This window comes from Bidens hawaiensis, unplaced genomic scaffold, assembly GCF_021521415.1.
Source record: "Bidens hawaiensis isolate Kalapana, Puna unplaced genomic scaffold, B.hawaiensis_p1.1 tig00044377_1, whole genome shotgun sequence".
In the NCBI taxonomy this organism is placed as follows: Eukaryota; Viridiplantae; Streptophyta; class Magnoliopsida; order Asterales; family Asteraceae; genus Bidens; species Bidens hawaiensis.
Genome location: NW_027497891.1, coordinates 1 through 59,180, shown reverse-complemented (window position 1 = coordinate 59,180; position 59,180 = coordinate 1). Strand labels below are relative to the sequence as shown.

Below are 59,180 nucleotides of genomic sequence, written 5' to 3'. Positions count from 1 at the left end.
AATTCTCAGTGTTTATGTTAATTTAAACGACGGGTTTTTTAACCGGTTAAAGTATCAAACATGGTTCAAGTCAAAACATTTTATTATTAGAATGAGTTTCGATCTACGGGTTTGTTTAAAAAAAGTAGTCATTTACAACATTTTTTAATTTGCTATTTAATCAACACATCATTTATGTTAAGTTCATCATTTTAAAAATCAACAAAAATATTAACACTATACTACATGCTTTGGTTCTTCATGCGGTAAACACAACTTCTTACCTTTGGAATACAAATGTTAAACGTTAGCACACTGTTAATCAGACGATAAATTAACTTTGTATATCCTTATATTCTTCATATGGTATCTATCAGACATAAAATGATACTTTACAAGAAAGTATTAGTTTCTTGACTTTTTAAATAACCTCAAAATATAAGGTTGTTAAGTTATAGGTTATTTATAAAAGCTGATGTTTAACTGATGCTGAATAAAATAGTAACTAGAAAATTGGTCTATGCAATGAAATTAAGCTACATGTGAAAATACAATAAGATAGTCGTGCTATAGAAGCCGAAATCATATCCAGAAATCATATTGGAACTCACAATTTTATTATTATTTTTTAAATCCTACACCTTTAAATAAAAGTATTAATTTTAAAGAATGAATTTTTCACTTAATTTTTGTTTGAAATGAAGATTAACAAAATAGAAGGTCAATCATTGTAGATTGTTGGTTTGTTTTTGAGATAATTTGTTTTAACTCATGACCAGTTATTTGTTGCATTAACTAGAGTTAAAATCATAACAATGTGAAACTATTAAGTTTTGAACAAACAAGTAAAGTTACAAATAAAACTACACATATTGTATTAAGAAATATTTAGAGATTTAGAAATTTTCTATTTCCATATTGTATAGTGTATAATTTATTACCATATAATATATCTTTATATCTGTTGAACATATTTTTCTATATTTCATATTATGTTATTGTTTAAATAAATTTATTTATTCTGACTCATGTGTTACACGGGTAGCTAACCTAGTTATTAATTATATTAAGGATATACCAGAAATAGAAACCACTGCCACAACAATGTGATCGTCGGTAAGATAATAAAAATGGAAAAACCTACGTTTCTCTTATTAAAAGGCTGATAATTATATACCACCCAAGAATGTTGATGGGTCATTTCATATGTTGGGGCATCTGTAGCGGCTTAGTGCCCACTATTTTGTAGAACGATATAACACCTGTAATATCGCATGGCGGTGTTTTAAGAGCAGTTTTAGAAAAAAAAACCGGGGGGGGGGGGGGTGGGGGGGGGGGGGGGTTAACATCATACATGACAATAATTGCTTCGGCCAATCATAACATTCACATCATATTCTTTTATTTTCTTCTTTTTCATTACTTACACATTACTCTAATTATGTTGGATGAGTAAAACCATTATGCTCTTACGTGAAAGACGTTTTTAAAAGTATTAATTATTGGGAGATAAAACATGCTTTAAATTATTGTTTTTTTTTATCAAATTCTTTAAGATTCAATTATGGCGTTAAGGAATCATCGATATTGATTCATAAGCCAATTGTGTATTTTACTTATGATTTGTGTTGGGTTTTTATTAATGACCAACAAAACTAGTTTTACTAAACACACCAACTATCAGAGATCGACTAGCAAGATACTAGCCCTTGTAGAAAAACCACCATACCACCTAGGTATTCCCATATTCAAAAAGGTCGGCTTCCTTTAAAAGACAAGCTCGTTTCTCGCCTTCCAAAAGCACCATATCATAGTTATAGATATATATAGCGTGAAATGCCTTTGCTATGTGTTGGGGAAAAGACATGAATTATATATCTCCAACAAATTGCAAAACGAAAAAGTGAATATGTTCGATACCTTATACCAATATGCAATCTTTCCCCAAACCGATTATGCAAACATGCATGAAACAAACAAATGCTTCGTTAATTCCTCCTCATCGCCACAAACCGGACACACCATCAAATCCACCTGCACATTGTGTCTTAACAAGGACAAAAGGGACGGAAATTTCTACCCTCCACGTCAGTATTCCTCAACACATAATGTCGTTAATGGTGAATTAATTATTTAGTAATAGATTAATTTTTCCTATATATGCTTATTTTGTGATATATTCTTAAAAGATGATTATATCACATATGAACACACATTATGCTAGGCATACACGAATGGGAAAAGATTGAAGTGTACTTCATATATGTTCGAGATTTAGCCATTTCAATTTAAATTTAAATGGTTTAGAAGCGGTTTGGCTAGAGAAACTGTCTCTACATGGACATCTCAAAAATTTAAAGCTGTTTCTACAATTTTAATTGGTTTAGAAGCGGTTTCGGGAGTGAACCGCTTCTAACTAGAAAAATGGACCGCTTCTAAAAGGTCATTTTGTAGTAGTGAGTTATCCTAACAATAAAAACTAGGATGATATATTTTTGTGATGATATAACATGAAGTTCTCGTTGTTAGCATGCTTATTTGAAGTTCATGTGTCAACTGAATGAATACGTTTGTACGATGATGAGAATATTTGGACTCGGTGACGAACATAAAAGCACTTGACACATAAATGTCTAACGGGAGACACTAGAGGTTAGATTGTTAAATAACCATGTTGTCATGAATGCATATCTATATTTGTTAACATTCGTTATAATCATCACGTATATCTAACCACAATGTCAATAGAAATATTAGAGATGTTGTAACATACATGACGTGCTTTAAGAGTTTTTATTATTGGGAGATATATGCTTCAAATTGAGGTATTTTATCTTTAATATTCACATGCCTTTTATGTAAATTGTTTTTTTTTTCCATAGTTTTGTGATGATACGAACTCACAAGATCATGTGAGGTTGTGGTGTTGGTCTATCATGATGACAAAATGTGTACATGACGCTCATGTAAATGTGGAGGCCCAGCTAGAGAGAAGTCTAGCACAAAATAAGTTATAACTTCAAATAAGTTATTTAATCGGCTATTATACTTTCCTTTTTAATATGGTGTAGTGGTAGATAGTTTGAATATCTTAATGAAGACCCATGCTAGTGCGTTTTCTCTGGAACTGAAGAGTGATGATAACTTGGAGGCGTTTAAGGGCTTCGCACAGCTGAGTTGGGTCAGCTAGCTGTGGCCTTTAGCCATTAAATCACCCCGTACGAAGTAACTAAGCATTCTATGTTTGTTGGCTGTTAAAAAAAATCAACAAACCTTCTTTTGCTTTATGTGTTAGGAAAGGAAAATGGGCGTTAACCACTGATATGTTAGGCTGAGGGTAGTGGGGCGTGGCTGGCCCGGCTTGGACGACGTGGCCGCTGCGCGAACCACTACCACTCTTGCGTGAGCGGCGTCGCGGTTGGCAGGGGCGAGCTGGACTACGGGGCACAAAAGAGGAATGAGGATGAAGAGAGAGAAAGTGAGATTGGGTTTTTGAGAGAGAGAGAGAGAGAGAGAGAGAGTGTGTGTTTGGAGACGGTGGGTTTGGTGGCGGCTGGTGGTGGTACGGCGGTGGTTGTTGGTGGGAATGAAGGTGAGGTTGTTGCGTTGGGGTCCACGTGGTTGAGAGACGACGGCCGTGGTCCGGTGATCGGTGGTGGTGGTGTGATCTGTGAAGGTGAAGAAGAAGGTCGGTGGGGGTGGTGTGATCGGTGAAGGTGAAGGTGAAGACGAAGATTGGTGGTGGTGGTGTGATATGTGAAGAAGAATATTAATTTTAATATTAATATTAAAATTAATATTTAAAATAAATAAATAACTGGATCAAGCCCTGGATCACCTGGATCACTACACCCTCCGGGGCTTAGTTAAGAGGCTTGATCTAGTGCCATGTCATCGCCTTCGTATCGGATTTTGATTGGATAATTTGAGGCTCAACCAAGTGTCATTACCCTTAACCTTAAATCTATTTTGTAAATGAGTCGCTTTTATCATTTTTTTTTGTGTTCCTGTCAACCATTAACTCTTCATTAATGAAAAGCCAAATGCCACATGTCCAATAATTTATATTTGAATATCTTTTACTACCTTTTGATTTCTTCAATTCTTTTTATCTTTTTTTAATTAAGTCCCGTATTTAACTAATTAATTAAAGCACACATTAACTTTTGTTAGTTTCATATTTCTGTTTGATTTTTTAACGGCCAACTAAGTAACGTCGGGTACTTCGTACGTGGGCCTCATTGGCTAAAGGTAGCCCGAGCCGGCCACTAGTCCGGACGGACGGAGCCCCCAGCGGTCCACCTATTGAGGAATTCACCGGATAAAACCCGACCCCCACGCCCGCCAAATGATATGATAACGAAGAGCTGGTAAAACCGGGTGAGATCAAGACTTGAACTAATAAACTATGGCAAACCAGTCATTCCCCATTTCTCATATCTCATATTTCTGTTTGATACCTATCATAGTGCACATGTTTGAATGTTATATAATAAAAAAAAATAATAAAACAAATACGCTTTGATACCGTTTGCTTATATAAGGAATGTACGACTATATTTTTGGGTTTTTTTATTCATATTCGTTAGCCACTAAATCAAATCCAATAAACTTATGCCCGAGTTCGGTCTCGCTGCTTGTATTTATTAGCTTTAAATATTTGTTTATTTTGTTGAATAATCTATACTCTCTAATAAAAGCTTACAATTTTTGCCACTTGTCACTCCTACATTAAACCTCACATTTTTAACAAATTTATATTAATAAAATAATAGTTATCATTCTTAAAATTTTTGCTTCAAAATTTGTTAATTTAATATTTACTTCATATTTTTTTTAAACATTTGATATTTATAATTATCTTTACTTTAATATTGTTTTAAATACTATTGTACAACGACTGTATTAATAGTGTTTAACATGTTTATTGTTTTTTGTATATTGATTATTTATTAAATGTTGTATTTTCAAGAACTACCCGTGTAATACACGGGCCTCAAACTAGTTTATTAATATTTATTAGGTGAAGCAAGTCAACCATTAAATCGGGACTAAAGTGCTAAATGCTTGAATGCAGATATGATTCTTTAAATCCTTTAAAAGTAACTATTTTTCATATTAATTAAATTCTTGAGTGTACAGAAAATTAAGAAAACCGATCTAAAATAAAAAAGATCGAACTAAAAAACCCCGATGATTGTGTTTTGTTTTCGATAACACAAAACATTCGAATAGATTCGGATTTGCGTGAAATTAAAACCTAAAAAACTGAATCAAACTTATAGATTTTCATTTATTATTTTGAATTTGATGTAATTTATAATCATTACTTTAGATAACATGTAACTCAAATACTTTACCTTAAATGCATAATAATCATTTAGTTACTAACTAAAAAAAACCCCAAAACTCATGAACTTTTTAACCGTTTATGTGTTTCGATCCTAATTTTTCACGTTCAATCGCATAACCAAAACACTTAAGCCAAGCCGCCAACCCCCCCCCCCCCCCCCCTCAATAAAAAAAGAAAAGAAAAGAAAACATTGAAACCATCCAATTTTTAAAAACCAGACAATAAAATTATTGTTTTTGTTTAGTTTTCAATCCATAACCTAACAAATGTACCATGCACGACTGCACGTTCCTACCTTATTTAATTTAGAACATTACCAACAGTTCATCCACGTTATTATGAGTGAGTTTTCAATTTTATATAGAGTGGTTGTAAGTGGAGGTGTTAGAAAATTATTTATTTAATGAGTAAATTTGGAACAATACTATTTCATTTATATTATTTTTTAATGTATTTTGAAATGAACGTGAGCAGAGAAAGAAAAAGTAATGACTGAAATATAAAAAAATAATATTTAATTAATTACGTAATGACTAGAAATGCCGAAATGGTCTTAATATTCAATATTAATGAATTTAAGAATGTCATTAATTAAAAACTCATAAAACCAAAGGACAAAACCGTAATTCCCCCTCATGCCACACTTTTCATAAAACCAGTCCCTAGGAGTATATAACATTATAACCCAAGCCGAGCCGAAGGCTAAATTAAACAAACAAAAACAGAACCCTTACATGGCAATATCGGACCACGAGCCGGATGATACAAAGCCGGCATGGGGCACATGGGAGGACCTTTTGCTAGGCCACGCCGTCCAACGCTTCGGCACAAAATGGGACTTGATATCCTCCGAGCTCCAAAGACTGACCTCGATCCATATCACTCCTGTTGACTGCCAACAGAATTACACCGAACTCAAACGCCGGTTCAACCACTCCGACGACGGCACCGAAAACGACGACGACGTCGTCGGTTTGGAGAACCGGCGTCACGTTGCAGTTCCCTGGCTCGAGCAGTTGAGGAACGCCCGAGTCACGGAACTGCAACGGGGGCTCCAGAAATGCGATCTACATATCTCGTAATACCATCATAACCTAATATTATACCCAGATCTAAATTAATAATATAACTAATTTAGATCTGGGTTTTTTGTATACAGGTCTTTACAATTGAAGGTGAAAAAGTTAAAGGAGGAAAAAGAAATTAACGGCGAGAAGATGATGACGTCAGAATTAGGGCACAACCAAAACCAAAACGAAATTGAACAAATGTTAGAAACAAAAAACCAGACGGTTGAACCGGTGGCTTCCGATTCGGTTTCCGATCGAGATAACCAGTCGGTTAACGGGTCGAACGGGAACCTGGAAACCGGGGTGGAAAAGTCGGAAACCGAACCGGAAGGTAGTAAACCGGGAAGTGATGAACCGGGTTCGGGTAATGTTGAACCGGAGTTGGGTAAAGGTGAACCGGATGGGGATGTGAGTGAGGCGCCTGAGTCGATAGCCGAGTCGAAGAGTGAGGGGAAGAATTCGGATGTGCAGAGCTCGGCGAGTAAGCGGAAGGAGGAGGGGGAGCGGGGGCTTGAGCCGTTGACGGATGAGCAGTCGACGGATAGTGTTCCTGTTATATCATTACCGTTGGTTGATTTGTTGCAGAGGCTTCATAAGGTCGGCTCGGCTGTGCTCGAGCCGCGGATCGACCAGCAGGTGAGATATTATTTTACGGATATTTTTTTTTAAAATATTTTAATCGAATATTTATTTAAATCCAAAGTATATAAAGCTTTAAATATTATTTAAATTATATTATTATTTCGACACACATGCCCCCAAACCATTAAACGGTGTACTTTACATTTGGTTTTTGCATGCAAAATGACTTAAATACCCTTAGGATTAACGGAACAAATCAATGTTTGGTTACAAAATTTAAATGTCAGGGGTTAAAGTATTAATAAAAAATTTATTTTAAGGCTGAATGGATTTAATGAACCAAAACGACAAGGGTGAAATGGTAATTTACTCTTTAATATAAGTGTATCAATATGTATGTTTTTTTTGTATATATATATTTTGTTATTGGAATGAATAATACGGCTGTGGGAAGGTACGGACCTACACTTATTATTTTGATTTTTATATAAAATGTTTTTGTCTTCATCTTTAAATTGCTAGTAATCTTAAAATTTATATAAAAGTATCATATCTTCTATAATCATTAAAATCTTTCCACATGATTTAATTATTATTATTTTTCTTTTTCTATATAAAGTTCAAATGGTCAAAGTTAAAATAATCTTTTTGTGTTGATAATTAGTGTAGGGTACATATATAATTTGTACAATGTGGTCCACAATAGTAACATCCAAACCTAATATGAGGTTTATGTGTTTGATTTTCGTTTAAGCGTGTTCGTGTTAGTTTCGGGTTGAACCTGTAAACACGCTTAATTGATATTTCATGTCGAATCCGACAAATAAAAGAAAATGAAAATGGGGTTTTATGTTTTGCAGCAAAAGATGAGGTACAAAAGCTTAATTAGGGAATTCGTTGATTATGAAACACTACAAACCAGACTTAAACAAGGCTGGTATTCCGATGGAAACGATTTATTCTTCCGTGATCTTTTACTTGTCGTTAGCAATACCCGAATATTCTTCCCGAAAGAATCCCCAGAATCAATCGCAGCCCTTGATCTTCGAGATCTTATTCTAAAGGAAATGTTGTCAATAAAGAAACAACAACTCGATACAAAACCAACCGATAAACAAACCTCGTCAAAATCTTCAAATTTGCCAACAAAACGGGCCAATGAGCCAGCTGATTCGTTACTCCTCAAACCCAAGTTAACAGGACCGATTGTCGTTTGTAGAAAACGAAGCTCGATAACAGCTAAAGCTGCAGGATCTTCTTCGGGGAAAAAAGAGCAAACAGATTCTAAAAACTCGGATAAAGTGACTGACGAGACTCTGAAAAAATCCCGAGACTCGTGTAATTTACTCGCGAAGAAAAAGGAGAAATCACTCGTTAACGAGACATTGGAAACCAAACCCGAAAGGAAGAAAAAGCTAACTGAAGCGGAAGAAAAGAAGCAAACCGCAGCCAAGTTTTTGAACCGAATGAAACGGTCCAACGAGCCGTTGCTAAGCTCATTGAAAAGCTCGTTGGACCGTGGTGGTTCGGAGAACGATAGCAAAAGTGATCAGAAGAAAAGTACTGGCAGTAAGGGCAGTGGTGGCGATGGGAAGAAAGATCAAGCGGGTAAGAAGAGTTCGGGCGGGCGACAAACGAAAGAACAGGATAGCCCCACGAAGAGGAGTGTCGGGCGGCCGCCAAAGAGGGCTGCGGTTTTGGGTAAACGGAACCGGGAACCGGTGGTGGATTCGGAGACATTGGATTCTAAGCAACCCAAAAAAAGATCAAAGAGATGAATGGTGATGGTGTAGTGATGTTAGGATTTGTTTTCAGGTATGATTCCAAACTTTAGTCTAACCTTTGTTGGTTTGTTTATTTTAGTTTTTATAAATATATGTTTAAGATAAACTAGCAACTTGTGTTTTGAATTTATACCCTTTTTGGGTAAGTAATGAATGACTTCTCTAGATAAATGATAAAAAAAACTACTCATTTTGAGTCACAATCTTGGTACTTAGGTTTAAAGTTCTTATAAGATATTACCATTAAAAGTAGTTTAATTAAATTGAAGTATTTTAAGAAGAATATGAATGGTATCAAAACAAAATCAAGAAGTTCTATCTTAGCATAACATGTAACATATTCCTAATTAAGGCATATTTTGGGATAAAGTGACACATTAGCCCTACTATGCTTTCGACAAAGTCTTTTACTATAGTGCATAATAGATACACCTTGTCCCTATGGAACGGCCAACCAACTCTCAACGGTATGATGTTTGCTAAATTTAATGTCTTGATTAGAGGAATTGCAGCGGGGTCATGCATTTAGATTTTACAAAAATCGTGCAAGATTATGAAGATCTAACTTAGCGTATCACATACTATCCTGTGATTAACGTATATTTGGCATACAAGTGGCACCACGTGTGCCTTTTGTCTTCATGTGATTAAATATAACACGTCATTCATTCTCTTCCGATAAAAGGGTTTTTCTCTAGACACCCAATTCTTCGTTTGCGACAGCCATTCGGTTCATACTTCAACGGTATGATGTTCGCTCAACCTTAGGAATTGTATCAGAAACAATCTTTTAGATTTTGGACATATCATAAACATAATGATTAATGAACTACAGTCCTCTAGTTGATGTATATTTGGCGTACAAAGTGACATCGGGTATCCCCTTCTTCTTGATGTGATAATTAACTTTACGAACCGGAAATAAAAAATAATGCGTTAACTACTCTTCTTCGACAGTCCTTTTCATCCGACATAGTATATTGACTACAGCAACCAACTGGTTGCTAGTAGTATGATGTTTGTTAAATTTATCTTCAGAAGAGGGATTGTATCATGGCCAATCATTTATATTTTCCGAGTCTCCGATGGACATCCTGGTCGTAAAGGTATCTCTGCTCTGACTTAGAGATTGAGGGTTCAAACTGCAAATCTTGCAAGGTGCCAAGGTGGTTTAAGGATAGGAGTAGATTAGAAGCCGTAAAAAATTTGTATTTTACATAACCGTACAAAGTTCATACACGTCACCCCTTCTTTTCCGACAAAGTATTTGTCTCTCGACACCCAGTTCTTCATCTACGTACAATGATGATTAATTTCTTAATAGTCTGATGTTTGTTAAATGTATGTTGAGAAAAGAGATTGTGTATTTGTATCTGAGACAATCATTTAGATTTTGCAAGTAACATAAAAAGTTTCGAAGATCCTATTTGAGGCAACCATGTACAATCCTATCATTAACGTATATTTGGTGTATATAGTTAAGGTCGTAAAATAAAGTTTAAAACGTGATGTTGTATTGTGATTTGTGGAACACTAAATAATTACTATGTATCATTAAAAAATTATACATTACCTCACAGACTCGTTAAATATAATGAATTTATAGCCTGTCATAGTTTTTGTATTAAGTTATGTTGTTAATTACAAGTAAATTCATTAAATTCTTCCGAACCTAAATATTAAAAACAAACAGAACTTTGTATGAAGAAGAAAATATCGTAAAGGAATGGATTCAAGTATAATCTTTTGTTGGTTATTTTAGTATTATTGGATTAACTTGTCGATTGAGGAAATAACGTTAAAGATTAAACGAGTTAGGTGACGCGGGAGTGCGGGCTTGTTTAACAATAATGTTATTTGGGCTTTGTTATTTGGTTTTATACTTGGGCTTAAGTATAATGATAAGTGGGCTTATGATTAATCAGTTGGGCTCATGTGAGATATGGGAATTGATTTATACATGTCGCTGACTTTCATTCTCTGGATAATAACATATCATCTCATCGATACAAAGAACAGAGAAGACGGTTACTTCTCTCTGGTTCTTCATCATCACATAGAATCATCAAAATCCAATTCCATGTGCAGAAAATGTCTGTCTTATCCGATAAATCATTGCGTGTAACCCGCAAATAGGTTTATCTGAAAGTGATTCACGATTCAGAGATTAATTCAGGCAATTGTTCAAGAAACTAAGATTGAAATAAAGATTACGGGTTTGCATCATTGATCGAATTCATCCTCCAGGTACGTAATTATACAACAAAGATAAACCTAAATCTGGTTAATTTGATGGATAGTATTCAATTGCAAGTTCGATCTGGTAATATTTTCTAGTGGTATGTGATTCAACTTAAAATTCGTTTGAAATCCTAATTGGCAAACAGGTGGTTTAATTGGTGTGTATATCTAATATTTATTGAAATTAAACTAATCGTAAATGCATTATCTTCTAGTTTAAAAATCAAAGAGTGATAACGGTTTGGTGGATTTGTAAAGAACCGTTTTGAATATTGATATGTGATATATGGTGGCATGGGGTTTGGCATCATAATAACCAATTGGCTTTATGGAATACTAGAGTTTTAGTTTGTGAAATATGGATTAGGATTCATCATTATTTGAACATCTGTGCATGAATTAAGTTTCTTAATTGATAATACTCAGATCTGATTGTTATATGATTTAAATAATGACTTTATATGATTTAAATAATATGACTTCCCATGTTGACATACAACTGTAACTTAATAAGTAGTGGATAATAACTATATGATTGCATTAGAATTGTTTTAATGCCTATGTATGGAATTATTATCTGGATCGTGAAATTTTTGAACTCTTTTTGTGGCTTATTTTATTATTTTTTTTGTGACCATAACCATGTGATTTGAATCAAATGAAAATGTGTAAATCACTTTTGGCATGATTCTAATGGGAAGTTTCTAGAAGAAACAAAGTGTTTATTTTATTTTAAAGGGTTCGAGAATCACGAACCGATTGTTCTAAATGAATTATGATATGGAAAATGAAGATGAGCAGTGAGCGATCATGTTTGTGGTCGTAAGTAAAATACAATAATGTAGAAGGGGTTGTGATAAATTCATAAGTAGAAATCTAATTGAATCAAGAAATATTAATACTTTGAAGTACTTTGAATGTGGAGAATTCAAACCTTCAAATCTGGATTGTGAGTTCTGTATGTGATTTTGTGAATTGAATCATTTAGATGATTAGGGGCTTACTATTAGAAGGGTTAGTAATTTGGGAGTCATATTATCTCTGGTTTATATTTGAATATACACGTATTCAATATATCTCAGAATTGGATCGATGACTTTGAAATCAAATTTGGAGTACTGCATCCAATGTTGCTATTGGATATTGCAAGGGTTAAAAAAAAAACATTCAATATTATCTCTGAATTGGATATGTATCATGTTGATTATTTTATCCATTGAATATGAAAGTTTAATATAATTATATTATTGGTACTCATTTACCGTCAGTTTTGGAAGATCACATTTGACATTGTGATTCCATGTTTAGATAAACGGGGGGGGTGGGGGGGGGGGGGTCATCAATTGATGTGGAGTAAAAATTCAAATTAAAGTTACTATAATTCTGAAACAGTTATCCATTTTGGTAATAGTAATTATATCCAGGAATCATGATTTACACTAATGCCGTAAACCTTTATAACCTTTATGCATGAGATCACCAATATGCTATTGTTGATTGTTATTTTAATGTAAACAAGCAAGTTTAGGCGTCCCATAAATTTGTTTTGTCTATGTAACATGCTTATTGTTTGGGATATTTTAGTAATAGGAATAACATGTTTGATTGACTCAGAATCTTAAATTTGTTGTCAGTAGAGATGAACAATTGGTTTTGTTTTTGCCTTGAAAACCAGTGTATTATTCTCGGTATTAATTAACGGTTGGCTTTTATTTAAATTCTTGTTTATTCAATTGAATTGATGGTGACCGGAGAAACGGTTCGTGATATGCCTAGTTTGTTAATTTAACCTGGCGGGTCTAAGTGGGTTGGAAAACCTAAATGCTCCATAAGGGTACATTTACTAACTATACTTTAAATTTGACAAAACCTTTGAGTTTTGTAATAATTCTATGTTTCATTCAGGACATGTTAAATTTTGTAAAACACAAAATTGGATTGATTCAAAGATACAAAATTCATTTTATGATTTGAATGAAATAAAAATATTATTAAATATTTGTCCAGATGGTACACACATGACACATGGGTTGACGGGTCACTGCCCGGGTAATAATCAACCACTAAGAGTATACAAGTCAGGAAAGCCCGTTGGGTGCGAAATAAACGAAATTGTGGTTTCGGGTTTGTTATTGGACTTAAAAAGTTCAATGGTTTCTAAATATAATTCGGTTAAGAATTATGTATCGTTTATTTTGAATCCTTTTATGTACAGGATAACATTCTTGCATGGTGTATAGACTCGGGTGATATGAGTCAAGTATGCAAGGATCTAAAATGGTTTGAAGAACTTGAACCAGTTGAAGATGGATCTGTACTTAGGATGAGATATGTAAAAGTGAGACTTGTATTTATTCATGGAAAACATTTGTTTCAGATTATGTGTTGTGTGCTTCAAGGATCTGAAATAGTCTCATGTTTGGGATTTTGTTTTAAATAATTTAAACGCTGAGTTAGATAACTTTATTTTATCTCAACATGGAATCTTGTTGGATTTGGATATTTGTGTAACGGAGTTTTAAACTAAACATTAATGCCTCATTTTCTATTGAATTTGTTTGTATGTTATGATCATTTCAATTCAGCATAGACTATGTGTATATATTGTGCCGGGCCAGGTTAGGCCATGTGAGTTATTTTAGAATGAAAGGAAAATTACGTTCTTAAATGAAATTGTCAATTCCTTGATATCTTTCTCGGGTTTGAGTGATTGATTAGACAAAGTAATTATTATTTTCTAGTTTTGATATAAAGGATCTGGGGGAGGTTGATGTTATCATAGGTATAATAATAAAAGGGAGTAAATGGTATAGATGATTTGATTTCATTATATTGAAAAAGTATTGAAGAAATTCAATCAGTTTGATTGTTCTTCGGTTAGCACTCCTATATGTAGATCCTAATATCAAGTTTATGTCTAATCAAGGTGATTAAAATTTGAGCAGATATACTAGTAATCCTAGTGCTCAACAGGCAAGTAGTAAACAAACTACTTAACTATGGATGTTTCATTTCTTAGGTAATTAAGGAATGAATTTGCATCACTTAATAATGGAATTCGAGTTTCTAGCATATGCAACAATTGATAAAAGTGGTTGAATGGCTAAAAAACTGTGATTACAAAATTCCATTGTGGTCAAACCGATATCACCAAAAATCTATCAGGTGGGATAGTGATGACTATGTCAAATGTATAATGGAAAGTCTAGACGGTTATATATTATACAATGCAATGTGTGATATCAGGTGGTTTTAATATATGAGTATAATTTGGCTGATGATCTAACTAAAAGGTTAGGAAGAGATCTCGTGAACATATCAGTCATGGGGATGGGTTTAAAGTCCATACATTAATATCATATGTCAAGACACCCAATTCCCATCTAATACAACTTTAGATGCTGAATTCAATGCGGAAAGCTTGTCATATAGATATTGGAACACAATATCATAAACATCCCAAGGTTTGTTTTCGGACCGCGAGATAAAGTAGGTTGAAGTATAGCTTCTTAATAGTTCATTGATAAATTGCATTGCGGGTGCGAGAATAATGAACTACCTATAAGAATATGAAGTTTAGCTGCTTCAAGAAGCTTTGGACATGAGCTTTGATATATTCTTTGAAGGATTAGGACACAGGCTAGTAAAATATTGTGTCGAGTGGAATTTGGATTTATAAACGTATGTGTATTTTGCCTTGAAGTATTCAAATGGATAGCAAGGGTTCAATCCATAGGACACCCCGATATTCGAATATTTTGATCGTGCAATTTACTAAGATGAAAATTCAATCCGTAGGACATTTTCATTTATGCACACGTTTGTGTTTCTGTGACGATGGTTAAGTTATCATGGATATCACTAAAATAGGGGAGGATTGTTGGTTATTTTAGTATTATTGGATTAACTTGTCGATTGAGGAAATAACGTTAAAGATTAAACGAGTTAGGTGACGCGGGAGTGGGGCTTGTTTAACAATAATGTTATTTGGGCTTTGTTATTTGGTTTTATACTTGGGCTTAAGTATAATGATAAGTGGGCTTATGATTAATCAGTTGGGCTCATGTGAGATATGGGAATTGATTTATACATGTCGCTGACTTTCATTCTCTGGATAATAACATATCATCTCATCGATACAAAGAACAGAGAAGACGGTTACTTCTCTCTGGTTCTTCATCATCACATAGAATCATCAAAATCCAATTCCATGTGCAGAAAATGTCTATCTTATCCGATAAATCATTGCGTGTAACCCGCAAATAGGTTTATCTGAAAGTGATTCACGATTCAGAGATTAATTCAGGCAATTGTTCAAGAAACTAAGATTGAAATAAAGATTACAGGTTTGCATCATTGATCGAATTCATCCTCCAGGTACGCAATTATACAACATCTTTCACAAGATTGTCTCCCGAACAACGTTCTAAGCTTCCAATCGAATCGTGTTGATTCTAAACTGGTTGGTGTTAAAACTATTTAAACTGTTAATATGCAAAATAGAAGCTGTCATCCTCGTCACCGCTAGAGGGGTTTTCTGTGACCACCATTCGGCGTGAAATAAGTACTTTTCCAAGGAAATAAAATTGTAGAGTAATTTAGAAATTAAAGTGAGAATAAAAAATGCTGTGTACCTTCTCCTTACCTTAACGGTCTTAACCTCATCATGGTGTATTTATACTAGTAAGATAGAGTTTGGATGTCATTATCATGAAGATGACGGGCCTTTGAAAAGTCATAACTGTTTGATGGCAACATTTTGAATCCTATTAGTGAGGTCTAAATAATTCTTTTTGCATGTTGCCTCGTTGTCATAACCATAAACCCGTCCCTATACACTCCGGACCCGTTGGATCTTAATACCATGGGTCTTGGAGATGGATGCGGGCCATATCTATTCAAATATAGAAACAAATTCCCCAAAAAATTACTTACATCGAAATCTATCATGATTCATAAGGATATTAAATACAAATTTAAATTTTGTATTAACAAATAAATCTAGAAAAACCACTAAAACATTAAGAAACAAGTTCATTACATGGCTTGTAATGCATGACTAAATGCTGATTTTGAACAAAACCCCTTTTGAAAAAAAAAAAAGGAAAAAGATGGTTGAACTGACCCTTTGGTTCAAATCCTTGACACTTAATATCTTCTCGTCGTAAAAGGCTTTAACTTTTGTCACAAGTCCCATCTTACTACTCTCAATATGACTAAAATGTACCAGGTGGAATTTTAGTAAAATTGGCATCGATATAGAGTCCATTGTTTGCCCGATATGTCATTCTAGCCCTGAAACCACGGATCGATCATTTGTTCGGAGATTGTTTTGTTGCCTCTAAGATTTGACGACTTGTCGCAGGTTGGCTTGAAGTGGACTTTCTTATTGGGGTTCAAGTGTTATACCAAAAACGATGACGGATCTGCTAGACGCCTCGGCTTTTTTGAATAAACCGAAAAAATTGATTGAGAGTGTTTGTTTCACTTCATGCTGGGGTATTTGGAGATTCAGGAATATGTTGCTCTATTAGCCGAAAGAGATTCGAAATGGAGAAATCTGTGATCTGATACTCTACTTTTTTTTTTTGGTATTTTAATAGAAATCATAAATGTAACTTTGCTTGGGATAAATGGGTGAACACCCCTCTCCTATTGATGTAAACTCTTGTTTTTGGGTCCAACTCCTTCCTGGACGATTTATATTTTATTTCATCTTATATGTTAAAAAAAAAAGAAGAAGATTAAAATGCATTCGGAACATACATCAAAATATTCATGATGATTGCCAAATCCAGAAAGATTTAGTTTTGCTATTCCAAGAGGGCTAACGACACATTTTGTTGACGGTTAGCCTTCTTTTACGATGTACAAAAAAATCTAGAGTAGGAAAAAAATAATAAAAATGTGTTATCTTTTTTCAGACAGAGCTAAGTATCTAAACACTTACGATTACATGGCTTGGTAAATCATACTACATATCACTAGTGAACAAGGCTTCCTTGGATGAAACTACAAAGGAGAGATGCTTATACTTTGGTTAGGTGAAATGTTTTCGGTAGTTCGCAACATTATCGTCACTAGTTGAGACGTTGTAAGAAGAGAAAGTTAAATGAGACCTACATGTGTGGGATAAGGTCAGTTATCCTCCATAAAACTTATTTTAGTGTTATCTTTACCCAAAAATGTCGATCGGCCCATTAAAAATAATATTCAATTTCGTCACTTAGCGTGAGATACCTACTCCTAGAATCCTATTAACATTGACTAAAAAAGAAATAAATACTTTGATATAGTATAGCTTTGATTACTATAGTTAACTATCTATATTTGTTTATCATTATTCTAATTGTTAAAATTAATATTTCACATAAGGGATTGAATCAAACCTATTTTTTTTATTAAACTAATTAATTTATAATCAAAATCCAGCTAAGTGTGTAAGAGATTTGAGATTTCTGCTACTAAACATCTTTGAATCTAAGCAAGTCTTTCCATGTTGATGGTGGCTACCCACAAAGATGAATCACGTGACTAGTCACATGCTCTTTTATATTAACACTCTTGTTATTTTTTTAATAGTATGAAAAATGTCACCATATTTTTATTGTTATTGCCTATGAAATTTCTGTTAACCTTTTGTTTAATTAATAAACATTTGAAGCATTTTATCAATTAAATACAATATTTTTTTTATATTGGAATTAATACATTATATAAAATATTGTGAAGTATATGGTGCTAGAAGAAATGATGTGTAGGAAGCAAATACGAATTTGTCATACACGTAAACAAATTGGTTAAAGTATTACTACATATATTTATATGTAAGAAACAAAATCCACTTTAGCTTTACGAATAAATGTGACATGACATAATGTGAGATATTCTGCCTAATACTTTTATTTAAATATTATTTACAAATCATCCTTAAATATTTAAGGAATCAAACTCCTAACCACTATTTTAAAACTAAACCACATTTATCAACACACCAAATGGTGTGGAAAGTGGAAACTTGCCTAGTAGTTTTAGAACAATAAATTTAAGCAAATACAAATACATAATTGTCAATATTGTAATTTCCATTTTAACACCAAGAAATCAATACCAATATTTCTTGTTGATCGTGTTTGTCGTAAGGCATGCTTGAACTACTCTGAGAACACATGATACGTTGTAGAGAGCTTTTGGGGTTCAAGTACCAACACGACTTGGTTATGGATTTTCTTTTTGACATATTTCGGCATGCCCAAATATCGTTTAAAAAAACACGTGAATTTTTTGACTGGCCCATTGGAAGGAAGAAAATAATCACTTAGGTGTCATGACCAACTAACATTTTTGTTTTTGGACGGATAGGAAAAAACACACGCGTGTGGACCTAATAGGTTCGGCTCCGAGAATTGAAAAAAAAAAATTGGGTCAAAGACGAAAACTATTTTGGGCCTAAAGTAAATAATGAGTATTTTGTTGAGTTTAAACAATTTTAAATTGGTTTCCTTAGTTATGATTTGGGTTGTTTAAAAAAAATGTATAAATATAGGCTAAAACATGTTTCAGATGATGCTAGAACCCATAACATTTTGGTTGGGAGTTATACCCCTTTGCCATTAGACCAAGTTAGTTGTTATTTAATTATGTTAAAACATTAAGTATAGATATAGTTTTTCATCAAAATACATATAAATTAAAAAAAAAATCCGAGTCTAGCGGGTAGTCGGGCCTATGGCCGTCGACTACCCTGCCATATGCCATGGCCGGCTTGTAAAGTATTCTCGACAACCAACACGTGTTTATTCAATTTGCATTTGATATTTTTAGGTTTTTCATGCTTGAGACCGTAAAGCTACTCAGACAAGTTCAATGAATTATGCATATTAATGTTTTGACTTCATGATCAGCCAATATGGTTTTATTGAAATAAATATGTATTAAAAGATATATTTATGATAAAATCATATTAATACGTTGATAAAGATAAATTGGTTGTGGCTCAATGGTAGAGCATTCACTTTACTAGTGAGAGGTAGGAGGTTCAAACCTCACAATCACCAATTTATATGGGAGATATGAGGGATGACTCTGGCTTGCCAGGGTTCGAGTCCTGATCTCACCCGGTTTTACCGGCTCCTCGTTGTCGTGCCATTTGGCGGGCGTGGGGGTCGGGTTTTATCCGGTGAATCCCTTAATAGATGGACCGTTAGAGGCTCCCCCGTCTGGACTAGTGGCCGGCTCGGGCTACCTTTAACCAATTGGGACCACGTACAAAGTACCTTGCGTTACTTAATTGGTAGTTAAAAAAATACGTTAATAAAGATAGATAATATGCAAGACATTTTAATAGTATTAAATGTTACTATTAAAATTAAACCACGAGCGTGTTTGTAATCGTTACGTTTTGATGATTGGGTGGTTTTTGGTGTATAGGCCAATATCCAGAACAGAAATGAATAAATAACAGAATATTATGCTTTGTTGAGTTGTAAACATGCATTAAAAAGTTGTATAGAATTTAAAGTTTAGTAATTGTTGGTGTGGAAACAGTTTGTCAGAAAATTGTATTAGTCAAATAATCGGCACATGATCACCTGGTCGTTGCAAATCCCAACGTTGTTCAAAATTAAACAAATATGTTTTAGAATTAACTTCACTTAAGCCCTCTGAAATTATACATCTTGGCACAAAGTACACCTCTAACTATAACAAAACATCACTTTGACTCCTCTTATTTGGGTATTTGGTTTTTTATTTGAGTTGTTATATATTGTATCATTGTAATATACAACTTAGATCCAACGTTTTTATTATATTTGTATAATTTGTAATTGGATATGACGTTAATGATCAATATTATATGTTTTGCTCATAAATAACTTAATGATTTGTTTTGGTTGTCTGAGTGAAAACTTCTCAAATGGTCAATTGCTTTAAAAACACGATGATTGTGGTCTAGTATTCCTTAAGAGCCCAACATCTCTCATGAGGGTAAGTAAAAACCAAACCATTTCTGATATTAATCAAAACCGACGTTTATGGTTAAGTGAGTATGATTAACCGACCATTCGTGTTATGGTTATAGATTTCGTGTCTTCCTTAACCAGCTTACCGATACTAAACCTTCTATGTTTATGTTTTTTCAAATTTTATTACACATCTATATCCAAATTTATACTTCTACTATTAGTTTCCAACATTAAAATTTATGTTGTGATTGTCTATAACATACATGGAGCAAAATGTACAATTTGCTTATGATGTTACATTTAACTTGGTAATTTACAATCTTGTTACCACATCATTCTTAACCATTACTAATATCAACACATACATTTGGTATGAAAATATCAACTTGCATTTAATCTTATATTTTACACATATCATAAAGCACATGCATGAGATGCTCCCATCCTCCCTATTTAAACACCTTTCTACTCATAATATCTTTTCCCATTTTGAGATCCATTCCAATTCCTAAAAAGTGACCTCAACAATATCATGAAGATCCAAATTTGGGCAATCTTTGCTTGTTTACTTATCTTTCAAATCTATCTTCTTCAACTTAGTTGCAGTACTACCAAAAGCATCAAAACTAGTACACCACCAAATGAAAACACAAAGATTTATTCAAGAAGATTGCTTTCGAAATCAGTCACTATAGATCAAAGTTCGTTGCGAAAGCCCATCACTCGTGTTGGTAAATCCGATCATTACAACCAAAGTTTGAGGAGGAAACCAATTAGCGGCCCGAATCCAACTCAAAATAAGTGAATTAGTTATTGGAATTAGAGTAATTAAGTTTTGTAGAATTTAAATCATATTATTTGTTTTTAGTGTTCTTTTTCTTTTGGTAAGTTTTGTTTTCCGGTTAGTTATATAAATGTGTTAGTAACTAACTACTTTGTGTATAGTAATAAAGAGGTATATTATATTTTTCATCATTTAAATTTTGTTTTCCGGTTCCCATTGGAAGGGTGGTGGACAGGGTATCAAGCTATCACACGAAACGAAATTGAGTTTAATCTAAACGCTTTCGAGTTTAGTATGATTTTGATTGAGCACACGTTAACACGTTTAGCTGAAGGAGTCATGTTTGGGTCGATCCGGCGACTTCACTAGTTAACCAAAACCTAATGATTCGTCTTAATATAAAAAAATGGTTTTTTTCTCTCTCATAATTTTAAAGTAATAGGTGTTTTATAGTAACCCTTAAAAGATAAAAGATAAATGAGTAATCATATCGTAGATTGTAATTAATTTACAACTATCTATATCTATACTCTCTAATAAAATGTTATAAGTTTTATCACTTGTCATTCATACATTTAACCTCACCCTTTTTAACAAATTTATAATAGTAAAATAATAGTTACTATTTTTAGAATTTTTAATTTAATATTTACTTCTTATTTTTTTTTCAAACATTTGATCTTTATAATTGTCCTTTACTTTGAAATTGTTTTAATGACTATTGTATAATAACTGTATTAATAGTGTTTAACGAGTTTATTGTTTTCCTGTATACTGATTATTTATTAAATATTGTATTTTCAAGAACTACTTGTGTAATACACGGGCCTCAAACTAGTGCATTTATATATTTTTATGGTTGCAAATTTGTAATATGATTTTAGAGTATTAATACGCAAAAGAACATAGCAACAAACTTTCGGTTTAAACGGACCTTATTCGTGTCAGTCAACAAAAACTCATGTCATGTTTGGGTTCAAATGTATGACACAATTTGTAGGTCATTTCTTGTTTGGGTTTGTATAATATATGACCATTAGCCCATGGACACGACTCGTTTATCCCTAGTTGAACGACTGGGTCAACCTTTGTTACGTATCAAATCTCTCAAACCATATGTTATGTTCCATGTGCCTGCTAATGGAGCTGCAAGTACAATTCTATGTCATTATGACATTATGTTTTACATTTTGTATCAAAACTTTTTTATTTCTTCCAAATTCTTACATGTCATCCTAACCATAAACAATCCGACTCAGCTTAGTTTGTGAACTATACAAGTTCAAGCTTGATCTTGATTCGACTCGTAAACAATCCTATGCAGAGATGTTGATCATAGCCCGTGCTATTACCCTATCACCACACCTGTTACAAAGATACATTTATATTCTTTTTTTTTTTAAAAAAAAAATCTAGCTAATCTTAAATATAATTAGTGGTGAAAAGAAATTGCATAAAATTGACAAATTTCGTGTAACAACGACCTATAAGCTTAAGCAAAGCATATGAACTTATGAATATATATCACAGATTATATGATCATACAGAGGAAAATAGAATGGAATAATTCTTATTAATTGAGCTGTGTCTAATATACAAGAGCCACTTTTTATAGAACGACGACTTTCTTGTATTTAGGCTACCACACTCTCCGAAATTGAAGAGCCCCGATGCCCCCCTCTGGCCAGACTATGTTGTATCCAGGCCCATGCTGGCTTCAGATTTTGACTTGAGCATTCCCCCGGAAACCATATAAAACTACCACAATATAATGGTGTCATAAACCATCTTAATAACATCATCAACAATATTAGGAAATTTTGATTATATTTATCTCATCGTTTTGAGGTTGACCGCTAACAATCCCACTTCAGAAAATTGTTGCAACTAGTCCTACCTTTCACACCGTGTTTATTTTGGATCCCGTTAAGAAAAAGTTAGCTCCCAAATTGATGTATTAGGGTTTTTTATCGGAAAGAGGATACGAATCAGTTGATGTAAACTTATATCGAAACGATGCTCCAAACTGCTTGATTTTTGTTAATTGAAAGTTTAAACATCCGAACTGAAGCACCATTTCGAAATAAGTTTTACATCAATTGAAGATCAAAAGTCCTAAAATATAACTTTGAAATTAAGAATAAACTTAACGGAGTTGAGTTTTTTTAATGGAGGTACAATGAAAACAAATAATGTGAAAGGTGAGACCAGTGATAACAATATTTTAATGTGAGATTATTATCGGACAACCTAAAAAGAGATGAAAAATAAAATTTTCTATATTATTCGTAACCACCAAAACGTGGTTCATAAAGTTTGACCTATCTTTAAAATTAGATAAAAAAACGATTTTAAACCATCGGCCTGGAAAAACAAGAAATGTTATATAGTTGAAAGTTGAAACCATATGTGGGTTAGGCCCATGTTACAATTAGCGTTGGACTCGCCAACCATTTAGCGAATATAAATTTGGGTTGGTCAGGCCCAAAATCTGCCTTACTTTTTAGATATAATATTTTTAGCTTAGCCCGTAATCCAACAGTAACTTCGTAAAAGATATAAAGGAAATGCTAGTTGGTAAACTAATAATAATAATAATAATAATAATAATAATAATAAGAGAAATATGCATTTTGTCTTCCTGGTTTATATCGTCGCGAGATGGGTTTACCCCCGAAAAAGATTTTGCGAACTTTGCGCCCCTATGTTTCTCTGACGGGTTCTTCTGACTCCTACCATCAGTTGACCGTCCATTGACAGTTGGTATTTTAATAATCTTTTTATAATAAATTATAAATATAATAATAATAGTAATAATATAATAATAAGGGATAATAATAATAATAATACTAATAATAATAATAATAAAACTCATCTTCATCATCAGAGCAGTTCATCATCTTCACCATCAGCTCATCTTCATCATCATCAACCTCAAACATACTTGATGTTCCTCATCATCATCAGTTTCATTACAAGTAATCGAATCTCTCAAATCCTCAAACCCATAAGTCATTCCAACCAAAACCCCTAACCTCCGGCACCACGTCGCCATGGATTCCGGTCATCTCGTTTTTCCGGCCAACTCGTTTTTCCGGTCATCTCGTTTTCCCGGTCATTCGGGTGAAAAGTTTACTAAAAAATGGTTCGTTTGTTGTTTTCGGGTTAAAAATTTACTAAAAAACGGTTCGTTTGGTTGTTTTCGGGTGAAAAGTTTACTAAAAAATGGTTTGATTGGTTGTTTTCGGGTTAAAAATTTACTAAAAAACGGTTCGTTTGGTTGTTTTCGGGTGAAAAGTTTACTAAAAAACGGTTCGTTTGATTGTTTTTGGGTTAAAAGTTTACTAAAAAACGGTTCGTTTTGTTGTTTTCGGGTGAAAAGTTTGCTAAAAAACGGTTCGTTTTGGTTGTTTCCGGGTGAAAATTTTACTAAAAACGGTTCGTTTGGTTGTTTTCGGGTGAAAAGTTTACTAAAAAACGGTTCGTTTGGTTGTTTTCGGGTGAAAAGTTTACTAAAAAACGGTTCGTTTGGTTGTTTTCGGGTTAAAAATTTACAAAAAACGGTTGTTTTGGTTGTTTTCGGGTGAAAAGTTTACTAAAAAACGGCTCGTTTTGGTTGTTTTCGGGTTAAAATTTTACTAAAAAACGGTTCGTTTAGTTGTTTTCGGGTGAAAAGTTTATTAAAAAACGGTTCGTTTGGTTGTTTTCGGGTGAAAAGTTTACTAAAAAATGGTTCGTTTGATTGTTTTCGGGTTTTAAAGTTTACTAAAAAACGGTTCGTTTGTTGGTTTTCGGGTGAAAAGTTTACTAAAAAACGGTTCGTTTTGGTTGTTTTCGGGTGAAAAGTTTACTAAAAAACGGTTCGTTTGGTTGTTTTCGGGAGAAAATTTTACTAAAAACGGTTCGTTTTGGTTGTTTTCGGGTTAAAAGTTTACTAAGAAACGGTTCGTTTGGTTGTTTTCGGGTGAAAAGTTTACTAAAAAACGGGTCGTTTGGTTGTTTTCGGGTTAAAAGTTTACTAAAAAACAGTTCGTTTTGTTTGTTTTCGGGCGAGAAGTGTCACACCCCGACCAAAGGCGGCGGAACATGCCGGGGTGCAACGATTGCTCATAAGCGCATGACACTATTTAAAGCGACAATATTTAACAAACTCATTTCATTTCACATCATCGAAAATGTCACATAACCAAATATTCATAACTCAAATACAACAAAATATAACAAAATATAGCAAATCAAATATTGTTCAGTTTTGCTAATATCCTAACGGTATTTGTGACGTTTTCTTCACCGAACTCCATAATCAATCTAGATGCAAACCTGTAACATTTCATAAATAAAGTTTATCAACACAAAGTTTGGTAAGCAATTCATAAGTTTGAACAATAGATATATAGTATGAAAAGCCACAAAACTAGTATACAAAACCATAAATAATAGCTATAAACTTGGATAAATAGTTATCGCTAACAAGTTAGCGACACCCAACTATAAGGGGTTGCCAAATAGTTTAGGATTTTATAGTTATCGTTAATTGCATTACGTTAACGACACCTTGCCATGAGGGGTTGCCAAATGGTCTAGGATTTATAGTTCCACCATCCAAAAGCGATAAACACATAGTCAAATAAGCATAGAACACCAAATCGAGCAATTATTCAAGTAAGGTATACAACAACGTTTGTGGTTTAAGACCCAAGTATAAAACATTTAGTTTAGATAAGTTGAAATGTCACCCCCAAAATAAAAGATAGAAAACGGGGTATGAAGTTACTCACATTCAAGTAATAAACTTGAAAGATTGATTATTTGGAGATTTGCCGGAACGACGAGTTTAACGTATGAAGCCTAAATAAAAGAAAGTCTTGGATTTAGAAAGGTTGTCTTGAAGATCTTTAAATAAAATAATTGTTGCAAAAAATAATCAATTAAAGTTCAAGGTTTAAAATGTAACTATTTAAGAATTTATAATAATAACCCTTTTAAAAAATGTAAGTTTGCTTAAAACCGGGTTAAAGTATCTAACCTTAATATTTACTTAACCAATGTTAAGTAATAAGGTGGGGAAAATGCTAAAATGCAAGTTCCATTAGGCTAAAGATACTAAAACGGGTTTTTAACGAGTGTTCGAGTTGTCGGTTCGGGTCTTGACAAATGGTCAAACCCAAAGTCAACTTTTCAAAATATTAATTGTTATGAGATAACTCATTAAAACATACTAACACTTAACCAAGTATGTAGATCTATTGTTTAGAACTAACAACGCACGTTAAGCGAGTGTTCGGTTTTGTCGGTCCAAGCTATGTTATGAGATCAAGTTGGATCCAACTATTCCAAGTACTTAAGAAAATAATTAAAATCAGTTTGTAAACTATTTTTTAAAGAATTATACAAGTCTTGATAACTAAAAACACACTTGTGTGTCTTAAGCGAGTAAAAGTCGGTATAGTTCGGTCTCCATCTCACAAATAGTTCATAGATGGTTTCTACATGCCCAAATATCATAGAACTTGTATATTGGTTTATAAATGAAGAAAACTTAAATTTTACAACAAAAAAAGTTAACTACAAGTCTTTTAAGCAAAAGTTTCGGTTTAGTTCGGTTTCCATCTCCCAATGAGTTCATAGATGGATTCCATATGCTTAATATTAAAGAACTTGTAAAAATGATTTTTGAAACTCAAATCTAGCAATAAACATGTTTAAACAACTATTTTAACAAAACTAGTAAACAAAAGTTCGGTTTCCGGTTTGGACTAGTTTCGGTTAAACCGAGGTTAGTCTTATACAAACCCACACCATGGAACTTGTAAATAAGATGAACAAACTAAAGGGTTAGAAGTTAGTCATAAGTGATATGTATAATAAGTTATGTGTGTGTAAATATATATCAAGAACACGAAGTCCTCCATGAAGCCTTGCCTTATGAAATTCGAAACTTAACCAATCAAAGTCGGTGAAGTAACAAATAAAGGAAACAAGGGGTGTGTATTATATATATGTTGTACCACCATATTCAAGAGTTAGTAATGTTAGATGAACAAGTTAGAATGAAAGACTATAGTTAGTTTGACTTGAGAAGTCAAAACTTCAAGAATACATAAGAAATAACAACCTTGAATCTATGGAGTTTGAGAGAGTTTTTGGAGATGTAGCAAGAGTAAAATGAAGAAGATGGGTGTGTATATATAGGGAAGGAGTGAAGGGCTGGGTATAAAGATTCTTTTATGGTTTGCATAAAAATGGGTATGTTTAAATGGTCAAACAATGCATAATATAAAAAAAATATATTTTATATATTTTAAATGACAAGATCCAATATTTTATATATTTGAAATGTTCGGGTTACAAACGGGTCGGGTTTACATAACAAAAGTGACCCGAAATTGACGAATGTCACAAGAAGTTTACTAAACAACGGCCCGTTTGGTTGTTTTCGGGCGAAAAATTTACTAAAAAGACGACTCGTTTGGTTATACTCGGGCGAAAAGTTTTGTAAAAAACGGTTCGTTTCGGGTGAAAAGTTTAAAAATATGATGATTTTGATGATATAGATATGATGATATATATGATGATTATGAGGATAAAGATATGGAAATATGGATATATGGAAAAGATGATGATGAGGATGAGAAACTCTTTAATGAAAATAAAGAATATATATTTCATATAATATAACTATAAACAAACACTTGTTTAGTTTAAACGGTAAGTTTTGCTTGTTGTTAACCCAAAGGCCGGGGGTTCGAACCCCGGCCGCTACACCATTTGAAAGAATTTTTTGATTTAGTTATAAGCTCAGGGGTAATATGGTCATTTCAACCTTTTTTGGTTAGTCAACTAACGGTCAACTGATGGCAGGGGCACAGACTGACCCGCCGGAGAAACATAGTGGCCCAAAGTTCACAAAATCTTTTTCAGGGGCTAACCCATTTCACGACGATATAAACCAGGGAGACAAAATGCAGATTTCTCTAATAATAATAATGTAATGTCATCTTTTTTTCTTTTAAGTAGATGACAAGTTCTCTTACAACGAAGATGCGAATCGACACGCATTCATAAACTCAGAATATAAAACCGAATTTGAAATCCTTTCACTAATAGTGGTAGATTAACTGAATGCTTTTGCTTGGCATCAAAACAATCACATATTATCATATGTTTTCATTCTTCATTGTACATATATATGCTTGAGAACATTTTTATTTGTCCAATTCACTCAAAAGGGGCAGTCACTTAATGCAATATCACCAGAATCAGTTCCTTTTTAAAAGAGGGTAGAGGGTGTGGATTATTCTTCCATGAATCATGGAAGAATTATGTTTTGGTTCTATCACAAAGTAATCACTATACTAGTCTAACTCTAATTTTTAGTTGTTACTTGAACCAGTGTACTACTGTGATGGGGGAATTTGTAAGGCTCGGTTTCGATAGCTCGTACACTCGCATTCAATCCATGGTTTTAAACAAATTTCATAACGAATAGTAGATATAAATAAGCACGTTGAAGTGTTGATAAAAATAAACACAGCGCAACGACAAATTCAAAATTTTATATCAGACCCTAATGTAGGTTTGACGCCTTTTGCGTTCGTGCTTTAGTGAGTTATATATTATGTGCTTCCATCAACATCTGATCAATGACACTATGAGGATTATATGTATAACAAAATATACATTATGAGAAATTGATTATATTAAAATGAATATTCTAATACATAACTTATCCATCCTTTCGAAACCCTAGAGGTCAGATTCATTTATGTCCAAATGAGATCTTTGAACTATTTCCTATTTTGGCAAACCCTTAAAGGTACCGCCAATAATTATATAATAATAATCACTATGAACATTTTATTAATTTATTAAATATTGAAATGCACAAATAACTATACCACCATCACTAAACTACATTCATGTTTATACAAAACACTCTTATTAAATTGTTAAACAAAATGTAAAGATAACTTAGTCAATTGTTTATACTTTATTAATTAAACATGTTACAGTTTCTTGAATCCTTAAACGAATTGATACATGATAAATATGTAATTAACCACTGCCACATGTCACATGATAACATATTTATTTTCGCGTATTTTATTTCACTTTTCACCCCTCGTAATATAGAAATCGAGGGTACCTTGCACCGTTGGGAAATTAATCGCCACACTGCTTGGGCATAACCACACGAGATGAAGATATGATTGGCGGTCTCATCCATCACCTCGCAAATCAAACATAAAACCAACGACAACCCGGTATTTCTTTATGAAACGAAACTAACATGGACAATTTCCTCAAATCCGCCCTCCAAGCTACAATACAAACCTTCTTCAACATCAAATTGTTCCAAACAAAGACGTAATAAGGGATTCAATAATTTTCCCGTGCAAATTAAGCTTTAAACTTCTAATTGAAAACCTCCCCGAATCATTTAAAAGCCAAACAGAATGATACACCAATTGGTAGACCATAAGACTGTCTCAACACAAAAAGCTTCAGCTCTGTCAAAGTGCTCTTGACCAGTCACATCGACCACACGCCATGCCTGACCACATAACCAAGCGGTCGAGGACCAAACACACATTTGACTTCTCGAGATAAAAAACTAGAGGAATTGAGTACATATAGACTCATCCTTGATCCAAAAGTCCACCCAAAACAAAGAACTTATACCTTTAGTAACGACAGGTTTGATGGTTTTACATAACTAGATTCTTGCATTTGCAAAATCAACGAAAAATATTGTAAATTTGCTTCCACTGCCCCAGAATCAAAAGCTTGCAGGAATAAACTGTCACAATCTATAAAAGAGATGAAGCAACCAAATTACCCACCGCCACAACCACTTCATGAACATTGCTAAATTCACATCTCATAAGGAACCTAGACCTAATTCCTTTGAAGCAATTCATTTCAATTGTAAAAACACATATTTTTAATTAGTCACAAGATGAGTCAAAAACAATACTTTTCTTTTTTGATCATAGATATCTTGATTATTTTGTTTTGACATGCTATGAGTGGGTTTATATATTTACATTGGCTCCCTTTGTTTTTTAGATATCGGATTTTAATAATCCAAGTTTTGATCAGCGCTAAGCCCAAATTTAAAAGTGTACCTCAACAGTCTTAACTTTCAACCTATTTCCTTCAACAAGCTTATCACTAACGGAGTCTAACCTCATTAGTGAAAAGTTCGTTGAAAGAAAATAAGTTGAAACTGTTGTGATACATTTTTAAAGTTGGGCTTAACGATGAGTCGAAGTTTTGATTGTTTAAGTCCAATATCTTATTTTTTTAATTAATCATCTCATCTATGTTTTTACCCCTTTACATCATATTACTTTATATCAGCATAACCCATGAACAAAAGTTGATAAATTGAACTATTCGAGGGGAGGTTGTAATTTGATTAAATTAAAAAATATTGTTTGAATGCAAAAAGACAAGACGTATAATATAAGTTAAAGAAATAGTTGGTTTTCAACTTTAAAGCCTTGGCAATATTAGCATGTATAATGATAACAAGATTTATTTAAAACTAATACTTAATCCTATTGGATTGTTAAGTTAATAAATTTTAGAATTGTTACTGACGGCTTCGAAGACTATAAGCATAAAAGATAAACCGATCAATAATCTCTAAGAAAAATTGATATACAATTAAATGTTTGAACTATATTACAATAGATGTCGTTTATAATGATTTTCAAAGTTTTAGACGAAAACACAAAGGTACTGAATATTAATGAAATTAGGGGATATTGAGTGATGAATCAAAGCATTAAATTGTTAACCGGTGCAAGTAAGAGCCTGTCAATTGATTATCGGAACACACAATTTCAATTGTGAAGGCCTTTTACTAACGTATTAGACTACGTTAGTTTTTCCTAACTTGGCCATGACATGGACGCTTAAATGGAATTTGTTTTAGTAATAAGAATAATAATATAATTAGTAAAACAATAAATCTAATCTAACTAATCTATTAAAGCAAAACATGTTTTCCACATGACCTCAAATATGTTATCCACATGGAATTCCAACTGATCGATTTCCATTTATACATATCCCACCTAATTAATTAATTTTTTAATTACCATTTCTTCAATTTAATAAATTTTTATGTTAAATGATATAAGAATTAATGCATTTAATACTATTTAATATCTACTAATTACCTCAACTTAATCAATTATGACTTTCTTAAAATTATATTATTAACAACTTTTAATCACCTCAATGTGAATGACATATTTGAAGGTCATGTGAAAAACATGTTTTGCTTTAAATATATATTATAATTGTTTCATATACTATGATATATATTTTATGTTAGATTTCACATATAACTTGTATCGAATATGCAAACATTTTTTTATTAACATTATATCATTTTTCGGCTCATGTAATACACGAGTTAGTAACCTAATAATGATAATACTACATGCATGCATGCACAGATACATACACTACCACCACCACCAGCCTCCAACAATAAAAACTTCAATCAACTCCAAATCATTTAAAACAAAGACAAATTCAAAATGGCGTTGTCTTTATACGAGCGTATTCCACACAAACCACAAATAAAAATCATTACAAGTGCATAAGTTTAATCTGAAGCCACAAAATCATCGATCATCATACATCACTATGCCATTTGAACTTGATCTAAATCATATAGCGGGGATATCTCGAAGGTTGGGTGGAGGGGGTTTGGCCAATGACATGTGATGGTGGTGGTGAACGTCATTTGCATGTCTTTGTATGCAGAGTCATCTCATAAAATTTTAATACCTCGGACGAGCTGAAATAAAAAGTCTCGTAGGCCCTAAAGAATAATGAAATATATAAGCTAATCTTTTTAAATGATATTAACCTGAAGCCACAAAATCATCGATCATCATACATCACTATGCCATTTGAACTTGATCTAAATCATATAGCGGGGATATCTCGAAGGTTGGGTGGAGGGGGTTTGGCCAATGACATGTGATGGTGGTGGTGAACGTCATTTGCATGTCTTTGTAATGCAGAGTCATCTCATAAAATTTTAATACCTCGGACGAGCTGAAATAAAAAGTCTCGTAGGCCCTAAAGAATAATGAAATATATAAGCTAATCTTTTTAAATGATATTAACGTTATAACAATAAAAATAACAAAAATATAGTAATATAATAAAATTAAATACAATAATAGCTAACCGCTGACCGGTGATTCGTAAAACTCTCCTAGCAATCTTAACAACAAATTGTTTGATCACATCTTCACTATTTCTATTATCCAAATATCCAATCGTTCGACCGACTAGCGGAACAACCATTAAATAAAATAATCAAATAGTTAAAATCATACCTTGTTGAGTCATTGAGTTGGTATGGCGGTGCCCAGTTATCTGTTCGGTGTTTGCGACAGTGGTGGACTGCTGGAGATGGTGGTGATTGGTGGCAGGGAAGTAGGGAGCTAAAGAAAAAGGTTTGGAACTTGGAAGAGAGAACGAGAACGACGAAGCATCGCCAGAGGCCTTATTTTGATCGGAGTTTTCTTTTCTTTTTTTAATTATTTATTATTGATTTTGCTATTTGGTTTGGGCTTAATAACTTATATTTTTACCAATGAATTTAGAATAAAAATTTGTTTGGGCCCGATAGTTTTAAGAGAGATCAAAATCCAATTAATACATAAGAATTATTTTTTAAATATGTATGAATGTTTTATTTATTTATAAATAGTAATAATTTCCACCAGAGCATCCATGTTATTGTTCACGTTAGCAAAAACTAACATAATCCAACCCAATTACTGAAAAGCTCATTGTTGGCCAATAGGTTGAAACCTAAGACTGTTATGCAATGTTGTTGAGACTGGACTAGACCGGCCGGTCGGACCGGTTCGACCGGAATTTGGTCCACCGACTGCTCCAGTGAGCCGGCCGGTCCGAACCGGTTCAACCGAAAATCCGGACCGGTTGAACCGGTTTTCTATGAAAAAAATTATTTTTTTTTTCTAAAAACTTCTTTTCGGCCGTCATTTTTTTCCCGAAATTGTTCGGCCGGTTCCTGGTTGAACCGGTGACCCGGAAGCCTCTCCGGTTTGACGTCCGATCCGGTTATGAAAACATTGCTGTTATGATACATTTTTAAAGTTTGACTTAACACTGACTAATGAGACAAAGTTTGAAATATCAAAATCCAACATCTCAAATATATTACGCATCATTCTTAACTTTTTTCAAAAAAAAATTTTGATATCCAACAAATTTTTTTTTAAGAACTTTAATAGATGGGAAACGGGCTTCCCCATATCACCCAATTTGAGTTAAGATGATTGATAAAGCATTAACTATCATAGCATTCAAAGTTTTTTTTTTTAAAAAAAAATAGCGTTTGGATTCATCACAAATACCCGAGTGAGTAATTCTGAGATGAGATGTCAACCGGTCATACTGATTTTGACGCTCTAGGCCTGACTCACCCAAGAAAACCACCAAGGGGAAACCCGTCACTGTGGGGAAAACCCCATTGAGTCAGGTTTCGAACTTGAGACCTCAAATATCACAAGTATTAATCATCTCTCTCATGTTATTGAGCCAGAAGCCAGAAGACCAATTGCATCATAACAATCAAACTAAACAAAAATAATTTATAATAAACAAACTTAAATAAAAAATGATACATCAATAATAATAACTAATATAGTAGATTATATACTTGGCTTACATGCTCATTGAAGAGGTAGGTCCCAGCAGAGACCAGTTGGTCCCGCAAGACTCACCTTGAACAGGGTTGTCTGCGCAAAGGCCATCTGCTCCCGCAGGACCCACCATGCTCATAGAATCTTACGCGCAGTACGCAAGCTGTACACGCAGGGAAAGCCTCCCAATGGTGAAGTACCCCGCCTGTTCCCGCAGTTGCGGATACAAGCCATCAGGGAAGGCTACCCGCAGACAGCAGGGCTACACGTACAAGACTAGCTACTTCAGCAGTCACATGAAGGCATGAGCAAGGCGGGAACAATCCCGCCCAAATGAGCCAGTCTGATTCTGAAAGATCTTTTGTACCATACCTACCAAGGTATGGATAGGACAGACGATCTGACCAGAACAGCCCATGAGCCAATCACAGGGTGACAGCTCACCGACAACAGTGCGAGGAGGAGCACCCTCTAGTACTGTTTGTCACTATTAGCCGCTGCCTACTCACCAACCCTCACTGTGGAGCAGGCGCAGCCTACAGTTGGTGGAATAGTATTACTGTTGGCCGTAACCTATTCACCAACCAGCATGGCCTGCGTACAATCCACAGTCAGTGGGACGTGCATGGTCTACAGTTGGTGGAATAGTGCAGCCGACTTTATTACTGTTGGCTGTAACCTACCCACCAACCAGTATGGCCTGTGCGTAATCCACTGTTGGTTGAACAGGAATACTATTCAGCCGGCTGTACCTTCTAGAAAACCTACCTTCGGCTATAAATACTCCAATATCTTGGAATGGTAAGATCATCTACTATCTCGTATAACTTACTTGATAATTGCTCTAATAGTATTCATATACTTTTATATTCAAAGAGCAATATAGACTGATTCTCACGCCGGAGGGTGGTCACAAGGAGGAACCCCCCCCTTCTCAGTGACGAGCTTACGGTGTCTGTTTTGCAGGTTCCCTAAAGTACAACTTACTCTGCTGGACCTAACCTTCGTGGGAAACATTATCTAGCCCCCAGATTATCCATAATCTGCCCGGGGTCGCTTAGTGTTTCTTCATTGGCGCCATCCGTGCATAAAGCTAGAACTACATCTTTCTCCAGTTTTTCAAAACTTCCAAGATGACTAGAGAAATTCCGGTAACCACAACCCCAGCCACTGGGGTTAACACCGGCAACACAATGTTTACAAACACTACCCCAGCCACCCAAGCTGGGGCAAGTGAAATACATTTTACGAACACTACCCCAGTCACTCATGTAGGGGCAAGTGGAGTAAATATTCCACTGGGATTCACTGATGCCCAGCTGGAAAAACGACCTCGAGCCCCTCGCCAAACACTTGATCAAGTGAAGGCATGGGCCGAGGCACGTCAAAGAGAATTTCAGGCTGAGTTGGACGAACGATTGCGTTCAGTCCAACAAGCTGAGGAATTCGGTAGTACTCGCCAGCACCTCAACATGAGTAGTGAGTACGAGTACTCAGACGGCGACGGGGAAGACTCCGACACCGACGCGAACCCTCGCCATAGGGCGAAAGGGAAGCGTAAGGAAACGGATCCCCAGCCAAAAAGGAACTTTGGGGAAGCATTCCAACCAGTCACGGAAAAAAGCTCTCGCGACTTCTCCAAGGCCTTTAGACCTACTGCTACAAACGCAGGAAGGTCAAAATTTGCAAGGGACATTGCAGAAGCAATCGCCCCGAGGAGTGCCAAACAAATGTCCAACGTTGGCACATACGATGGTCTATCCGACCCAGATGACCATCTGAACAGGTTCATTGCGGGGGCAACCGTCAGTAACTGGACGGAACCCACGTGGTGCTACATGTTCCAGATGACTCTGGTAGGAGCAGCCAGAGCATGGTTCGACCGTTTACCGGTCCACCACATTTATGACTGGGCAGACTTCCAGAACAAGTTCAGTCAACAGTTTAGCCAACAGAGGAAACACACTGAGGAGCAGTGGACGATCCTCAACTGTGTCAGAGAAGAGGATGAATCCTTACTAGACTTCATCACCCGCTTCAACTCCAAGAAGGTGAGTCTGGGCAACATCAGTGAAGACCTCGTTCGCGCCGCTTTCATTCAGGGCGCTGAATACCCAGAACTCATCCGCACTCTGACGGGTAAAGACGGTATGCCATCCACGTGGGATGCCATAATGACGGCAGCCAAGCGCTTTGCCGAAACAGAGAAACAGCTGGGAAGAGATCTCCCCCACAATACAAACCTCTACACGCAGAGGACAAGGGAGAATAATGTAAGAACCGCCCGGCTAAACAAAAAGAGGCGGCAAGGTATTTGGCAGTCAAGGATAAACTTTGACGCCCCCTCAAGCTCTCGCCCTCTGGTTGGCGGAAGGGAAAAAACGCACCCTTTGAACCGAAAAAACCGCTGGACGCCACTCACCAAGAGCGTCACGGAGATATTTGCCACGGAAAAACTGCCATGGCCAAAAGCTCCAGTGATCCGACAGAAACCCAATGCGGATCAAAGCAAGTCTTGTGACTTCCATGGGACAAAGGGCCATAGCACTGAGGAGTGCACATCCTTGAGGGACATCGTCGAGACATTCGTCAAGGATGGGAGGCTCGCACACCTCGTGGCATCTATCAAGAAGGGAGGAAGGAACGACAACAGGTACAGGGGTAACGGACGGAAGCCCGTCGACATTAGCATCAACATGGTCCATGGTAAGGTCAGAGGAAGAAAGAGACCAATGACCGAACCATGCGCATGGAAGGAAGCAGAAGTGCGCTTCCCGCGAGTGCCGGGAGGCCCAAACAAAGAAGGCCCCATTGTCATTAAAAGCCAGCTGGGGCACTACATCACCTCCCGCACCCTCGTTGACAATGGCGCATCGTCGACAGTGATGTACAGGCAGTTCTTCGACAAGCTCGATGATGAAGACAAGGAACGCCTGGAGACGGTCTACGCTTCAATGGAAGGGTTTGACGGCAGCATGAACACTCCCTTGGGCATCCTATCTTTCCCCGTCACTCTCACTGATGGAAATTATTCACGCACGGAGGATGTGGATTTTGTTGTGATGAAAAAACCACATCATACGTATGACATCCTATTCGGGAGAGACGGGATGGCAAGATTCAACGCTGTGGTATCCTCAGTCCACGGCATGATGGGATGGCCAACAACTGAAGGCGTAGCGATGATCACGGGCATTCCCCAGGTATGCATCGCATCTGTCTCCTCTAAACCCAAACCGAAGATGGCCAAACAAACCATCACTGAGCCTGAACAGTGGGCATTCAATGGGAAATATCCCGATCAGGCCGTTACCATTGGCCCGACAATTGTTGATCCAACACGCACCTTACTCAAGCGCTTACTGCAGCGAAACGCAGACATCTTCGCGTGGACACCAGCCGACATGACTGGTGTACCCCGGGGAAAGGCAGAGCATAAGCTCAAATGCGATCCGGCCGTAACGCCGATCGTACAAAAGCGCAGAGTAATGGGGCCCGAGCAAACCAACGCGTGCAGAACCCAAGTCAAGGAACTCCTTGATGCGGGCATCGTGCGCGTTAGCAAATATCAAACATGGGTTGCAAATCCCGTAATGGTACCGAAGAATAACAAACAATGGCGCATGTGCATAGATTTCAAAGATTTGAATAAAGCATGCCCCAAAGATTGTTATCCGTTGCCAGAAATTGATCTCAAGGTGGATTCGGTGGCACCATTTCGCCTTAAATGCTTCTTGGATGCGTATAAGGGGTACCATCAAATCCACATGGCTGTGGATGACCAGGACAAAACCGCCTTTCGGACGCCCGATGGCACATTTTGTTATAAAATGATGCCGTTCGGACTTAAGAACGCGGGGTCCACGTACCAACGACTAATGGACAAAGAGTTTCACGCCCAAATTGGGAGAAACTTGGAAGTCTATATGGATGATTTGGTCATCAAAAGCCCCGAGCCAGAGACGATGTTGAAAGACATTGAGGAAACTTTCAACACGCTCAGAAAGATAAACATGAAGCTCAACCCGAGCAAGTGTTCATTTGGGGTGGAAGAAGGGAAGTTCTTAGGGGTCATTATTACTAAAGATGGCTTCAGAGCGAACCCTGAAAAGGTCGAAGCCATTGTCAAAATGGAATCACCTACCACCATAAAACAGGCTCAAACACTTAATGGACGACTAGTCGCGCTTAACCGCTTTTTGGCAAACCATGCGGATAGGTCGTTCCCTTTTGTGTCAACACTAAGAAATTGTTTAAAGAAAACGCACTTCCGCTGGACACCAGAAGCGGAAGCAGCTTTCCAGGAGATTCGATCACGCCTGATTGAACTCCCAACACTCACAGCACCACAAGCGGGAGAGGAGTTAATCCTATACCTCTCCGCAACAGATAGAGCAACCGGGGCAGTCCTGCTTGTAGAACGAAAAGGCATCCAGATGCCAATCTATTATGTTAGCCGCGTGCTGGCAGACGCGGAAACCCGGTACTCTACCCTGGAAAAACTGGTCTTGGCACTTATACACGCTTCACGCAGGTTGAGACGATATTTCCAGGGTCACCCAATCACTATTCTCACCAACTTCAAACTCTCAAATGTTCTAGGCAAACCCGAGTTATCGGGACGCCTAGCCAAATGGGCAATTGAATTGGGAGAATATGCGATTCAATACAAGCCGAGACCAGCCATTAAAGGCCAGGTCCTGGCTGATTTTATTGCCGAAGTCCCCGCTGCGCGGGAGAAAGAGTGCCAGGAGGAGGTTCAACCCTCCCCAGCACACGAAATCGATGAGGTCTGGCGACTCTATACTGATGGAGCAGCTAGTAACGAGGGTTCAGGCGCAGGGTTAAAATTAACAAACCCAGCAGGCCAGGAATATACTTATGCTATTCGGCTGGATTTCCCAAGTACGAATAACGAAGCTGAATATGAAGCATTCCTGGCCGGATTGAGGATTGCGCGTAAAATGGGTGTAAAAAATTTGGAAGCCCATGTAGATTCCATGCTAGTGGCAAACCAAATAAACGGGACGTACACGGCTGTAAATGACACAATGGCCCTGTACCTTGCCCAGGCCAAAGCCATCATGCGCGATTTTAATGATTGTAAAGTGATACATGTCAAGCGCAGCGAAAACAAATCTGCGGATGCGTTAAGCAAGCTTGCATCACTGGCCTTCACCCACTTGGGTAAGGACATCCGCGTGGAACTCCTCGAAACACCATCAGTCCCGCACAAGGAAATTTGTGTCATCCAAACCGGTACAGAAACATGGATGACCCCAATAATAAAATACCTTGAAGCAGGAACGTTACCAGAGTCGAAGTCACAGGCAAGAAAACTACGCTGTAAAGCACTGAATTATCAGCTGGTCAATGACACCCTTTACAGACGTAACTTTCTTGGCCCATTGTTAAGATGCGTGGACAACCAAGATGCTGATTACCTCCTAAGGGAGGTTCACGAAGGCATCTGTGGAGTACACGCAGGCCCCCGCGCTGTGGTAGCCAAGCTAAACAACGCGGGATACTTCTGGCCGGGTATGCATATGGACGCGTTGGCATACATCAGAAAATGCAGATCTTGTCAGCTTTACGCACCCAACACGCATCGCCCGAAAAATGAACTTGTTCCTGTCACTTCCTCATGGCCATTTCAGAAGTGGGCCATTGACGTGACAGGCCCATTTCCAACAGCAGCTGGGAATGTTCAGTTCCTAGTGGTGGCCATTGACTACTTCACCAAATGGATAGAAGCGAAACCTTTAGCCCAAACAACCGCAAAGCATATCAAAAAATTTATTTGGGAATTTATTATTTGTCGTTTTGGACTTCCACAGAATTTGGTAAGCGACAATGGCACCAACTTTGCTGACAAGAAGCTACAGCAGTGGCTGAAAGAACTTCAAATCACCCACACCTTTACCTCAGTGGCACACCCGCAAGGTAACGGTGAGGTAGAAAGAGCAAACAAGAGCATCGTCGAAGGCATCAAGAAAAGACTCTTGGAACACAGATCCGGCTGGGTGGACGAGCTTCCGCACGTCCTTTGGGCAAACAGAACGCTGAAGAAGACCAGTACGGGAGAAACCCCGTTCAGTCTCACTTATGGCACTGAAGCCATGATCCCAGTCGAAATCGGTTTACCCTCACCAAGGGTCTTAATCCAACCAGAAGACAATGATGCGGAAAGACGGTTAGACCTTATGCTAACCGAAGAGCGCAGAGACTTAGCCGCCGTGCGTGAAGAAAACTACAAACGACAAATGCAAAAGTACTACAACACGCGGGTAAAACTCTGCAACTTCAAGGAAGGAGACTACATACTGCGTAACAACGAGGCTTCGAACCAACAACGCCCAGGAAAGTTGGCCCCGATTTGGGAAGGGCCATACATCATCAAAGAAGTTCTGGGAAAGGGCGCGTACCGGCTCGAAAGGCTCGATGGCACTCCCATCCCTAGAACATGGAATGGAGCTCAATTACGCAAATGTTATATGTAGATCAATTCCAACTTGTAAAGAAAAGGCCTAGAGCCACTTCTAATGGAAATGATTCTCCTTTCACGATGTATTGATAGCTTGTAACCTATGAACTTCCCTTACGGGAAGAAGTAGTTGCGTGTGGAAGGCGGCAATACCCGCATAAACACAACGCCAAAATGTTAAAAAAGTTCCTAAGGAAAACCTACACGCAGGTCAGATGTAGGTAAAGTTTAGCCATCCTTGGAAGTGCAAGTGACGGTCTTACCCGCACAATCACGAACAAGGAAGCCAAACTTAACTTACCGTCTACCACGTTATAAGGTTAACTTATGAACACTTAAAAAAAGGACAAGAAAAACCTACACGCAGGTCAGATATAGGTCTAAAGTTAAAGCCATCCTAGTAAGTGCAAGTGACGGTTACACCCGCACAATCACGAAAGAGGGAGCGAAAACTTTAGTCCATTATCAACCACGTTCAAAGGTTTAACTTAATGCCTTAGAAATTTTGAAAAACCTACACGCAGGTCAGATAAAGGGTAAAGATTAGCCATCCTACCAAGTGCAAGTGACGGTTTTACCCGCACAATCACGAAGGAGGAGGCGAAACTTTAACCCATTATCAACCACGTTCAAAGGTTCTTATTCTAAGCACTTGGGAAATTGCTAATTTAAACTAAGTATGCAAGTCATAAGTTTATAAAGCAAAGAACCCAAGGAAATAACAATCTTATACGCAAAGAGATTAATATTTCACAATCAATTACAAGGGCTGGGTAACTACCCGCCTAAAAGAAATCTATACAAAGTCTATCCTAGCAGCGGGAAGGGATCTTCAGGATCAGGCTTCAGGGCCACCTCCGCTTGGGCCAGCACCATCAGAGCGCGGCTGCCCAAGGAAAGCCTTAAGGATGTTTAGCCCATCATCAGCAGCAGCGACTTCATTCACCTTCTCCACCACTGGATGCGGGAAGGCAGCATACTGATTCACAGCTTGGTCATAAGCAGCTTCAGTATTAACATTGAATAAAGGGAAGTTGGAGGGCGGAAAGCCTCTCTCAGCAAACCCTAGACCAAGCAGGAAGCCAGTCTTCTGCCCATCCTCATGAGAAGCGTTGAGGGCTGCGCTCATTGCATCGTCGTAAGAGGTCTCTGAGAGGACCTGACGCACAACCTACAAAAGAATACTTAGAACATTTTCTAATTACGAGCAGAAAGCGTAAAGAAAAAGAGGATACCTGAGGCAACGCTTCTCGAAGCAACCATTGGAGGGTAGCTTGACTTTCTTTACAAGCACGTTCGGCTCCGCTTTTATCAAGGTTGGCAAGTTGAACTTCCTTGGCGGCAGCTTCTTCGACGCTTTTGAGTTTCCTTTCAGTACGGTCAAGCACCCCCCTCTGGTCAAGGATCTCCTGCAGCTTCTTGGCATCTTCCATTGCCAAGGCGTCATGAGCATGCTGAAGAGCCTTTAATTTGCATTTAAGCTGCTCATTCTCTTCGCGAAGTGGCTCAGCAACAGCTTCAGCCTTGGCAGCCCTCTCAGTTGAGTTTCGCGCAGTCTCCTTGGCCAGCCGAAGCTGTTCATTCACAGCTTGGGCAGCCTTGGAGCGGGCCTCGAGTCGCGCCTGGACTTCAACCTCAAGGGCCTTGAATGCCTTCTCCTTCTCGGCTGCGGCAGCGGCCAACTGCCGGTTCTCCTCCCGAAGAGCCCGCGCTTCAGATATATCTTTGGCGCGAGCTGCTTTTAACTTGTCGTTTTCACGACAAAGCAGCTCGACGCGGGGCTGCGTTCGGGCCTGGAGAACCCGAAGCTCATTGGTTAGCCTACCCTCTTGGTAGCTAGCCATGGCTTCCCCCAACGCACCATGAGGAGCAGCGTGGCGAGCCCAGTCCACGCACTCCACAGGGGTGCGAAGGGTTGTTCCTCGGCGTATGTTCCATCTTGGAACATACACTTCATTGGAATCCGACACTGCAAAAGAAAAAAAGGCAGTTAGGAAAAGATGATAAAAATATGTAAAGGAAAAAGAACCCTACGTACCTGTAGGGTCAATAACAGGCCGATAGCCGCCAAACCCATCACCTGAACCTAAAGGAAATCCATCCAACAGGTCAGGCAGACGGGAAGGTGGCATAGATCGGCGGGAAGCCTGGCGCATACCTGAAGGTCCGGCCGTCGGTGCCGGTGGCGCAGGTATAGTGGCAGCCGCTGTGGTAGCCATGGTTGGCGCCACCTCCTCAGCAACAGTAACCGCCGGCTCCGTGAAAGATGCTGTAAAAATTGCACTCACGGCCGGCGGAGACACCTTCTCAGCTGGAACAGCCTCAGGAAGGCTGGAACCAGCGGAAGCAGGCGTAGACGCCTGGGTCGATGCCTCGGGAAGGCTGACCGAGCCTACCGTCATTGGCGGGGGAATACTTGCTCCAACTCCACCCTGGAATGCGTCAACATCCACACCTACACAAGCAAAAGTGTTAGAAAAATTTATTTTAAACAACAAATCTAGACAAGAATTATGGGGGTACTTACGGGGTTTCTTGAGCTTGAACGCACGGACGAGCGGGGGCGAACCCGATGGAGCCGGCCTCTTGCCACCGGTAACCGTCGTTGCCGCTGCTTCCTCGGAGGTGACACCTGCAGCCTCCGGAGCGGTGGTCTCTTCACCACCGGGCTTCCCCGCCACCTCTGCATTATCTGACTCCGAGTCAGATAGGACTACCGGGTCGGCCGTAGAGGCCACCTTCTCCTTGCCCTTCGCGACGGCAGCCTTTCTCTTCCGCACCAGTGGAGGACCTTCTGCGGATTCCTCAGAAGAAGAAATGTCATGAACTCCAGCAGCAGGCACAGCTTTGAGAGGTTCAGGGTAGAAGATAGGCTTACCTGGCCGACGGTGGCTCAGGATCTCTTGGCCTGGCGGGTAAACCTCCACAAACCGACCCGCAGTCTGCTCGAGGATGGGCAACTCGTTCTCGTCCAGAGCACGAGTACCCATCCGCGCAGGACCATCTTCCTCCCGCGGATTCAGGAGCGACTGAAGATCGTTACCCTCTGAAATCAACAAGAAAGTTAGAAAAAATCGTAGTCAGCAAAAAAGAAACAAGACATACCATAAGGGGTAGAGTTCGAACCATATTCAAGGACGATCGGAACCTTATCCGCATTCGCCGCCTTCCACACCCGGCTCATCCCCAGCATCACCATCGCCGACTCCGGAAAACGGAAAACCGGGGACTGGACCCGGGATATCTTAGAAAACCATTCCGCCTCCTCGTAGTTAAGGGCGGGAAGGTTCGGAAGCGCCTGGCCATTCTTAAACTTCATGGCGATGGGGACGGCGCGAGCGGATATGAAGAAGAACTCTCTTCTCCATGAGCGAAGACTCCGCTCGGTGGTACAAATCTTTAAACCCTTTATACGGGTTGTAAGAGTGTACCACCCCTGGATGCACCTCCAAGTGTAGAAGGTCATCAGACGGTCAACAAAGGGCTCAAGGCCCAGTATCCGGCACACCCACTCAAAGTGCCGGACCTTGGCAATGGCCATGGGGTGCACCTCTGTCAGGTGCACACCGTGCCTCTCCAGGACACGGTACACAAACTTTGTCAACGGAAACCTAAGGTTTCCGTAGACAAAGAATGCAGCATAAACCCCGATCTTGCCACTAGGGGCATCGTACACAGTATGGTGGGGTTCAGGAAACTCAGGCTCGAGAGACTCGAGCATGAACTTCCTGACGATATACTGGTACAGATCGACAGGAAGAGAACACTGGCATTCGCCAGCAGTCTTCTGATCATCAGTATCATGAGAAGACATGGTGGAAAAAAGAAAAAGATTTCAGAGTAAGGCTTTACTGAACAGAAAAATTTGCCGGAAATTACTTGAGAAGAAGAAGAAAGGTGAAAGTGTGAATTACAGATAACTCTCTTCCCCTTTATATAGTAATCGCAATTAATGCGGTGAATTTAATGCGGAGGAGAGAGAAATCAAAGGTGCAATGAAACTATGACACGTGGCAAAAAGCAGGCTGGCAACAGCTGTTGAAAGGACGTGTGCCAGTAATTTCGCGGCCACGCGCCAGAAAAATCACGCCCACGCGCCTGAAAAAGCGACTGGAATGACCATGTTCTGTCACGTCACCATAACTTCCTGCACGTCCTGACAGTCAGAAGAAACTGTCGCGCGACGTTTCAGAGGTTTGGACTGTTCTTATCTTTTCACCAACTCTTCGAATTTCAAAATTCAAAATTCGAAAATATTAAAAAGTAAGCGGGAAAATCCCCCCTTACCTTGGCAAACAAGTAACCGTAAGACGGATGCGGGTACAGTGTTAAGGCGAAACCCTTCACACACCTAGCACCCGCAGGGAATTGAAGCCAAGAAAACCTTGGCAAACAAGTAACCATAAGACGGATGCGGGTACAGTGTTAAGGCGAAACCCTTCACATACCTAGCACCCGCAGGGAATTGAAGCCAAGTATTCCTCGGCAACCAAGTAACTATAAGACGGGTGCGGGTACAGTGTAAAGGCAAAATCCTTCACATACCTAGCACCCGCAGGGAATTAACGCCAGGAATACCTTGGAAGTAAAGTAACCGTAAGACGAGCGCAGGTACAGTGTTAAGGCAAAACCCTTCACATACCTAGCGCTCCGCTGGGAATTGAAACCAAGAAGGATCTTCTGGGCAATGCTTGCGGAAACGGAAATAACATCCCCGCATAGCGGGAGCGTCGAGAACTACGTTGTTTGAAGCTCCAAGATGGAATTGGTGGTCTTAACATAATTGATCACTATGTTCGAAACTACCAAAACCTCATGGAAAATACATACAACTGGGACTCAATGCTCCTGACTTGCGAGGAGGTTACAGACCTACCCGCATCATACCCAAAGACCAAGCAGGAAACTCGGGCATTTCTGCAAGTGACAAGGACTTCCCATGGAAAACCTTACAAAACCCTTTTCAAAACCCTTTGCTTAAGTCCAAAAGTTCACCTCACTTTATTAAACACGCATGAGAAGAACATTGGACTGGGGGGACTTGAAGAGGTAGGTCCCAGCAGAGACCAGTTGGTCCCGCAAGACTCACCTTGAACAGGGTTGTCTGCGCAGAGGCCATCTGCTCCCGCAGGACCCACCATGCTCATAGAATCTTACGCGCAGTACGCAAGCTGTACACGCAGGGAAAGCCTCCCAATGGTGAAGTACCCCGCCTGTTCCCGCAGTTGCGGATACAAGCCATCAGGGAAGGCTACCCGCAGACAGCAGGGCTACACGTACAAGACTAGCTACTTCAGCAGTCACATGAAGGCATGAGCAAGGCGGGAACAATCCCGCCCAAATGAGCCAGTCTGATTCTGAAAGATCTTTTGTACCATACCTACCAAGGTATGGATAGGACAGACGATCTGACCAGAACAGCCCATGAGCCAATCACAGGGTGACAGCTCACCGACAACAGTGCGAGGAGGAGCACCCTCTAGTACTGTTTGTCACTATTAGCCGCTGCCTACTCACCAACCCTCACTGTGGAGCAGGCGCAGCCTACAGTTGGTGGAATAGTATTACTGTTGGCCGTAACCTATTCACCAACCAGCATGGCCTGCGTACAATCCACAGTCAGTGGGACGTGCATGGTCTACAGTTGGTGGAATAGTGCAGCCGACTTTATTACTGTTGGCTGTAACCTACCCACCAACCAGTATGGCCTGTGCGTAATCCACTGTTGGTTGAACAGGAATACTATTCAGCCGGCTGTACCTTCTAGAAAACCTACCTTCGGCTATAAATACTCCAATATCTTGGAATGGTAAGATCATCTACTATCTCGTATAACTTACTTGATAATTGCTCTAATAGTATTCATATACTTTTATATTCAAAGAGCAATATAGACTGATTCTCACGCCGGAGGGTGGTCACAAGGAGGAACCCCCCCCTTCTCAGTGACGAGCTTACGGTGTCTGTTTTGCAGGTTCCCTAAAGTACAACTTACTCTGCTGGACCTAACCTTCGTGGGAAACATTATCTAGCCCCCAGATTATCCATAATCTGCCCGGGGTCGCTTAGTGTTTCTTCACTCATACAAGTTGGATGCTCGTAACAATATGTAGATTGAACAAAGTGTATCAAACTGAACATATGAGAAATAACCGGTCAAAGTATAATCACATAAAGATTTATTCTTTTAAATTCTCTTCCTACGGGCTATTCTTCTAAGTTTGAAGTTTGTTTCAATTTTAAAATTTCAAGACTGATGTCTGGTTTTTTCAGATCATTACTACATTTCTTGATTTTTGATTTTCGATTATGTAAATTAAGTAACTATTATTAAATGCGACGAACTTTCTACCGCATAGCTTTTGAGGTACGTAGTCAGGCTTCCTTACTTTGTAATCACTACAACTTTATATTTAACTATGCAGATGCGTGTTCTGTTATGCCTAAAACTTTCAATGGTTCACTTTTAGCTATGACAAAATAGTGGTTTCAAGTTGGGCTGAAGTTTAATCATGTATGGTGAGTTTCCTCTTAAGGGTGGTCTCTGGGGTCCCGATGGGTAGAGTGATGTACGAGCTTCTATTCAAAGACGTGTCAGACTAGCTCGATTCTGTATTTGGGGAATGATGATGATTGAGTTAGCCCGTCAGTGATTAAAATTGTTTTTTAAAAGAAATATAGTTACATCTCAACTACCCCAACCAGATTCTTTTCAATCTAGTGTGTTAGCAAAATGTAAAGATATGTTCGAATGCCGAGGAGCCTCTTTTTAGATCAACAAGTTGGATTCTAGCTTTTAGATTAGATTTCCCCAGGCAACAAGTGTGCTCCATCCACTCATCATCTTCCATATATATATGATTAAAAATGATATGTTTAGAAAAACAAATCGGATCCAGTTTATTAAAGTTCACTAATAATAACTAGAGAATTGAAGAAACACGGATCCAATCCCCCTGATATGGGTCCTGGATTCAATGAGTCCACAGGGTAGAATATGATAACTACTAACACAGTATGAGCACAACTTCCCGAAGTCTAATAACCGGAACCTGCAAAACAGACACCGTGAGTCTCGCTACAGGAAGGACAAGAGGGGGGGGGGGTCTTCCTGTAACTACCCTCCGGCGTGAGAATCAGTATCGTTCGTAATGAAGAAAGTACTGAAATATATAGACTAAGAATAGTCAGAGTATATGTGAGTAAGAGTGAATGTGAATGAATGAATACCTCATGCAGGTTGACAAGGTATTTATAGCCGAATGATGTAGGAAGGTGATTGGGCCAACTATCCTCTTCTATAAGATCTTGGTAACCGCCTAGACGTGTGTCCCTTTGTGATAGGTTAAGCTATACGTCCCATGTGCATGGGTATAACAATCTGGACACGCGTCGTCTGATGATAGGACGTATCACATCCTGGCCATGTGCACGGTTATAACAACCTGGCCAGGTGTCCTTTGCTCATTGGCTGGCGAGTCACGTATTCTTCAAGTAACAATCGTGGATACTCTTCTAGAGGATAATTAGTTCATGACAGCTGTCCAGTTGGCATTGCTTTTCGATCATTTTAGCGGACAGATGTCCTATCTCGCGGATGACTTCTGGGGGTTCCTGGATGCTTCCGCGTGTGGTGTGAGGACGTTCCTCTTCTACCGAGTTATGCGGATGACCCATATGTCCCGCATGCGGTGTATGAGAGGTTTCTTAATGACCCGTGGGTGATACCTAAGGGTATTTGGGTCTTTTTGGTACCCTACCTTTATAAGTCCCCCAGTCCAGTGTTTCTTTCGCGTGAAGTCTTTATGCGGGTCAAATTTTAGACTTAATGTACTTTGGGGGTTTTTGAATTTTAGGTTTGGTAGAAAATATCCTCTGTTGGTGTAGATAATCATGAAAAAATGAAAATCTTTCTAAGTTTTCACAAATAATAGAGTTTCCTCTGTAATCAAATTTTGTGTGTGTGTGTGGAAGAGATCCAAGCAAATCACTGTTTAGTGTGAGAACATGTAGAACTTCAAAAAAAATAATTAGATTGTTCGTTACCTCCAAATGTGTATGTAACAAAATATAAAAATATATTTTTTTTTCTACTAACCTTGTTCTAAAATTCAAAAATTACATTTAAAATTAAAATGTAACAAATCACTTTGATTGCTCGTTACCTCCAAATGTGTATGTAACAAACTAAAATAACTCTTTGATTATACACATTTGTATGTAAAAGTAAGATAAAATGGCAAAAGACGTCCTTTACGTCTGCACGGTTTTTCAATAGACGTCCTTTGGCAAAACTTATAGCAGAAAGCATACTTCATGTTTCAAATCTATTTCACATCACGTCCTTTGACACTAACATCGTTAATTTTTCTCGTTAAATCTGGACATGTGCAACGCACATGAGGGTAATTTTGTAATTTTCCAATCTATTTATTAACAAACAATCTAAAAGAATAATATAAAAAACAAAACTCTCTCTCTCTCTAATCTTCATCTTCTTCTTCCACAGTAACCATCACCACCATCACTCACCTACCAAACAAACAACCACCACCCCATCACCTTCCACCACAGCCACTACCACTTGCCTCTATATTACCCTAGATTTCGTCCGCAGTCGCCACCATCAGAACAACAGCCACCGGATTCGTCCACAAACCCTAGATTTCGAAACCCTAGGGTTGGAGACAAACACAATACTTGCAATTTATGGCATTTCACAACAGAGAGAGGCGCCGAAGATGGTTCTGAACAGTGAGTAGATCGTTATTGTGGTCGCCGGAGATAGAGCCGTCATGGTGGTGGGGGTGGTCGTCGGTTCCGTGCTGCTGGCCGGAACTGGTGATCGTGGTGAGAAGTTAGTAAGCGAGAGAGAGAACATAATGGTGGTTGTTTGGTTGGTGGATTGGATGGACTGTAATGGAGATGAGGATGAAGTTGGTGGGTTGAAGAAAGAAGAAGGAGAGGAGAGAGAGAGTGTGTGTGTTTTTATTTTACGGTTGGAGGGTAGTGGTGGTCCAACGGCGGGTACAGAGGTGGGTGGTTTGTCGGTGGTGGTGGGAGTTTGGATGGGATGATGATGATGGGTGGTGGTTGATGGTGGGTTATGAAGATTTGGGGAAGAAGATGGTTAAAAGAAAAAAAGCTTTTATTTATTTAAAGTCTAAAATTTTAAGTCAATCACACAAATAGCCCCTGAGGGGGTAAAATGACTAAATTGCCCTTACATGAGGTGCACATGACTGAATTTAACAAGAAAAACTAAACCTCGTTAGTAAAAAGGACGAACCGTGCAACGTTTTCTGAACATAAAGGATCTTTTCTGTCATTAAGTTTGCTAAATGACGTCTATTGAAAAACCGTGCAAACGAAAAAAACGTCTTTTGTCATTTTGTCTAAAAATAATAAAATATTAAAAACAATATATATAAATTATTGATAAAAAAGCATTGTGTGTATGTGTTTACACTCACTTATATCTCAAGTACATCAAGTTGATTTAATTCAACCTAACACACTTAAAGATTTGCTTTATTGAATTTGTGCTTTGGAATAAATTGTGAAATATGACAATAGATATGAATATATGCTAAAATTCACATATTATATAGTAAAATAAATTAGATGCCTTGGCTCTAATATTCTCTTATTATCTCACAAGTTAAATTATATTAAATTAAATTCCAGGAATCATATATCAATCGGACCCTGAAACATATATATGTAATTTTTATCGACCACACGATGAATCATGCAAAAGACAATTTATTTTTATTTATTATAAAGACGGCATAGCGAAAGAATTATTTTTATAACCATTTCATTTGAATTTAAAATGAGTTGGAATCATCGAATTAAAAATGGATGGGTGTTGATTTCTGCTATCAGAATAATATATATATATATATATATATATGAAGTGTCTAATAAGTGACCTTCATTGTCTTCATAATGTAATGCATACTCTTTTTTAGCATTATAAAGACACAATTTTTTTTAATTCTTGTAACTTTTTTCTTCGTATTCTTCGTGTTCTTATCTTGAATCTTGATCGAATTCTTGAAGACTTTATTACAATTCGACGCAAGTTTTGATCGAAAAAACTTTCTTTTTTCGTCTCTTTGTTTCTTGATAGAAGATGGGTTGTAACCAAGAAATGGTTTACAATCTAAATGCTAGAGATTTTGGTGGTGCACAACAACAACCATGGCAAGTTGGAGTTACCATTTTGCCATCCGAAATCATTAACCAGAACTATCAAGACGATCAACCACAACAACAACAGATGATAAGTTACAGACAACAAGCATCACCTTATAGTAAGACAATTATGGAACAGATTGGATCACCATCTTCCGCACTTTTAGCAACCGAACGATATTTAGGGTTCTCTCAAAATGGTGTTCAAAGATTTTTTAATGAAGAAACACATGTTTCTTCTACACCCCAGATGAAATCTAGTTATTTTATGCACCCTAGTATTGAAAATAGGTATTTCAGTTCTTATGATAGATCATACAAGATGAGGTGCGTTAATCAATCTGGAAAAGATCAGATTAGAGAGCTAAAAAGAAAACTACTTGACGAATCTGATGTATCAGCTGACTGGAGACAATCGCCAACTACTATTTGCTATGATGGAAATTTGGATCTTGGTGTAAGTTTTGGTTAGCCAAGATTATTATCTATTATTATAGTTATTATTATGATTCAATTCTTTTAGTTTTTGCCTTATGTACGTTATTTTGTTTTTGGATTTGTTTTATGATAAATTGATGTTTGTGTTTGTTATAGGGGCAATTAGGTCATTCTAAACCGCCTTCGGGTCAGGTTTCATTCAACAATACAAGTCCGGGAAGTGTAGCCCCAAGTAAAACACGAATCAGTTGGACTCAAGATCTCCATGATCGGTTTGTGGAGTGTGTGAATTGCTTAGGTGGTGCTGAAAGTAAGTACTTTTTTGTAAAGTTACATTTGTACCTTTTATGCGTGTTAGAACTTTCGTTAATATTTATTTATTTTACTAGAGGCGACACCAAAGGCGATACTGAAATTGATGGACTCAGAAGGGTTAACAATTTTTCATGTGAAAAGTCATTTACAAGTAATGGATATCATGGAACAAATTTTGTTTCCCTTTTAGTAGGTTTTACATTTTTATTGTGATTGATTTCTGTTTATTTTTCAGAAATACAGAATAGCAAAATACTTACCGGAATCTGCAAAAGGTACGAAGACTTTGTTAAATCATCGTGTTCGTGTAGAATGTGGGAAAATGTGGGTGGGTTGTATCTTAAAACGGGTTCAAGATTCTAGTTGAGCTAACGCGAAACACTTTTTGTTTAAAGAAATATAATTCTTATAAACATTATAGTTTTATATGTTTACAAAAGCTATAATATATTTGCTTTTGTAAAATGATTTGCCAGGTTTTATGCAATAAGGTAATGGTTTTCTTTTCAATCATTTTATTTAGTTTTTCATTATCTAAGGTTCTTTTTTGTGTTCTAATAAGGTTCTTGTTGTGTAGGTAATTCTGAGAAGAGAACTAGTATTGATACCATATCGCAAATTGAAAATATAACGTACGTAGTTTTTTATTTTTTTGTATTTCCGTCTTAATGTGGATTCTTTTGTTTACGTGAAACTTGAATTGTTCATCAGTGGCATGCAATTTAAGGATGCACTGCAAATGCAACTTGCTGTACAAAGGCAACTTCATGAGCAGCTAGAGGTAATTAAATTCTAGTTTATTTATGAATTTTTTATAAAAGTTTGAAGCATAGGCTTTGGTTTTAAAGTTAATAAAAGAATTTGTTAACAAAATTTGCTAATGATATTTCAGATTCAAAGAAACTTACAAATGAGAATAGAAGAACAAGCAAAACAACTAAAGAAGTTGTTTGATCAACATCAACAACCTAAAGCGAACAAGTCCTCTTCGCCCGATGATTACCACTCTACAAATCTTGATGACGATGATGAGATTATGAATTTGGAAGATGATTCTGAAAGCACTATTTTCCCTTCCAAAATAAGCTAGATTTTCATCAAGAAAACTCGAGTTTCGATGAAATATCCATTTGTGTTTTAAGAGTGATAGGAAATGCAATATCTTCACATGATCAAGAAAAAGAAAAAGGTTGTAGATGATCAAGACAAGAGCTTTTTGTGAATGGACTACATAATCTTGAATTCAAACGCGTGTGTTTATACTTGATGACTATACTGTTATCTTGTGTACAAATAATATAGATTTTTTCCTTTTCGAATGGTGTTATTTGCCTCAATATGTACACTTATTTTGTGTACAAATTAGCTCTTACAATCAATAAGAATTACGCATTTCGTTACAAGAAATGAAGAGGGTTGATTTCATATGGTCATTTAACGAAAGAAGTTATGATCATTATATCAAATTCCAAAACGATCATTCAAGCTCCATAACTCAGCTATAACAACTTAACAAGACACACTCGCTAAATGGATATAGACTTAGCCTTCAAGGTTGCTTATAAAACCTATTAATTCCTGGTGATCTATATACTTTCTGCATTAAACATTCATCTTCTTGCACTATTGCCAACATAAATTATTAAACTATTAGTTAAAAATAAAATAAAACTTTCTTGTGATGAATTTGGAATACTTTCTGTACTTTCCAGGTTGGCAGCTTTATACTTTTGTTCAACATTTAAAAGAAAGTTTTGTTCTAAACTAAGACTTGTTCTTGCATTATGAAACAGTGTGTTACAAACAAATATCCCAACAATAATGACAAATAAGGACGCCATTAATTAGAAAAAAAATGACAAATGAGGAAGGATTTTAGGTACTAACAAACAATAATGTGGCTTTCATATAACAAGCACCTAGTAATAATCTTTCATAACCACCAAAAGGACAAAATTATGTTTTGTTTGTAACAAACAATAATCTCGAATTTTCGTGGCCCGCTAAAATAATAAAAATCTCTCTCCTTAATTTATTCTCTTTACAATATAAATCATTAATTATGGAAATTTCTTTTTCATCATATGATATGCATAATATAAGTTTAAGTTGCGAAGCTTGGGCTAAGTTATAGGAATAATCGAAGTTATTGAAGAATGATCGAACTTAATACCTATAAAAATTTCAGACAAGATTGTGAAAATTTACCCTACGAAGCGAAAAAACGAAGGTTACCCGGGACACCCCCATCCCCTCATAAGCTTCGCCAATGCTTAACATGCAATGAGGTTCCCCCAATATGAACAATAACGGAATCAAACTTCTTTATCGGTGGTCAATAATAAGGTCATCTTCTCTACTGGCTAAACTAGAGGGTACTAATTATATTTTTCTAGAAAACTCTTATATTTTATATATAAAAATTCATCCCTTGCGTATAAATGGTTTAGAAACAAATCTTTATGTTTTTGGTGAGTGTAGATCGGTTAAAATATTTGGGATTTGGTTAAAGGGTTGTTAGATTGAATTTCCGGATTGTGAGATTCCATTCAGATCTTATGGATTTGCTTAATAATTCGGCAATTAAATTTCGCTAAGAAAGAAATAGGCTAGTTGGAATCTTCGGAATGACACGGTTTTCTTGAAAAATCATTTAAAGACTCACAAAGTTGTTATTTGATATTTTATTTCTCGATTTTTTGGTATTCAAGTAGGAAAAAATATAAAATCTCTAGGGTAAGGTGGTTGAATAACCCTCTTCTAAACATGTACTTTTTTCATTTCACCCGTCTAGCTTCATGCTAGTTGGTGTTTAATTTAATCCAATACAGCCGTTCTTAGAAAACTTAGTAAAAATTCAAAAAAAAAAAAATCATAATTTTAACTCTGGACAAACTTTTTTCTATATATATACTTTTTATAAGCATGTAGAAATACATTAATGTGGTCTATGTATAACGACAAACAGCTACATCCTTTGTATCCTTGTTATTTAGGAAACTCTATCAACCGGCCTTGTAATACTCGTTTGTAAACTCCGAGAAAGACAGAAAGAAAAACAAAAACAAAATGTTGGAAATTAGTTTAATCTAGAGTATAGTTTGGTTTCAAACCATAAAACCGTATAAAATTGTCATCAGTTTAGTTTTGCGGTCAGTTTTTACTTTTACTTTCGGTCGGTCGGTTTCAATATTTCCAAACTGTACTGAACGGTTTGATCTACGGTTTATTTCGAAAACCGACCGTATAATACTAAATCGGAACGTGAGATTTAACAATATATATTTTAGATTTTTTAATATACTTTATATTACAAATATTTAAGTATATGTATTATATTAGATTTTGTGGGTGCTTCCATTGCCGTGTAGTATCAAGTCTAATAATTTTTTGTTATGTGTTTCCAAAAACCATTCTACATGTAACCTTTGCATATTAATTCCATTTCTACATATTAATTCTAATATTCTAACTACAATAACGTAAATATACAATTTTTTTAATTAACACATTCAGTTTCTTTCATATGCCATTTTTATAATTTATGCGGATTTTATAAACTCACAGTCAGCCCAAACCGTGAAACCAAACCGTTAGTAACGGTTTGGTTTCGGTTTACGATGATAAAAACCGTTACTAACAGTTTGGCTTACGTTTGATCCAAAAACTGTCAAAATCGGATCATGAACACCCCAGTTTGGTCTATATTATATCATTGAAAACCTCAAAAAATTTCATGTGAAATATGGTATTAAAATCCCAAAAGGTTCTAGTTTTAAGACTTGGTGTTGTGGGAAGTTTTGATTTATAAATTAATTATCTTTTATATATAATGGATTAATTTACATGGACTAATACATGATTTTCTCCTTCATTGATCAAAAATTTAGATTTTTGTTAAGTCTCACGATCATCCAATAATAAGTAAAGAATCAAGAAAATTCATAGATAGACGTTGATTGTTTTGAAGCGTGGATATATGGACTATGGATAGATAGGTGAAAGAACCAATTGGTGGACGTTGGAAACATGGGTCGGAACCATTACCCGGGGAGGGGGGGGGGGTTGCTAACCCCTCGATCAGGAAAATTTATTGAACTTTTATATATAAAATCTGAGTTTCCCTAAAAGTAATTTACAAGTTGTAGCCGGAGAGAATAAAGCCTTATGATAATCCTTGGGTAATGAAGTTCTAGTTCCACCACTGGCTAGAAATAGGGTTTTGAGTATTTGGTACTTCAACGATGCACTCCTAAGTCCTACCGTCCAACCATTGATCATTTTTATCAACAATATGGATCAACCCCTAATATGTGTTGAAAGTTAATCTTAAAACGAGATAAAAAAAATTGGAGTTAACGTGACAAGTTTAGTTTAGTTAATTAGAATTTGGCTAACAATTTGAATGTTTAGATTTATCTAGTTTACTTTTTGAAGTTAAAAGTTTAAGTTTGTATGCTAAGTTTGAGTAGGATTAGTATATTTTAGTATAAATAGATGGGTTAAAGACTTAAAGGTCCATTCTAAGCGTGCGAAGAACACAACTTGTTTAATACAACACATGCTGCTATCTTTCATATTCCCCATATGATTAGTCAAGACTCTTAAGTGTCATGCTAATACTAATAAATACATAAACAAAAATCTTGGCACTCATGTTCACAAATCCAAAGAAAGCAAAACAATAAACACAGAAAATTTTATATTGCTACACATTTAAAAGAATACACCTAAATAAATGATAGTGAGTCATTGTCCTTCATTTTGAATTTTTGATGAGACCGAAGATATCCTCCCACTCTATTAGATCGAACTGCCAACAAATGATGCCTATAACTTTAAGCCATTAAGCCTCTTCTTTCTTTATCACTCTATGAATATAGTGAATACAAACATCCTAGCATTAGCATCGTCCGGTGCTTTGTAGAAATCGATGTTTCCAATACGCGAAATGTAAATGACCTGTGTTTCGAATTGGCAATGAAGGTGACATTCATATGAAATTTGGGAACACATGCGCTAAAATTTGAGGCATGAGATACGTTAAGTGGAAAGCACGACATTTTCTTTATTTCAAGTTCTTTTACAACTGATTAAGTGAAAAGCACAACATTTTCTTGAATTCAAGAAAAGTCACAAACCATATCAGTATCACTAGTTTTAAGTCTTTGACCAATAAACTATTCACGACCAGGTCCTGAGCCAACAAACTTGGATGGTCAGAGTCAACTCAAACTCAGACTCGTTTACAAACCAAACCAACTCGACTCATCTTAAGTCTTCAAACGAAGCTAAGCATATAGCCCAGCCCAAACTTGGTAATACTTTAAACCGAGCCAACTCAGTTAGGTTCGGTTTGGCCCAGTATTGTGTTCACTTTGGTTTATAGTTATAACTTTAGATTAACAATTTGACACACGGCCCATCAACTTCCGGGTTGTAACCCGACCCGACAAACACTTATTATTCTGAAAATAGGTTATTTGCAATCGTTTAAAATCCACAAAACAAGAAGCATTGAACAAACACTCAAAACCCTTAACAACAACAATGGCCAAATTACCCTTAACAACATATTATCACAAGAACAGCTGCGTTCACTCCTAGACCCGCTTTCCAAAACCCAGCTTGTAGATCTCTTATCAAAGCTGTACGTTTCTTATTTCATTTATCCTTTTCTTCAATTTGTTGTAAATTGTTGCATAATTTTGTTAATTCAAGACATGGGTAATTTAGGGTTTGTTATCACTTGTAGTCTTGTTACCTAAAGACTGGATTTTTATCAGATTTATGTTATAAATTTGCAGGATTTATACTGTTAGTTTCTATTCTGTTACAGAATTTGAAATTCAAGACATAAGAAATTTAGGGTTTGTTGATACACCGGAAAATGTTTAATTTTTATCCAAATTATGTTGTAAAGTTGCAGGCTTTTTAATATTAACATCTAATTTGTGTGTATATTGTTTGATAATCTTTTTCTTCAAATTGTTATAAAATGTTACATAATTTGTGATTCAAGAATTGGGAAATTTAGGGTTTTTCAAGTTACATCTGAAAAGGTTTAATTTTTATCAGATTTATGTTGTAAAGTTGCATGCTTTTTAATATTTACATCTAATTTGTGTACATTTTATTCCATAATCTTTTTCTTCGATTTGTTACATAATTTGTGATTCGAAACATGAGAAATATTGGGTTTGTTGTTGCACCCAAAAAGGTTTAATCTTAATTAAATTTGCTAACTTTTTGGTATTAACATCTAATCTGTTATTCAGTATGGGAAATTTAGGGTGTGTTGATCACTTGTAATCTGAATGCGTAATTTGCTTATTTTTCAAGATACACCCAAAAGGTTTAATTTTTATCAGATTTATGTTGTAAAGTTGCAGGCTTTTTAGTATAAAATTCTAATTTATGTGTATCTTGATTTAAACCAAAAGGGGTTTGTGGTTAATAAGTGTAGTGTGAAATGATGATGAGATGTGTGCTTGTTTGCATGTTTGAAAATGAAGCGGGTGCGAATACCCTTCAATTGCTGAAGAAATTAAAAGTGTTGCGAGTGCTGATCCCGCCAACCGAAAGCTTTTTGTTCGTGGCTTAGCCTGGAATACCACCACTGAAACCTTGTGTGCTGTGAGTGCTTTGTTGATTGCTTGTTGTTTGAGGTGGCAAATTGGTCGGGTCCAGTCATGGGTGTAATATCTTTGTGCTTGTCAAAACGGGTCTGGTCGGATTGTCCAAAATTACCCTTTGTCCATCTTTTAATAATTAATTAGTATGTTAGATATGATTACAAAGAGTACTTTTTGAATAAAATGATTTGGGAGGTTTCAACTCTTTTGACCGTTAGAGATAAAGCATTACCCAAATTGACACGTTTATATGTAAATGGGCGTTGGGGTTGCCACCTCTAGTTGTGATGCTTGTGTTGTATGTGTATGTGTGCATTAAATTGGATTTTAGTATTTTGAAGATGTTAGTTTGTGACATTTCAAGATCTAGCATACACGGTTTATGAAGTACAGTTAATAACGTTATGATTATATATTTATATCTAGGCGTTTGTTGAGCATGGTGAAATCGAGGAGGGTGCTGTCATAATTGATAAAGCAAGTGGAAAATCACGTGGGTATGGTTTTATCACATATAAAGATATTGTTTCGACCGGAAGGCTCTTGAAGCACCAAGTAAATTGATTGATGTAAGTCTTCATTGTTCTTTTACGTGTTCGTTCTCTACTAGTTCTAGTTTTTTTTTTTTTTTTTTTTTAATGTTGGTGAACTGTTTACTAAGTTATTATTGCAACCTTAAGAACCACAATCAAAGGGTCATTTTGATGAAGTTAAGAGTTGGCTACGGGGTTCACGTTTATCTTTCAAAAGACGTTTTTCTGCTGCAAGTTCTTAAGTGCTTCAAAACAGTCTGAATAAGTTTTTTGTTAATAACTTGTCACTTTGTAACTTGTATCTAATGGAAGTATAATTGCTTATTGTTCTTCTACTATTTCGACACAAACATCTGTTTATTATTTTGAATTATATTTAATGTTATCTTATGTTTTATTAATGATTGTGAGTATAGAACCAATCTACGAAATTTATTGGTAATTTGGTATCAGTTTTTAATTATTGATATTGAAAGTAGAAGTAGGACAACGATTGATGAAATTTCGGTTAAATGACAGTTTTGGACCAATTTACTTACAAATTGATGGATTTCGGTTATGTTTCTTGTCTTAACACGTTAAATGGCCGAATAGATCAAATGGTCAAAATGGGTTGAATGTAATTTGTGATAATGACATAATTTTTGCGATGATATATACGGATATACAAAATTGTTTGTGGGCCATCCACACTTAAAATCACATTTTTTTACTCGAACTCGTTACGCATGTCGACTTTTATGGCTCTTGATAGGCTGGTGGCATATTATTTCCTTTTCTTTTTTTGCTAAAAGCTCGTTTTTATATATGTTTAGGGTCGAATGGCGGTTTGCACTCTGGCTTGTGAAGGTGTAACTACCACAAGTAGTAGTGATCAAGCACAAAGGAAGCTTTATATTGGCGGGTTGTCCCCTGAGAACGACAAGTGAAATGCTTCTTCTGTTTTTCAAAAAACATGGTGATATAGAAGAAGGCTCTGTTGCATATGACAAGGAAACAAATAAATCACGGTAAATACTTTGCATATGTTATCCATTGCTTCTAATAGAGGCAACAATATGAGCGGGTTGAGTAACAAGTCATATCAGGTTTAATCTTATTTTGTTATT

General features: G+C 36.8%; 2 protein-coding genes and 1 pseudogene across 2 annotated transcripts; all 3 read left to right on the top strand.

Moving 5' to 3' along the window:
• The first annotated feature begins 5,889 nt into the window (after nucleotides 1-5,889).
• LOC143594962 (uncharacterized) lies at nucleotides 5,890-8,914 on the top strand. The gene is made up of 3 exons (XM_077074135.1): nucleotides 5,890-6,410; nucleotides 6,492-7,038; nucleotides 7,845-8,914. Exons 1-3 carry the CDS (start codon nucleotides 6,067-6,069, stop codon nucleotides 8,760-8,762), a joined length of 1,809 nt encoding a protein of 602 aa, XP_076930250.1. The 5' UTR covers nucleotides 5,890-6,066; the 3' UTR covers nucleotides 8,763-8,914.
• Nucleotides 8,915-49,899: 40,985 nt separating this feature from the next.
• LOC143594961 (uncharacterized) lies at nucleotides 49,900-52,231 on the top strand. Its single transcript, XM_077074134.1, has 7 exons — nucleotides 49,900-50,607; nucleotides 50,745-50,898; nucleotides 50,978-51,054; nucleotides 51,139-51,178; nucleotides 51,481-51,535; nucleotides 51,615-51,684; nucleotides 51,796-52,231. The coding sequence occupies exons 1-7, from the start codon at nucleotides 50,089-50,091 to the stop codon at nucleotides 51,991-51,993; spliced, it is 1,113 nt and encodes a 370-aa protein (XP_076930249.1). The 5' UTR covers nucleotides 49,900-50,088; the 3' UTR covers nucleotides 51,994-52,231.
• A 3,887-nt stretch (nucleotides 52,232-56,118) lies between these two features.
• LOC143594960 (UBP1-associated protein 2A-like) lies at nucleotides 56,119-59,119 on the top strand (annotated as a pseudogene).
• Nucleotides 59,120-59,180: the final 61 nt, after the last annotated feature.

Coding starts and splice junctions, on each gene's coding strand:
- LOC143594961 (XM_077074134.1), top strand. CDS start 50,089: ATGGGTTGTAACCAAGAAATGGTTTACAATCTAAATGCTAGAGATTTT. Junction 51,179..51,480: donor CTTACCGGAATCTGCAAAAG/GTACGAAGACTT, acceptor CTTGTTGTGTAG/GTAATTCTGAGAAGAGAACT. Junction 51,685..51,795: donor AACTTCATGAGCAGCTAGAG/GTAATTAAATTC, acceptor ATGATATTTCAG/ATTCAAAGAAACTTACAAAT.
- LOC143594962 (XM_077074135.1), top strand. CDS start 6,067: ATGGCAATATCGGACCACGAGCCGGATGATACAAAGCCGGCATGGGGC. Junction 6,411..6,491: donor AAATGCGATCTACATATCTC/GTAATACCATCA, acceptor TTTTGTATACAG/GTCTTTACAATTGAAGGTGA. Junction 7,039..7,844: donor AGCCGCGGATCGACCAGCAG/GTGAGATATTAT, acceptor TATGTTTTGCAG/CAAAAGATGAGGTACAAAAG.